We start from the raw sequence: 72,089 nt of genomic DNA, 5'->3' as shown, positions 1-72,089 counted from the left end.
GATATATTGTATCGCCATTCTCATTGACCTCTAAGAATGTTTTTATCTCCTCCCTGATGTTTTCTGTTATCCATGTTTCATTCAATAGCACATTATTTAGTCTCCAGGTGTTGGAGTAATTTCTGTTTTTTATTTTGTCATTGATTTCTACTCTCAGTCCATTATGATCTGATAGAACACAAGGCAGTATCTCTATTTTTTTGTATTTCCTAAGGACTGCTTTGTGGCATAAAATATATTCTATTTTCAAGAAGGTTCCATGTGCTGCTGAGAAGAAAGTGAATCCACTTGTTGATGGATGGAATATTCTATATATGTCTATTAAGTCTAGGTTATTGATTGTATTATTGAGTTCTATGGTTTCTTTGGTTGGTTTTTGTTTGGAAGATATATCTAGTGGTGACAGCGGTGTGTTAAATTCACCCAGAATTATTTGTTGTGGTCTATTTGATTCCTGAAATCGAAAAGGATTTGTTTGATGTACAGGGATGCACCATTTTTTGTGGCATAAATATTTACTATCCTTATGTCTTCCGGATTTATGGTTCCCCTAAGCAGTATGAAATGTCCTTCTTTATCCCTTCTGACTAACTTTGGCTTGAAGTTCACTTTATCAGATATAAGGATGGAAACCCCCGCTTTTTTACTGAGTCCATGTGCATGGTAGATTTTTTCCCATCCTTTCACCTTTAGTCTGTGGATGTCTTTTTCTATGAGATGAGACTCTTGCAGTCAGCATATTGTTGGGTCTTTCTTTATAATCCATTCTGCCAGTCTATGTCTTTTGATTGATGACTTTAGGCCATTAATGTTCAAGGTTACTATGAGATATGATTTGTATTCCCATTCATTTGGGTTTATTTTTGGTTTTTAACTTGTTCTTGGTTGGCAACCATGTTCTTTCAGAGCTTGAAATATGTTGTTCCACGCCCTTCTAGCTTTTAGAGTGGGTTCAGAAGCCTGCTGCTATCCGTATTGGTTTCCCCCACATGTAATCTGATGCTTTTCTCTCACAGCCTTTAAAATTCTATCTTTATTTTGAATGTTAGACATTTTCATTATAATGTGCCTTGGTGTGGATCTGTTGTGATTTTGTACATTTGGTGTTCAGTAAGCCTCTTGTATTTGACTTTCCATTTCATTCTTCAGGTTTGGGAAATTTTGTGATATTATTTCATTGAATAGGTTGTTCATTCCTTTCATTTGTTTCTCTGTGCCTTTCTCAATCCCAATAATTCTTAAATTTGGTCTTTTCATGATATCCCATAGTTCTTGGAGATTCTGTTTATGATTTCTTACCATCTTCTCTGTTTGGGCAACTTCATTTTCAAGATTAAATATTTTGTCTTCATTGTCTGAGGTTCTGTCTTCCTCGTGGTCTAGTCTTTTGGTGATGCTTTCCATTGAGTTTTTTATTTGGTTTATTGTTTCCTTGATTTCAAGGATTTCATTTGGTTTTTTTTTGAGAATCTCTATCTCTTTGTTGAAATTATCTTTTGCTTCCTGCAGTTGCTCTTTCAGCTTATTGGTATTATCATTCATTGTCTTCATTTGCTGTCTTATTACATCCTTTGCTTCGCAAATCATCTTAATCATGTACAATCTGAAGTCCTTTTCTGACATTTCTCTACCATACTGTCATTGGATTCTATTAATATGGAATCTAGATTTGTTTGGATCATTTTCTTCCCTTGTTTTTTCATGTTGTTCACGTATCTTCCCCTCTAGCAGTGCAGATCTGGGGTATTGCAGATTTCCCCCTATAGGCTTATAGTGGCCCTATAGGTTTCCAAGACCTTCTCTTTAAGGGGAGATCAATATTAGCAGTGCCCAATTCAGACACTATGCAATCCTAGACCAAATAGCCCCTATGAGGACAATAACAAAATTGTCATAGTAAACAGAATGAGTTGAAATATTATCTTCAGTATAACAAACAGATTTGCAATAAGGTCTGCAGTTTCTAATGGAAGACAAAGAGGATGCAGAGGGATGTTGGATATAGCTGTTAATGGGATAAGAAAAGTATATACAGAAGTTCTAGATAATAGGAAGGGTGAGAGTGTAAACAAAAGAAATTGGGTGTTAGCATGCAAAAAGGGAGAAAGAGACTCTGAGGGAACAGGTAACCAAAAGGAAAAGAGAGCCAAAAAAAGTAAAGAAATGAAAACTTAAAATCGTTCAATAAGGAGAAGAAAGAAAATCTACAGTATAACAGTCATATAGTATTCAAACCTCCTACTGTTCAGTAGCCTGATGTGTGAGAAGAACCTGACAATGAGCTTCAAGTCTCCAGCAGGCATCTGAGGATGGGATTTGCCCAACCTAAAGATCGGAGCTACGGCTTCCAGGATTATCCAAGATGGCCGCTCTCGCTTCCAAATGTGTTGGCAAATGGGAAGCTGCAGCTCGGGGTGTGGACATGGTCAGCTGGAGGTCCTGGAGGCAGAGTGTGGTTGGTCAGGCAGGGGTCCTGGAGGTCTGGTGTGTTTGGTGTGGTTGTGGGATCCTGGAGGCCAGGTGCAATCAGATGGTCTGGGGTCCCAGTGATAGGGTGCAGTCAATTGGTCTGGGGGTCCTGGAGGCAGGGAGCAGTCAGTCGATGTGAGGGCCCCAGAGGCAGAGAGTGATTAGTTGGGCTGAGGCATCCTTGAGGCGGGGTCAGTCAGTCCAGCCAGGGGTCCTATGGGGCCTGGCTATTGTCTCAAAATGGCGGCAGCCACATGTAATCAAACCTGCAGGTACTGTGACAGAGAACTTCCAGAATAGCAGGCAGCTGGCACTCTACTGGTGGTCTGTTTTCAGTCTGCTGGCAGCTGTTGGATGAACGGGAGGTGAACCTCGGGTGGTGGGTGATGGGTAGGTGAAAGGCAGACGATGGACAGGCAAGAGGCAGGCAAATGGCAAATGATAGGCATCTGACAGTGAGCAATCTGCACTCAAAAAAGACCTTGATATACTGGCAGACTGCAGGTGATCACAGTAGACAAATGGGGTAAACAGCAGGGGATCAATAAGCAGCAAAAACTGCTCACCAAGAAATAGATAACCTCTGCTTGAAACCGGAGTTATGGAAAGACAAGGAACGCAGCCTCCCTCTAGTCTGCCATCTTGGATCTCCCCAAAACATTCATGTTTTAGACTGAGTAGGGGCATGGGTGTATACAAACAAAGTGAACATCATGTTCCACTGCTGATTTAAACTAAATTTTCGCTAGAGGATCTTCTACAATTAAATTTCTGACGACTGCATTATATAATACATATGAATGAAAGTACTATATTTACAACAGTATCATGTTATAAGACATCTGTTTTTTTTTTTTTTATTTCTCTAGGGAAAAAAATAACACTTTCATAAGCCTTATTTACACACATTTTCTAAAATAGTTATCCAAATATTTTCTGTCAAATATTTGTAGACATTATACGAAGTGGGAAAGATGAATTTAATAGAATAAATATTTAAAGAAATTTGATACTTATGTCCAAATTGGTGCTCAGAGTACTTCTACAAAATTTGTCTTCCTAAAAATATGGGATAATTGAATTACAACATGACAAATCTTCTCTAATTTTGTGTCATTCATAAGTTTCTATTTTGGAAACATTAAAAATATATTCTTCCTTTAAAAATAAAGTCTGTTACTTTTTGGGATTGGAGTTATGTTTGAATGAATGAAAACATTACTATGGGTCTTATGTTCCTATTATTCTTTCATACAAATTCACTCTATTCTCCTTAAGACAGTAGAGCAGCTACCATGCAATAATGCACTTACAATTTTATTTTTAGATTTTAATAACTTTAATAATTTTTTAATTTGGTATTAAAAATGGGAAAGGTTTCTTTATGTGAAATGGGAAAGATTTGTCACTGTAACTAAATTATAATTAGAAACAAATTCCATTGTGATATTTCATGATAGGGTGACTATAGATAATATACTGTACATTACAAAGAACAAGAAGGGATTTTGAAAGTTTTTATCATGAAGAAATGGTAAATATTTGAGAAGACAGATATGCTTAAACTGACTTAAACATTATGCAATGTACACATGTATCAAAACATCACATGATACCCCATTTATATCTATAATTTTTATTTTTACATATCAATTAAAAATAAATTTAAATAAACATTTTATATCAGAATTTTTATTTAAAATTAAATTAAAAAATGCAAATTTTAAAGGTATGTTTGACTTTTACTGAATTGCATTAAAATATTTCACTTTCAATCTACCTTACATTAGTAATGTTCATTAACTGGATTTTCACTTTTGATCCAATAAGAGTAGTAAACTCATCCATTAACAAAGAGAAGCACACTGTACTGGACTTTCTCAATGATGATATGGCTACTTAAGTAAAATTTTTATTTTCTAGCCTAATATAATTCCTCAAGAGCAGCACTTAGAGTTTAATATCCCTAAAATCTCTATAGAAACCAGTGAATTAGAGAGCCAATCTTCATTCTATGTGTAAAACATATTCTTTTTCAACAGATATGAAAGTTGTTAGTTGCAAAATAATTTTAAAAATGAAAACATATTGAATTTTCTGAGCAATAGATGGCATCTGAGTTCTAAAAATAAATTTGGTAATTCATGCTCTTTTGTTTAGAAATAGTTTTTCATATAATTTTAAAACTTAGTTTACATAGTATACAGGAGATTTTTGACTATTAATTAATGTTAGGAGTAAATGACATAATTTTTCTAAAAGAATTTACTTTTGCAATTTTATCCTATTTTCAGATTCAGATAAAACTTTATCCAAAGTTCCAAATAGCCTATGACTGCAGGGCATAATTTTGTCCTTTGATTTTAATATATAACATATATGTACAATATATAAAATATATGTACAATATAAAAAAGTTTTTCTCTCAAACTTTTACTGTGTATATTAACAATCATTTCTAATATATAGGATATTACTCTTCCTAACAAACTTCATATAATAATCCCCATTTATATCATCAAATGAATACAATGCAGTATAAGATGGCAGAAAAAAAAAATAAAACTAAAATCAGGATCACTTGCTTCCATAGTCTAAACATGGCCCTGTCTTTAACTTGGTTTGTGGTTTATGATGTGTCTGAACTTCAGTTTCTTTATAAAATGAGGTGGCTGTTCTAGGAGACTGGATTTTTCTTTTCTTACTCCTGTAATTTAGTCCCATAAAAGCATACAAAATAACCTTAAATAATGTTTGTTCACATCGATAATAAATAATAAAAACCCATAAATCCAAAATAAGTCTTATCTTCACACTTATTTCAAATTGAGAAAACATTGCTATCAAAAGGCTTTCATTTGTATGTGCTAGATAAACATTTAATTTAATTTATTTCTAGTTGGAAATAACCATGACTGCTAGAAGTACTATAGTTCAATAACAATCTGTCAGAAAGTGACTTAAACACAATTATGAAATCTGTGATTTTGTGAAGTCCTACCCTTCGTACTGTGTGATCTTTGCTTTAGCTTTACCATCTTGTCTCTTCCCTATTAAACCCATTTGCATGACTCAATATAAGCTTATTTTTCATTTTCCTGGGGATATTGTTAATCTTTGGGCCTACAAATCACTCCTGGTGAGACTATTTGCTTCATATAGTTTTCAGGTATTCAGTCATTATTTTTGTTCCATGATCCCAAACTAATTAAAAATGAATGAGTGAATAAGCAAAGATTTTAGTTGTATTATTACACAGATTGAAAATTAAATATCAACAAAGGTTTTGATTACTTTTTCTTTAGAACCACTAGCTATACTGAATATGTTTATATCTTATGGGGCCATTACTTCATGATGTGTGCCTATTCCCAAACCCCTCAAAGAAAGCTGGTGTGGGTGGGGAGCTCCCTTCCAGCCCTGTCTGATTATCCTGGCCTTTAAGGTTTCAACCCCAATTCAGCATGGTAAAAAACACCAGTTTCGTTTAAATGCACAAGAGATAGAAATCCAGGTTTTGCCTTCAGTTACTAGGATTTGTATTCCAACTCTGTCATTTTCTGCTGTGAATGACCAAGTTTCTAAATGGGAATTCTGTGTTTTATCTATCATGTGATCTATGTAGAATGGCTTTTTGATTAAATAATATATGTGAAAACTGTATAGTAGGTACTTTATTTACATTTTGTTGTTTATTTGAAAATGATTATTTGTGGGGGGGTTGTTGGGGATTCAACCCAGAGTCATGTGAATGCTAAACAAGTAGTCTACCACTGAGCTATAACCCCTGCCCATGTGAAGTATTTTTAAAAGAAACTAATGTAGAAATGCATGCAATTTTTTCCATCAGAATTAAGGAAGTAAGACTTTATTCAAGACTATTGTAAGAGATTAAACAATTCCATTTTTAAAAAAGGCAGGAAAAGTTTTAAGAACTCTGGAGTGAGCTAGTAAATACTATTAGAGTATCTTAGAAGTAAGATTTGTCGGTGTGATTAGACCATCTATGTTTGCTAAGTGGCCACTGTTGAACTCCTAATGTCCCTAAGAGACTGGGAGAAAGAGGCTCTGTCTTGAAGATTACATTGTAAAGGGATGACTCCCAGGTACTTAAGAAAGGCATTGGTGAATGAAGATTATATCTCCAGGTAGAGAGAGAAAGTATCTGTTTACATTGGCAGCCTTTGTAAATAAATATTCTAAGAAAAGGAAGATCAGGAAGAAACTTATCTGAAATTTGGTTATGATGAGGCAGGTATTACTGCAACATTACTTAATAAATACAACTATTGTAAAAAGAGCAGCTGCATTTGACTTGCAATGGGTTACATCTGATATACCCACTGTAAGTTGAAAATATTACAAATAAAATATTTATTTAATATAACTAATATACGGCACACCATAGCTTAGAAACAGTACACTGTAGAGTTTTGATTGTCTCTCTTGATTCAGTGGCTGATGAAGCTCAGATTACTATGACTCCCCAACATCACTAGAGAGTATTGTACCATATATGGCTAGCCTGGGAAAAGATAAAAATTCATAATTAGAAGGATGATTTGGGGGACCAGCTGTATTACATAAATTTTCCAGTAACTAGCTTGCACTCTAGTACCTAGTTTGCATAGGAAATAGGAGGAGGAGAAAGAGAAGAAAATACCCAAAGAAAGTGTTTTCCTACTTCTTGCTAGACATTTATCTTTTCCTTTAGGAAAATGTTAATCGTAGGTCTATGCTCAGCATGAAGATAGTCTACATAGTTAAAATCTTACCCTATTTGACCAGAAAGTGAATAAAAGACCTGTGAGCTGGAAGTTTGGACAAGCAGGGTACTCAGCCGAATAAAAAGGTATCATGAAGGGGTCCAATGCCTAGAGAGAGGGACACCCTGTAAGAGAGAGGAGCAGTGTCGGATGGACCTGGATACCTCTAGGAGTATGGTTGTGTGTGAATGTTGAAGAGAAAATGTGATGCACAGTTCGCCAACCTGAAATGTGAGAGGCTGCCATTTCCCAGACACATGCTGTCATATATCACAGTCAAACGCTGTCAGATCCCTAATAGTTTCTAACAGTTTCACAGGTGTTTATTGTATCTCTGTTAATGCTACTTGGAGTGACGATGTTATATATACACATATTTACTTATTCACATCCATATCCAAATACGTATATATACAGGGACTTATCTATTTTATATGGGTACCCCTTCAAGTGTTGGCACAATGTGAATATGCAATATATTTTTTACAATGATGGATCAAGCTTTTCATTTTTAAAAATAATTCTTAGATAAATTTTAGAACTAGATTACAAAATTGTTCTTGTTTAAATGTAAACTGCAAATCAGTGCATGTATTTTATTTGTTATTTTTTTATCTTCCTCAAGGACTTGCTCTAACTAAATTTCTTTAATCAGGAGTGATAGTCCCTATGAAAATTCAATGTATTGTAATATAAATAAAGGCAATGATAGGGATGTTTCTAGATCTTTTTCACTTAAGATAACTGGTATTTTTAAGGTATATTTGTAGATGACAGTTCTATGTAATTGAGAAAAATATGTTGCCTAAGACATATATGCAATTTGAGTTTAGGCTCCTTTATTCACTGAAGGCAGAATAATGATGCATTTAAGCAGTCTCTCAGCATTTACTGTGAATTAGATTTATATAGGAAAAATTGAATAAATTTTAGGTGGCTTATGGTTATGCCTTAACTACATTCTTTTTGTTTTTATTTAACATTATCTAGAAATTTTGATGAAAAATTCATAAGTGATATAATAATACCTAAATTTTTGAAAATATAAGCTTCACTGAGTTGCTTTAAATTATAAATTATATACCAAAGAAGTGCATAAATCTCCCATTGTGCTCTGGCTTCCAGCTCTAACTCTAACCCCAAGAGAACATATTTGAAAAATAAATAGCATAAGGCATTTTGCTTTTATGTATAGAGATTTTCACTAGTGTGGTTCTTCCTTGGTTGCAATCATGGAATGTAGGTGCTGTGTTAATAACTAGCCAAATCTAAATAAATCTTCTGAAATTAGAGGGAACATAATCTGTGTGTTCTATGACAGAGTAACAAATTCTGTTAACAGTCGATCAGTATTCGATGGCACCATTCAGGATGAACTGAGATCACTGTAAGTGTGTACACTCATGCAAACACACACACACACACAACACACACACACACAACACACACACACACACACCACACACACACACACACACACACCACACACACACACACACACACACACACACACACGTGGGGGAGTTGGGAAAGATAGAGTGAGACAGAGAAAGAGAAGTGATGCCAGGAGAGGGTAATATTGTGGTCTGCTGTTTTTTTATTGATGACAGCATGGTTTTCATCTTCTCTGCCTGGAGAGGGACAGCAGTAGAAAACTGCAGAAACATTTACTCTTCATTTATCTATGGAAGATTATTTCTGCAAGGATATTTACACTACAGGGAAATATGCTTAGATATTTTCTATAGAAAAAATGCTGCCCTCATATTGTGTTTCTTTTTATTTAGCCAGAGTGCTGAGCTCAGCATATCCTACTACCACTGGGAAGTGTCTAATAAATCTCCAGTCCTGCCATATATTGAGAATAGCACAGCTATATGGCAAATACATCAACAGTGGGAATAAGTGTGCATATAAAATGAACCAGTAAAAGGACCAGCATAATTTTATCGGCATTACTGAACAAGCTATATTGAGACTATCTAGAAGTTCAAGTTAATTTTCGTTTATAGTCCGTATTAATCTTACTAATCTGGATGTCAATTTTTAAAGTGAAAAATTATAGCACTGTGATGCTTATGGTAGGGGGAGTATCAAGCTACCTTCTTGATTAGTGAAATAATGGTTGGAGGGGGGCTAAAGGAAGTATGCTATCAGGTAAAAGATCAAAAAGAAAAAAGATGTAAATAAATCTTGTTATCCTAACCTTCTGTAATGAATTACATGTATCTGGGTTTTCCTACTTCAGACATTAACTATGGCCAGAATCACACAGCATTTCCACTTAAGAATAGTCAGAGAGTTTCTTTATATCAGAAATCAGTGAATTTGGAATCACAGGTTTCTGATGTGGAGATTTGTAATGGGGGACTGGATATTTTGAGCAGGTGGACTTAGGTGATGCTGCAGTCTCCATTTGTATGATGTGCATAAAGGTCACGGAGCTCTGAGAGAAAATATTTTGATCCCGCTAATCCTTGGGTTCAGAAAACTTGTGGGCAACATGCCTGAAGAGCAGAAAAAAAAAAGCCAGGGGAGTGAGGGGGTGGAATGTGGTGGTGAAATCAGCCAATGTTAGTAATGGAGCAAGTTTTGAGTTTTTAGGTATAAGTTAACATACATTTGAGTGGCTGAGTGGACTTCTTAGGGCCTAGCTACATGACAAAGTGTCAAGCAGTAATTTGAAAGAACTAAGATTTTTAGAGGTATGGGAGATTTCTGCTGAGACTATGCTGCAGTGGTGATGGACATGCTAGAGGCAGAGAAAGGAGCATTTTCAGAGACTGTGCCTCTCTGTAAGACTGTCATGACCTGAGCTGGGAGTTTGCATGTTGGGGTGACCAGTAAAAGAGCTGAATTCCTAACCACCAAAGTAACTATAGTCTCAAGCCACAGAGGCCACCTCTGCAGAAGCTTTGAAGGTGACACCAAAAGCACATGCTCACTTTTATGCTACATATGTGTATCACAAAATTTACCATTTTAAACTATTTTTAAATGTATGGTGCTCTGGCACTAAGTACATTCTCAGTGTTGTACAGCGATCACCACAATTTACCTACAGAACGTTTACATCATACCCAGCAGAATCTCTGTACTCATTAAACATCACCTCCATCTCCTTCACCCCTACCCATTTCTACATCATTCTACTTTTCACCTCTGAATTTGGCTACTAGGTACTTATATAATAGAATCATACAATATTAGTCTTTTCGTGACTGGCTTATTTCACTTAGCATAATGTCTTCAAGGTTCATCCATGTTATAGCAAATGTCAGAATTTCATTTTATGGCTAAATAATAATCCACTGTATGTGTTGGGGGCTATGCCATGCAGACTCGCCAAGATGGTGCCTGGCAGTCAGCCAGAAGCTGTTTTGATCACATTGGAGGTACGTGTGCACAGGTGTTCCCGAGTGCTCCTGCTTGCACCTGCTCATGATTGGACAGCTGGCTGCTCCTCTGATCGCAACTGGTGTGGCCTCGCCCTCCACCTCCTGGAGGGAATGTAAGCGGGTGGTGGGCGGGGGCCAGACGTTAAGAGCAGCAGCTAGCAGAAAGAAGCAGAGAAGCCATTAGCAGAAAGGAAGAAGAAGAAGCGGCAAGCAGATAGAAACAGCAAGTAGGGGCAGTGGTGGAAGGCAGATGGCAAAGCGGAGAACTGAGAACACATCTTTAGACTGCAAATCACAGATCGCAGTACGCAGGACAAATCACTAAAGCACCTTAGGTAGATACACCTTTAGTTCACAGAATGCAGGACGCACTTTTAAGAAGAAGCAGCGGAACTAGAAGATAAGATCACTGAAAGTGTAGTCTCTCTCTCTTAAGCAAAGTCTCTTTCTCTCCGATAAGCAAAGCCTCTCTCTCTCTCCTCTCAAAGCAAGTAAACCTCATTTCCTCTATCCTCCATAAACAAGCAAGCAAGCAAGGAAGCAGCTGAGAAGTAGAGGTGGCTCAATTTCCAGTCCACCACCGATAAAGACCCACGCAAATTTTTGCTGCAGGCGGTGGCAAATATCCAGGACTTGTCACCGCAGAGAGCCAGCTACATGTATGCATAAACTATATTTTGTTACTCTAGTTACCCATAGATGAACACTTGGTTTGTTTCTACCTTTAGACCTTTGTGAATAATGCCACTATGAACATGTATCTGAATATCTGTTAGGTGTATGAATATCTCTGTTTTGAATAATACATAAAATTGGGTTCTCCTTAATTTTCAGAGGACTAATTCTAGCTTATTTAGTCACAGTCTCAGTAATGGTGGCAATGGTATAAATGCCACTTTAATTAACTTTGAGTGTAATGGATTTCCAATTTCATTGACAACTATTTCCATGATGTAGACATCAAAAGAGATGAAATTGGAATTTCAAATTTGGAATAGCCTTCTGAAGCCCTATCATCACTATTTTTGGATAGTGAAGTTATTTCTGTTTAGCAGAGGCATTCAAATATTCAAGGCTTTATAACAAAGACTGAACATCCAGTTGCTAAATAATTTGGTTGTTAGAGGAATGTCAAGTATATATTGATGTGATTATAACAGAATTTACCAACTGATAGACCTCACCCAGTGAAGTGTAAAGGATAGTCTATGAAAATATTAACATGAGTGTGCATTAGCTTGGATTCCCTAAAAAACAGCAAAATGGGAGTAAACTTACAAGAATTGTAAGGGAAATGCCTCTAAGAAACAATGAAGGAGAGGAGGACCAAACCGGGGCTGCTACCAGAGTAGGGTGCACATCTAACCCAGAGTGAAAGATAGAGGAAAGTGAAGTTGGGGGAGGCTTCGAGTTGAGGGAATGTTCAGCAAGGCATCTGGAAGCTTCAAGCTTAAGCCAGCTGTCAGAGGAGTCCCAGTTCTCTTAGGATGGCCTGTCTTATTATTCCTGCTGTGGTCCCTGCCTGTTGGGAGCAGTCCTTGGGAAACATGGTCTTGACATAAACACCACAATAGATATCTCGGTACAGTTGCTGGGGTCCTAAGTCAATTACCCTCTCTAGTTGGTGATGTGCAAAACAGTCCCGTGGCCCTGCACTGTGCTTGCCATAAGGTTTTCCCTTCTTCCAAGGACAAGTAAGTAACTAGCGTTGGCACTGCTTCACTTCATGCACTTCATGGATGTGGTAGAAGTGATCCCTCTGCAACTGTAGGAAAAATCCCCGAGTCCATGAACACCACACAGACCCTATGGTGTCAATCACCTCTGTTACCTGGCATCATCTTATTGGTCTGTCTGGAAAAGGATCATGAGCATTCATAGTACATTTTGAATTATTCCTGATGGCTAATGAATTTGAGTGCTTTCTGATATCCCCACGGTCTTCCTCATAGTCAGCATCTTGTCTTTCATACAGTTAGCAGTCATGCCACTGCCTCCATGGAGCCTCTAGGTTGGTGACTCAGGAAGATGTCTTTTCTATGCCAATATGTCCCTGTAGAATGTCCCTGCTCCTTCTAGATCCAGTTCTGCAGTAGGTTATACTGATTAGTAAGAGGAAATCAGGTGATTTCAGTTCACAAAAACCTCCTTTATACAGCGCCCAAGTCCACAGCCATATGATGACAGTCTTTTTTTATTTGGTACCAAGGATTGAACCTACGGGTACTTAACCCCTGAGCCATATCTCCAGTGCTTTTTATCTATCTATCTATCTATCTATCTATCTATCTATCTATCTATCTATTTTATTTTGAGACAGATTCTCACTAAGGTGCTCAGGGCCTCACTCAGTTGCTGAGGCTGACTTTCAACTTGGGACCCTCCTACCTCAGTCTTGAGAACCTCTGGCATTGCCGGCGTGAGCCACCTTGACTGAAGACAGTTTTTGATTTGGGTCTGAGCAATAGCTCTAAAGCATCTCTGTTTATCTTCCTTGTTGTACCAGCTCAGTGCTGTTCTGTCTTTATTGCACAAGGAAGATGCTGTAACAGTTTTTGTTTTTTTATCAACAATATTTTCAGTTCCCTGTTTTATTTGAGTGGGAAGCTTACAAACCATGGTTTTTAACTGTCATTATCACTAGAGTTTTACTCTGTAATTTATGATGTATATTAACACCTTCATCAGTTATTATCAAAGCTTAATGGATTCAAGGGTTTCAAAATTTGGTTGTTCCTTTTTTTTCATACTCAAGAGGATGCTGACATTTAACTAATAGTACAATTTCTTTTAGGCCTATTTTAAATATGCACAACACATTGTGAGAGTTTTGTATTGTTCTCTAATATATTGTAAAGTCTCTTATTTATATTTAAGTCTGGAAAAGCACAGTGGTGGTTTCTGTATTATAGCAATTTATTTCGTCTCTGCAGATGTGAACATTGGGGGATGGACTTTTAAAGAGGCTCTTCTTTAAAGACCACTGAATACAAACATAGCTCATGTATTTTTTATTTGAATGTTTACATATAAACGTACTTTTTATTATGCATGAGAAGAGAAATTCAAATAAATCTGTGTACCTTAGCTTAAGGAGAAATAATGGATATTATCCCTGTTTTTCAGGACAAGAAAATTGATACATTTGTAGGTACATTCAGAATGAAAGCATTATGGATTAACTTTATTAGAACCAGGGAAATAAGATTTCATAGGAAGGAAAGCTTCAACAGATATACTCAGAGAAGTTGGTTGTGGTGGCTCATACTTGTAATTCCAGCAGCTCCCAGAAACTGAGGAAGGAGGATCCCAAGTTCAAAGTTGGTCTCAGCAAATTACTGAGACCCTAAGGAACTTAGCAAGAACCTGTCTCAAAAAATAAATAAATAAATAAATATATAAATAAAAACTGGGGATGTGGTTCAGTGGTTAAGCACCCAAAGGTTCAATTCTTGGTACCAAAATCTTTTTTATTTTTATTTTTTTTTTATTTTTTACAGACTGCATTTTGATTCATTGTACACAGTGGGATACATCATTTCATTTCTATGATTTTGCGCAATGTAGATTCATACCATTCATGTAATCATACATGTACATAGGGTAATGATGTGTGTCTCATTCCACCATTTTTCATATGCGCCCCTCCCTTTCATTTCCCTCTACATAATCTAAAGTTTCCCCATTCTTCTCTCATCCCCCACTTAGATATATACTTAAAAAATATGTACTCAGATAAGATTTTCCCAGAATTTAAGACACTTATCTTTTTAATTACCAAAATTCATTTGCTAATAACATTATCCTTTCTTCTACAATTTTAAAAAAGGCATATTACAAACAAAGGTATTTTTCTCAAAAAGCTTGAGTCTAAAAGAAAAAAAAAACTTCTTTAAGTGACTGATTTGAGTAATCTACTGTGCTGATTTTTTTCTATAAAAATAGCATCTACTGTAAAAAAGTGAAAATTAAATCCATGTTTTTCATGCCAGATCTTCATAGTGTTTCCCAACATGTTGAGCTTCTCTCTGCTGTTGTTGGCCCTGCACATTTTGGCTGCCTTGATTGCTCTTTAGAGTCTCAAAAATCTTATTTTGTACCAATTTCATGTTCACATTGCTATTATACTTACCTTTTATATTTATTTTTGGTACAAGTTTAGTCTGATATAAGGCATTCTACCATAGCTGGAAGTGAAATTCTTACTCTACTTTTGAAATGTAATTGAATTTAATGTGATTATAGGAAACAAAGGGGAAAATTATAGTTATGACTTTACCCTGATCACCTTCAACCTATTGGTTACTCTTAGAAAAGTAATGTATATTCATAGCCTAGAATGTATTTTAACAATTTAACACTACAAGAACTGGTCAGGATTTGCACATAATTTTTTTTTTCAATTTTACAAATATAAAAGGTTACAATTTTGCAGGAGCAAATTTACTAGTGATGCACCATTTGATTTTGATCCAGACTGTCACCAGAATGAACATGCTGAATGTCAGAATCTTTACAGAATTTACAAAAGTAGACAATAAGCAAGTGTAGTTTCAGTTAAAGAGAAATGAAATCCTAATGGATTGTTAAGCAACTATGATCAGGTCAAAGCCTGCACTGTTATCCAAGTGTGGAATACATAGAAAATATCCACTTAAGGACAAGGATGAGCTATAGAATAATTCAGGGACTGACTTTGGTAATTCATAATGTGATAATGAATAACTGAGGAGTTTAGGGAATGGAGGCCAATTTTAGAGCAGTAGCAAAGTGATCCTTTGACTGACATATTATCAGGTACAACTTTGCTGCCTCATTCCAATGTCAGCCACATGATAAGTACATCATTTAGTACATTTCACATTTCTAGCTTAGGAAGACCTTTCAAAAACGATTCCTGATTCTCAAATAATATAACATAGCAATCTGGTAAGTTGAATCTTTTAGTACAATTTAGTGCAAATTAGCAATTTAGTGCAAAATTCATGTGTTTGTAATATTTTTATAGCTATTTCAAAGCTCTCATTTTAAGTCTTTGGTTACATCATTCAGAAGGTCATTTAGGAGAAATGAAAGTGCTTTACTTGTTGATTTTCCTATGTGATAAGTTAATCACAAATATTACATTCTGTACTTTTCCTAATTTTAACTTCACGTAATTTTCACTAACTTTAAAAATTATAATTGTGTAGAGAACTTGATAACTTCCAATTTTACTTTTTTCTGCCAGATATTTCTAATTTTTCCTATATAGAGGAATAGGATTACCTATATTTATACTCTGTGTGCAGATATACACATAACTTTATATAATATTATTATAATAAAATATACCACATAATTTTTGTTATATATACTAACTCCAAGTGTCTTTTACAACATACTTTTAAAAAAATTGTTTGTTCTTTTTAGCTGTACATGACAGTAGAATGTATTTTGACATCTTTTATATACAGGGAGAATAGCTTGCCATTCTTGTGGTTGTACACGATGTGGAGTTACACTGGTTTTGTATTCGTATATGACTATAGGAAAGTTACATCTAATACATTCAACTGTCTTTCCTATTCCCATGCCCCCTACTTTCTCATCATTCCCCTTTGACTAATCCAGTGAATTTCTATTCTCCTACTCCCTTATTGTGTGTTAGCATCTGCATACCAGAGAGAACATTGGTCCTTTGGTACAACACATTTTATGTCTATTTTCTGCAGTTATGAGTAACGCAAGAGAAACGAAAACCTTTAAATAGTATCTTTCCATGTTTCTTGTTGGCCTAATAATGTATTAAACCTCAGTTTCTGAATTCTAGAAGATATTAGTAACATTAAAGATATGGAAACACATACCAGGGAAAGATAATAATAGCTAAGAAATAAATCCACACATAATGCAAATCGATATTTGACAAAGATGATAAGAACATACAATGGAGAAAGAACAGCCTTTTCAACAAATGATATTGGAGAAAATGGATATCCACATGCAGAAAATGAAATTGCATATTTCACTATACAGATTAATTCATTTTTAGTTTTTTTTTTTTTTTTTAAAGTCTTAAAGGTAAGATCCAAACATAAGGGAAAAGCTTTATGACATTGGTCTTGGTCATGAGTTATGGGATATGACACCAAAATGACAGGAAATGAAAGCAAAAGTAGATGAATGGGATTCTTTTAAATGAAAAAAGTTTCTACACAACAAAGAAAACAATCAACAAAGTGAAATTGCAACCTATGGAATGGTAGAACCTATGTACAAATTATATATCTGATGGGAGATTAATATCTCAAATGTATAAGGAACTCAAGTACTTCAATAGCTGAAGCAATAACAAAACAACAACAAGCCAAAGAATCCAATTATATAGTTATAGGACCTGAATAGATATTGTTTGAAAAAGATACATGAATGGCTTTCAGTCACATGAAAAGGTGCTCAAGATTACTAATCATCAAAAAAATGCAAACTGAAACCACCATGAGGTATAAAGTGGCTATTGATGAAATTGAATAGCTGTTGATGAAATGATCAAAGATAATATGTCCTGGTGACAATATGCAGAAAAAGAAACACTTGTACACTGTTGGTAGGGATATGGTAGGAATGTGTACATGTGTATGGCCATCATGGAAAACCATAGGGAAGTTCGTAAAAAATTAAAGTTAGACCCACAATATGATTCAGCAAGCTGACATTGGATAGCTAGCCAGAGAAATGAAACTGTTATGTCAAGGAGATACCTGCACTCCGGTGATCACTGCAGTATTATTCACAATAGCCAGGAAACTGAATCAACCTAAGTGCCTATCAACCAATGAATGAATAAAGAAAACATAGTATATATACACATGAAATAATATTCAGTCACTTGAGACAATGCAGTTGTCTCCAAAGGACATCATTTTAATGAAATAAACCAGGCACACAAAAGCAAATATAATATGATCTCATTTACATATGTAATCTAAAAATCTTAAACTCATAGGGACTGAGAGTAGAATGGTAGATACAAAAGAGCTGGATATTTGCAATCTTCAACTTCAACAATATATCACAATGTGTAGAAACACAGTATCACAATGTGTAGAAACACAAGGGTCCATGGATGGAAAGAGTGTGGTCTTGGGGATGTGGTTCTACTTAGCATTTAAATTGTTTTTCAAAATAGATTTCAACAACCTATGTACTTGTGCATAACACTAAAAATAGCAAATAAAACATGCATTCATTACAAACCATTATTATTTTCAAGCCTATGAAATCACAATTAAAATTATTTTATTTTAATTAAGCAAATCTAGACTAAGTATAATTATGCCTCCTTAACAAGAAATGCCACATTATATAAAAATAATTACTTAAAGTTGACAGAAATAATGGATAGCAAATAAATTGCTTATGCAATAAGCTTTTCTGAAATTATGCTATTTGAGGAATATTTCTCTATGTAGAAGATAAACACAATTATTTCACCTCATTACCAATATCCACCTTATTTCTGTCTTTAAAATCAGAGCTATTCTTTCTCACAAAATTTTTAATGTCAAAATCTGGCCCTCATTTTAAAAATCATATTCCAAAACTTTATCCCCTCTGGCTATAATCATCATTTTTGACGAGAGGAGCATAGCCATGTGGAGACCCAAATTTGGAAAAAGACAATTTTTTTAACTTAAAAAAAAAAAAAACAGAAACCACGTTTTGGAGAACTCTGTAACTTGTCATATCTGAAAAAAAATGACCATACTTTTTTATGTGCATGGCATATCAAATAGTGTTTAACTTATGATTATGCATTTTATATTATGGACTAGTCTGTATTTGGGGGATGCAGTATTGTTGCTTTGATTTAAATAAAGTACAAAGTTTGTGGAAATCCATATGCAGCAAAACGAAACTAAACCCCTATCTCTCAACTGCACAGTACTCAACTCAAAATGGATCAAGGACCTAGGAATTAGACCAGAGACCTGCACCTAATAGAAGAAAAAGTAGGTCAAAATCTTCATCATGTCGGCTTACAGAATTCCTTAACATGACTCCCAAAACACAAGAAATAAAAGCAGGAATCAATAATTGGGATAGATTCAAACTAAAGAACTAAAGGAAACTATCAACAATGTGAAGAGAGAGTCTACAGAGTGGGAGAAAATCTTTGCCCCATACATTTCAGCTAGAGCACTAATCTCCAAAATCTGTAAAGAAGTCCAAAACTTTATACCAAGAATACAAATAACCCAATCAATAAATGGGCTAAGGAAATGAGCAGACCCTTCACAGAAGATCTGCAATCAACAGATATATGAAAAAATGTTCAACATCTCCAGTAATAAGGGAAATGCAAATCAAAACTACCCTAATATTTCATCTAACCCCAATTAGAATGTCTTTATCAAGAATACAAGCAACAGTAGGTTTTGGCGAGGATGTGGGAAAAAGGTACACTCATACATTGCTGGTGGGGTTGTAAATTGGTGCAGCCACTCTGGAAAGCAGTATGGAGAATCCTTAGAAAACTTGGAATGTATCTGCCACTTGACCCACCTATCCCACTCCTTGGCCTATACCCAAAGGACTTAAAATCAGTATACTATATTGACGTGACTACATCAATGTTTACAGCAGCTCAATTCACAATAGCTAGATTGTGAAACCAACCTAGATACCCTTCAATAGATGAATGGATAGAGAAACTGTGGTAAATATACACAATGAAATGTTATTCAGCCATAAATAAGATAAAATTATGGCATTTGCAGATAAATGGATGGAGTTGGAGAATATCATGCTAAGTAAAATAAGCCAGTCCCAAAAATTCAAAGGCTGAATGATTTCTCTGATAAGTGGATGATGATATATAATGGGGTCGGGGAGGAAGTAAGGGAAGAATGGAAGAAGGATGAATTGTGTAAAGGGAAATGAGGGGTGGGGAGAGGTGGAAGGAAGGAAAAATAATAGAATGAGAAAAACATGATTATCCTATGTACATGTAAGACTATGCAAATGGTATGATTCTACGTGTACAGAGAAATGATAGTTGAAGCCCATTTGTGTTCGATGACTCAAAATTTAAAAAAAAAGTACAAAGTTTGAATTAGAGAAACTTTTAAAATAAGTGCATTTTATTGCTTTTAAACTAATTAATCAATTATTAGAATGTTCATAGGTATAATCTCACTGAATTTTCTTTTTGAACATATAAATATATTTGCAAGTAATTGCATGTGCTTTGCATTAAATGTTAATTCAGTTTTAAGTCCCCAAATTTAATTTTCTTAGGAGAACTGTATTGGACTTGTGGTTTTCAAACTAAAAATGTCTTTGGTGATCACATGACAGTTTAGGAGAGTAGATTTTTATTAATGTGTTTAATAAGCCCAGGCTTTATAGAAATTTTGAGCATTTCTGTCCAAGAAATATACATTTAATAATATTCAAAACTATGATGTATTACTCAAAATTTGAATAAGGTAAAATTCTGATTTATTTATGTGATCTAATTTTTTAATATTTTAATTCCTGACAAAAATATATAAAATGATGGTAATTTAATTACAATTAAAGATAATTCAGCAATACTTTTAGCCAAATATTTACTATTCACTTTTTGTTTTATTTAGCTTTATTTTATGTAAAAATTATGATTCAAATTTTATTAAAGAGAGCATAGACTTGGAAGATTTCCATTTTTTTTTTCAGCTTGAAGGAATAATGCTATCAGTTAAGATCTTTTGGTCATAAGTTAAACATATTCTTTTAGAAACTATCAAATTTAGTATGAAAAGATCTTGCATTATTTTTAACATAGTTATGAGTTTACCAAAATTTACTTAAATGACATGCAAATTAAAGCAATTCATAAATTGTAGTTACATATTTACCTTAAGGAACAATAATATATTTGTGGGTGTTTGTGAATGAGTGTGATATACATATATATATACACACATACCCATACACACACATATATATAATACATATTATATATATATATGTATATCAAGACCTCCACACTGCTCACATATACTTTTAATTCTCTTAGTTAAAAGTTGTATTTTTTCTTCTCTATGAATTTAAGCTTAGATGCAGACACTGTGTAATGCCTTTAAAATCTGCAACCACGGCTTTAATATTTCTGTATTCTTTCATTATGACAGTAACATCTGTTGAATTAATAAGCAAGTTGGAAATGTTGTGGTAAAATAAGCAGTCGGCTAACAAATGATGGTTTGATATTAATAAATTGCTACATACATATATGTACCAAGTGACCTTTGAGAAAAAATCTCTGCAAGTGAAAGTTAACTAAAGTAATTTGATGTGCCATTCCTTCCTCTCACAGAAGAGAAATATAGGTTTTTAAAATGTGTGAGATATTTGAAAAAGTAATTATTTGATTTATGTGTTAAAATGTAATAAAACAAAAGCAAAAACATAAAACCAAACAAATAAATATACCAATAATAACTCTTGAACCAACATTTTTAAAAGACCCTAGGCTGGGGAAAGAGCTTAGAAGTGAAGGGCAAACATTTGTTCTCTTTTGCTCATAAGGTCCTTATGTTTTGGGGATCACTGTTCTTCATTGATGGTGTCTTATGTCTCAAAAATCATTATTTAGTATATCTGGTTCATTTTTTGTTGTTTTAGAAAAGAAAGTAAGCTCAGCCCCAGTAACTATTTTTCCTTTATTATGTTGTTATTATTTTCCAATGATCACTTTTTCTCAAGATAATAATGATTTTATGAAAATAAGGATGATTTTATTTTCCAGAAATAAAAATCTAATTTTAAAAAAAAATCAACATCTTATTACTATATCTCCAACTTTTAATGTTGAGTGATAGCTGTGACTTTCCTGTCTTAATGGAATTGCCTTGAGTACAGTGATTCTTAACCAATTTTGGTCACTGATCCTCTGAAAAAGGTGATTAATTCTTTGAACATTTTTCTTGAAATATGCCTGTATGTACATAAATATCTATGCTCCAATATTTCACTGTTAAATATGATTTTGATGTTGGTCTTTTAAGATGTGTCCTTCAATTCATATTTTAAAAACTCATCTTTTGCAGATTAAGAAAGAATATTAAGTGACCTCAAATGCTAAGGATCTGTCAATGTTCACTTTTTTGTTCTGTGCAGAGTTTTATTTTCTCTCATACTGTCTGTCAACTATTTGTTTACATTCTTGCATAATATGTAGATAAGAAATGTGGGACTGTAAATACCAATGAACAGTTTTTATATAACTAAAGTTTAATAAAAGATCCATAAATATTTATGTGCATACTAAAATGTTAGGGTGAAAACATTTGATGTATATTTTAATGCTTTATAAAATTATTTTACTTTTGGTGTCTACTGTGCTCAGGAATAAAATATATCATAAGCATTAGATGTAGAAAAGTACACTAATTCATTTTGATTATATATTATTGGTACATTTTTATAGACTCAAAATATTTAGGTTTCCCAGAAAAAATTCTTATCTAAAACATTACATGTCGTAGTCATAACTGCAAATCCCAACAGAACTTAGTCATCATGCATATATTTAATGACTACAACAGTTATTCAATTCTTTGACTTTTGTAATTGGTACACTAATAATTATTGTTACTATTTGCTTTTAAAATAGATAACTTTCTGCAGACTTATTTCATCATAAGTACAAATAAATAACTGAGTTAACGTAATTATTTTAATAACAGAAACTTGACTTTTCCATGGGATCAGATCATTTAAACAAAAGTAGATTGTGTTAATAAGGACATAGGAAATCCATATAGACTGTTAGTGGGAAAGTAAATTAGCATAGCCATTGTGGAAAACTGTATGGAGATTCCTCACAAAACTAACAATGGAACTACCATATGATCCAGCAATCCCATTACTGGGCATTTATCTAAAGAAATTGAAATCAGCAGGTCAAAGGATCATTTATATTTCCATGTTCATTGCAACATTATTCACAACAAACAAGATATGTAATCAACAGAGGAGCCCATTAGCTGATAAATGGATTTTAAAAATATGTACATACACAAGGGCATAATATTCTGTCTTGAAAAATGAGGCATTATTGTAATCTGTGAAAACTTGGATGAACCCCGAAGATAGTATATGACTGAAATAAGTCTGGCAAAGAAAGACAAATATCCCATGATATAGGTTAGATGTAGAATCTAAAAAAATTGAACTTACAAGAAGCCAAAAGTATAATGATGTTCACCAGAGGAGTATCAGGGGGAGTGAAGGAGAGAACAGGAGGTTGCTAGTCAAAGGGTGCAAAGGTTCAGTTAGCAGGAGGAACGTTTGAGATTCATTACACATCAAAGTAATTCTTATCTAATAATAACACATTACATATTTCAAAACAACTTGGTGTATTTCAAACATCTTACCACACACAAAGAAAAAGATAAATAAGGAAGGTGATGAGCACGTTATTTACTATCTTGATTTAATCATTCCACATTGTATGGTTATATCAAAGCAACACATTATATCCAATAAATTTATGCAATCATGATTTATCAATTAAACTGTGACATTAATAAAAAATTTTAAAAATCAGAAAGAAGGTGAGAAAGTAAACTGTAAGAATAATTCAGCAAAATGATGAACTGTTATCATTATTTTCCATGAGACTGAATTTGATACATAGCACAATGACCATCAAAAGAATCTTATAATGATTATTCATAATCAATCCTTAGTGATGTCTTTATTTTATATAATACTGAAACTGATCATTCTCATATAATTCTGTCTCCTTTTACATTAGTATGACTGAACCAGACCAAAAAATAGAAACTATTTTATCTTCCATTATTGCCTCTGGGACCCCCAACATTATGTTGAGGCCATTTATTCTTATGTGATATGGATAGCATTAAAAACTGATTTTATTGCTCTGTTGTTATTAGTCATTTTCCAGAAGATCTTTATTCCTTTTTGGGGTAGGAAGAATTCCAAAATACCACCTGCCTCTTGAGATTCCCCACCTTCATCTTCAGGACTGTGAAAGAGATAAGATATCATGGTATACAGCATTGGAAATGTAGTATACCCACAAGAAACTGAACTTTGTCAATAACCTGAGCTAACCTAAATTGGATTATTCCCCAGGGCATTTAAATAAGGGCTTGTCCTGCCTCAAATCTGGCTTTTGGGCTGTAAGACCCTAAGCAAAGAACCTGAGACTTCTGAACTATATAACCATGAGACACAGAAATTCCAAGCAGCTAAGTATGTGGTCATTTATTACATGACAATAGAAAACTAAGATACATTTCTTCAGAAGTTAGGGAAAACAGCCTCTTAAAAAACATCTTGAGAAAAGAAAACACATTTTATTTACAATTTATACTTGTATTTTTAAATGGGAAGACATAAACCTCAACAGCATGGAAGAGTTAAAAATTTGTGACAAGATTCCATGAGGAGTCCACAATTTCTGTCCTGAGTTTACGTTAAAGATATACCACAACTCCCCCCGCCCCCTGGAACTTTTACATTGACAAACCAGATTGCTCTAATTTAAGCTTCAGATAAAATCTGTGTCCACCGTCTGCTACCAAACAACCCAGGTTCTGACAACTTGGGGTCTAGAATAGAGGGAGACATTGCAGAATCCCACTTTAGTAGAGAGAACGGTAGGTATTATTAAAGTATTATTGGTAACTTTACTGAGGGAAACTAAAGATCTCTGATATTTTACAGGACCAAAAGCATACAAGATGTCTTATCTTTGTTTTTGTGTCCTACAAATGTGAAACCAGCACAACTCAATTTTTTAGGTCTGTGTATCATTTACCCATGTTATAAAAAATGGTGATATTTGCAATTATGTATATTCTATGATGAGGCAGGGGATTTTTTTGGTTGTTGTATTTTAACCTCATAGGAAATTGATTTTGGGGAATTATGCTAGAAAGATATTGCCAGGAAACAAAGAAGAGAATGATAGAAAATTTTAATGATGGTATTGTGAAGATTGCTGGGATACCTCTTTTTATGAAATGAAATAATAATGTAGAACATTAGAACATAGGACAGTAATGTAAAGTAATATGGAAACTGGAACAATGCCTGAATGTGGGCAGACAAGATTATAGTAGATGAAGGTCCATGAAAATATTTAAAAGGAATAAAACATAATGCAAAATTTTAGCAGAGGACAAAAGAGGTCACTGTATTTATAGGAAAGCTGAATATTTTTAAAGTATGAAAGTGTCTGAGCATGAGTCATGGCATTTGAAGAGCTTTGGATGTTTCCAGTTGTGTCACAGAAGAGATCAGCCAAAAGGCCATTAGTCACAAAATATGTGGGAAGGAAGGGACACACGTTTTCTTGCTTGTCTTAATATTAAACATATTTAACTGGGACTATGCAAAGGAATAGAATTTTAAATAGGAATATATATGTTTTCCTGATATATATATATATATATATATAAAATATCTATCTAGATAGATAGGTGATCTATCTATTTTATATATAAAATATATAAAAATATATTTATATATATAAAAATATATATATAAAATATATAAATTTATATTTTATATCTATTTTATATATAAAATAAAATAGATAGATCACCTTTAGCTCATTGAGAGATGAATGAAACACAGGAAGAGTTAGACTAAAGGAAAGAGCATAAAAAGTCATTTATAATGGAGGTTGAAAAGAAAGAAAAGCTGGGTGGTGAAAAAAAAGAGTGAGTGGTATATTGGTGCTCTTAGTAATGACAGTGCCATTCTTGAGTTGTTTGTTTACAGACAAATGTATACACTTAAAATTTAGTGTTGTATGTATAAGTCTGAGTGTGAACTTATAGAAGGTAACGCCTCATTTGTCTCAAATATAAACTCAAATCTAGATATCACCTTTCAAATCAAAATATTTTATGAATCTAAATTTGTACTCCGTTCTACCTTTTCATCTTCTGAGACTCGTGATATGGAATAAAGATGGCAACCTAAAGTTGATAATACCCTCCCCTTAAGTATCCCTGTAATAATTAATGATGTGTAATGACGCACACATGATAAACAATGTTAACAGGTAACAAAGTTACAAATAAGGAGCACTTAATAGCAGCTTTGATGTGCTGACATGAGCTCTTCTACAAACTCCTACAGTCATTTAAAATGGTATGGCATCTTTTACAAAAGTTTCAGACTAGAGCAAAGCAGTGATATGCAATATTGTGAAGCTTAGGTTTCAAGGTCACATTTTTAAAAATGCAATCTTATTTTGATCTCTGTGTCTATCTTTAAATATTTTATATTTTTAATTGAACCACTATTAACATGCCATAAACTATATGCCAAACTATAAAGTCAGTAGATTCTGGCACACACATACATATTAATATGGACATTAATACAGACAGATATTTTCATTGCTGTGTGTCTACACACATACATATGTATACACACCCAGAAGACCTTATCACTCTACTCAAGATAATGAATATATGCATCAATACTAAAAGTTTCTTTTTCAATAACTTTTTCAATAACTGTCTTCAGTTTATCTAATCTTCCCCAGGTTATCTTGATTTTCATTCTGTCACTATAGATTATTTGCATTTTGTTGAATTTTATACAAACAAAATTAACAGTTTAGATTTTTTATTTAGCTTCTTTCTCTTAGCATATTTACTTTGACATTATATATGATGTCCTGTATGAATAAATCTGCCTTTTTATGTATCATTCCATTGTAAGCATTGTGAGGTTAAAAGGACATGTTTCTGTGATTCTTTGGAGTTGAGGCTTTATGAATAAATTTTACTAAACACTTGGGATCCTACACTAAGAAAAACCTTGGGGAATTAATTGACAACTATATAGAGAGAGTACTCCACCAAGATTACCTGACTTCGAAGATACCTATTTATATTTTAAGACATAGTGAAGCTCTGGTCCTTGGAGACATTCATAGAGAATAAAAGCCAGAAACACTGCCTTATTTGTCAGTGGGAAAGATCTGTTTTTATTGCCAATAGTTGAAATGAGAATCCAGAAACTTTTTTGTCCCATTTCCAAAGAGCAAAGGTTTTCTTTTTTGTTTAAGGGGGCATCAGTTACCTCTTCTCCTGATATATAAGCAGAGAAAATCCATTCACACCATCCCTTTACCTATAGAGAGATTCTGAGCACTGACTGAACAGATTGTTCCATTTGTCCTTCACAACATCATTCCAGGGGCAAAAACTGGCACCCTGCATAAATGACAGTTATGAAAATACTCTCATGTCTCTGATCCAAATACCTCATGCACTCATTCAACATGAAGTTAAGGAAGATGAATATTAAAAATTCAGAGTTCCTGTTAGATCAATCCCTAGGTGCTTTGTTTTATTTACTTTTTTCTATTTTTATATCAGTTCTACATTATTTTGATTATTATAAACACATTACAAATCTTAAATCAGACTGTTAGTTATTTCTATTTGATCTTTTATTTTAAAGTGATTTTGGCGTTTTTAGCTCCTTTTCATTTCTATTTAAATTTGTGAACTAGTTTGTTAACCTTTAAAGGAAAGTCTGCTGAATTTTATTTGAAAGACACTGAATCTATTGAGATGTGATGGGAGAATCACCTATTTATAATACTGAGACTTGCAAACTTTAAGCATGGTGTATATTTTCACCTGTTCTCTTCCCTAATTTCTCTCATCAACTATTTTGTAGTTTTCAAATTATAATTTTTCACATCTATTGTTGGGTTGAATATTTCATATTTTGTTATTTTTTAGTTGCATTTAAAAATTCAGTATTTACTATTTCATTGGTAGGATGTAGAAATAAATTACCTTTTTATTCATCCTGTAATGTTACTAAATTCTCTTAGAAGCTAATTTGTAGAATCCATGGGATTATAACATGCACAAAGATGTTGTCTATAACTAAAGATATAGACAAAGCTTTCCTGTTTTAAAATTCCATTTGCCTTATTGCAGTGAAGGAAACTAGAATCTTTTGTAAAATTCTCAGTAGATGTTGTTAGCACAGAATTCCTTTTCTTTTTTATTATATTAATAGACAAGAATTCAGTACTTCAATATTAAATTGATGTTGGCTATAGGTTTTTGAAAACTGTTTAACATCAGGTTTAAAAAAAGTTCCTTCTATTTCTACTTTGCTTAACATTTTTATTAGGAAAGGAAGTTGGATTTTATCAAATAATTTTGCAACATCTACTGAGATTTTCCTAAGGTAGCTTTTCTTGTTTAGATTGTTAAAATGGTGATTTTTACTGATCTATTAATGTTAAGCCAAACTTGCATTCTTGTAATAAATCCCACTTGATCATTATATATTATCCTTCTGCAATATTATATTCAACTTGCTACAATATTGGTTAGAAATACATGTGTGTTCATGAGAAATGTTGATTTTTTCATCTTCTTTTTTTGTTTTGTTTTAGCATCTGTCTCAGTTTGGTAGTAGGATGCCTGTAGTCTCATAAGAATTGGGAAGTATTTTCTGTATTTCAGTTTCCCAGAGCAGTATTTGCAGGATTGATGCCGTTTCTTCATTAAGTTTGATAGAGTTCATTAGAGAAATCCTCTGTTCCTTCAGCTTTCCATCTACAATGGTTTTTATTTACAAATTCATTTTTTTAAAGAAATGAGGATGTTCAGATTACCTAGTTCTTCATGAGCAAACTTTAGAACTTGATATTTTTTCACAAGTTTGATCTAAATTATTAAATTTATTAAGGTACAATGACTCATTGCATCTTTCTTTTGTGCTTTTAGTATCATTAGAAACTGTGGTCAGGTCACAGTTTTATTCTTCATATTGGCACTTTGTGTTTTCTCTTCTTGGGGGTCAATCTGGCCTGAAACTTACAAAATACATTGATTTTTTTTTTCCTAATAACTCTCATTGATTTTATCTGCTATTTTTCTGTATTCTATTTCAATAACTTCCTCTCTGATGTTTATCATTCCAATTCTTCTAATTATTTTCAGTATGATTTATTTTTTTCACTTCTTTTAAAATTTTTTAAAAATCATAGATCAGATTGTATAGACTTATTGACTGTGTACAACTTTCTCTTGCCTCATTGCTGAGGCCAGGCCATCTAGTATGTACTGCTGGATGACAGGTTGCTCTAGATGATAAGTTTGAGAACTTCATTTCTTGCATAATCATTTATTATAAACATATGCTAATAATGTTTTAATGACATTCAAGAATCTTTTAATGGCATTCAAAATGTTTTATTATATTATAATTTTAATTTCTTTCCATTTGGTTTTATCTTTACTTGTGTGTCATTTAGAAGGTTTTATGTTGTTCTTGTTTGTTGGTTTTTAATTTTTATTTATTTATTTATTTATTTTAGTTTTGAAATACTTTTGGCTTTTTCTGATCTCTTTTTGCTATTGATATATATTTTAATTCCTTTGTGGCCAGAGAACATTCTTTAAATCATTTGAATAATTTGATTTCATAAGTCTTATTTTATGACAAAGAATATGGTTTGTCATGCTGATTTTGTGCATACTTATAGAGAATGTGTATTTTTTTATGTTTGGGTAGTGTTTTCTAAAAATGTCAATGTGATCAACTTGGTTGAATGCATTCATCATATCACGTATATCCTTGCCAATTATCCACCTACTTGTTTTGTCTGTCACTGAGACAGGTGTTGAAATCTCAAACTATATTTTTTAGATTTGTTCATATCTCCTTTAAGTACCATGAGTTTTTTTTTTATGTTTTTTGAAACTATGGAAAGTATTTAGAATCAGTGTCATCTTTATGAATTACCTTTTATTAGCTATAAGGGAGCTTTTTATTATCTGTAGTAATAGTCTTTGTTTTGCATCTTTTTAAAAATGTTTTAATTTTTTATTTTTATAGATTGCATTTTGATTCATTTTACACAAAAGGGGTACAACTTTTCATTTCTGTGGTTATACACAATGTAGATTCACACCATTCATGTAATCATATATGGACATAGAGCAATGATGTCTGCCTCAAGTCCACCATCTTTCATACTTGCATCTATTTTGATATTAATAGAGCTGTTCTCACTTATTTTACTTAGCATGATATTATCTAGCACCATCCATTTACCAGTAAACAACATAATTCCATTCTTCTTTACTGTTGAGTAAAACTTCATTTTGCATATATACATTTTCTTTATCCATTCATTTGTAGATGGATACCTAGGTTGGTTCCATAACTTGGCTATTATGTGTTGTATGGCTATAAACATTGATATACCCAGTTTTTGAGAGGAAAAGTACATTTTAAACCCCTCTTGGAGAATGAGTTTTTCTTGATTTTTATAAAACTAAATTAGGCAGGATCAGCTTAAACCCTGTATGGACGTGAATCTGCAGGTTGTTTGTCTTTAAGTAAACGCAGCTGATTGGAGCCAGTGGAGCAACAAGGACTCTCAGCAGCCCCACAATACGGCTGGGGTCTGCCCAAAGGAATCTTGGTGCTTTGTTGCCTCAACTAGGCTGTGGACTTCTTCATCTTAAACAAGGGTCATGGGCCTTGTGGTAGATCTGACTTCATCTTGGAAGCTATCTCATTTTCAGAATATAATTATTTGTACTAAGAGAAAAATGGAATCCTTTATAGAATAATAATGAGAGTTAAATTACAACATAAATTAATAACTCATCACAAGACTAAGCACTTATTAGGCTATTCCTAATTATACTCTTCCATTTGCCCTTCATTTTCCCCACAAGGCCAAACACAGAGATTCTCAATACCAGATGCACATCTAAATCACCTGTAAATTCAAAAAATTAATAATGATAGTTATACCCCAAACCAAATTTTGCAGAGGGCCATGGCATTTATATATAATATTGAAAGATTCTCATAACATAATCAAATGCAAAGTAAGGTTTAAACATTCTGGGTTTAGCACAATGTTGAGGGCTCAATAAATGAAAATTGGTTAATTGTTACCTAGTAATAGAATTAAAGAGGCATGATGAGGAATTTTGCACATAGGGATGACATCTAATAGGAAATACCTGTGGCATACATTGTGTCTTGGGTAATAACTCTAAAGGAAGAATCTAATATTTTATAAAATTATTAACAATTATTATTAGTACCATTATAAACTAGCTGTCAGGCATTTCACCATAAAAATATTTCTTTGTAGGCTTGGAAAATAATAATCAAGGTCAGAAACTAAATGTTTTGCAATAACAAGGGAAATGAAATTTCAGATAGAATTAGTATTTTAGGCTTAAGTGCTATTGCACTGAGCTATATAGCACATGCCCTTCCTTGTAAGACTTGATGACCATACTTTGAAATAACCTAAAAAAGTATAAAACCACACTAAAGACTCAATCTTGTGATTAAATATAACTTTCATTTAATCTGCCACAGATATAATAGTACAATATTATCTCTTGCAAAGATATACATAGTATCTTGACATAAAATGTTGAATACTAGTTGCATGTTATCTTATAAGTTTATATAATCAAACCTAGACTTTCTGGATTTATCTTGAGGAACAGGGTTTCCAGGATACATAAGTGTATAGCTTCTAGAACATCCTTTTGTAGATAGATTTCTTCAGTGTCATGCTCTGACGTCTTGACTAGGTGCATTAACAAGTAGTTGTGCCTTGAAAAATGTTTGGCAGAAAATGACATTAGTGGACATAAAGGTTTCTGAAGAAGCTATCCTCATCTGGCCAGCTGCTGAAAGGAAGGAAGATTCTGGCCTGTGCAGCCCTGGCTTTTACAAGATGTCAGCACTTCCTGTGGCTCCTATAGTGGACAGCTGCCCAAAGGGTAGAGAAAGAAACTGCAATGTCTAAGTTAATACAGAGCTCCAGGCTCTGGAAAAGAGAAAATGTTTTCTCCGATATTATCTTTTTTCACTTCATTTAAATAGCACTGGTTTTAGTGTTCCTCTTTTACTGAGGAGGAAATTGAACTTTTTGCCCTTTAATGAAAAATAAAGCTACATTACCAGGATTACTGGCTACATTACCACACAGCCAGAATATGAATCAGGTTCCTATAGCTCTCAAAATCAGCATATTTCAGGGCCACGGTTTGCTGAATCCTGCTTTGTGGATATTTCAGAGAGGAGCAAGGTCCAGGATATTAAAGCTGATGTGTCTATTGGAGTCACACAGAGAGGATAAAGGCAGGAAGCCATACTGCCTGAGAATTAATGCCTGTTTTGGTTTGGATATGAGGTGTCCCCCCAAAAATCCTGTGTCGATGAAATAAAACTCAGAGGTGAAATCATGATAGTTCCAACCTGATTAGTCCATCCTTTGTTTGAATGGACTGGCTGGGTGGTAGCTGCAGGCAGGTGGAGCCTAACAGGAGAAGGTGAGTCTCTGAGGATATGCCCCAGAAGGGTGCATCTTCCCTGCTTCCTCTTTTGCTCTCTGCTTGCCAGCTGTCTTGAGATGAGTAGCACTTCACCACCCCCATCTGCCATGGTTTTTTCTGTCTCACCTTGGCCCAGAGCAATAGGGTCAGCTGTAAATGTACTGAACCTCTGAAATCCTGAGCCAAAATGAACTTTTCCTCCTGAAAGTTGTTCTTGTTGTGTGTTTTGATCACAGTGAAGAAAACCTAATATGATGATATTACAGAATGAGGTAACCTTGAAGAGAAGCACACAGCCCTCTAATGTACTTGTCATTGTCCTCAGAGTTTCACAAAATAATGCCCTCAAGACACAAGAGGCCAAGTTTGTTGTTGTTGTTGTTGTTGTGTTTTTATTGTTTATGATGATTGGAATCAAAGGTAGGGCCCTGTGCATGCTAAGCAAGCACTGTGCCACTGAGCATTGTCTCCAGCCTACTAAGGCTTGAGTTTTACAACTTCCACCTAAGAATATTTTCCACATTTAAAAAAAATAAGTGATGTAACACGGAATATTTGTAGCTACAAATCATAAAATATTTATTATCTGAAACTTTGCAAAAAATGTTTGCCCACCTCAGTCCATTTAATCCTCCTGCACCTTTCACTGAGAGGAGGAAAGAACAAGTTTCCTCAGGCAATCTGGTGAACTTGAGATTCTATAGTCTAGATAATAGCTGGAGTCATTTTTGCTACTCTAACAATTTGGTGCCCTCAAAATGTGTGTGTTCATTCATCTTCTAGTCCTTTTTATTTAAAAGTATTGGTGGATGTAAATATATGCACATGTAATAAAGATACCATCAGATAGTTGAATACAATAAGGTGGAATTTGGAGACCAAGGAAAGTAGTGATACTCCCCAACTTCCAGGTTTATTGGTGTAATAAGGCTCATTTCTAGGTCCTGGGAATTGAATCCTATATATAAATGTTTCAGGAGGTGTTAATTGCTCCCTGTAACCCAATTGTCTAGAGAGACATATCAAGGAGGGTTTGTTATTAAAATACTTACAAATAGATATACATATTTTCTGAGTTGTACTTTAATTACACTCTGGGATTTGCATAATTAAAAGAAAATAATCTTCATTGATATTATCTTGAAATGCTAATTTTGTTTTCCCTTCAAGATTTTCAAGTTTGCTTTATTAGACCACATTTTGTTATATGAACTATTTGTTAGATTGCTGAATGTAAGAGATCCCTAAAGGACACAACTTATAAAGTACAGGAAAAAATAATCCAATGCCTTGAAATTCATGCTTTTGGCAGAAAGAAGACATTTTACAGGGAGGGATTTTAAATGGATTCTATTCTTCTTTGAAGCATTTGAGCAAACATGGAACACAATTCATCAAATTTACTATCAAATCCTTTCACTGCAGCAGAAAAATTGTCCTAAATTAATTCTTACAAAAAAAAGCTTTCCTGTTGAAAAAAAAATAATAAAATGTTAAAAGTATTATGTGAACAGATATAATAAGCATAGTATCCAACCCCACTGTGAATTTCAATAAAAGTAAATTATAGCCCTTGATTACAAGACACCTGTGATTTCATTCTTCCCTGTAGTTATTTTGCTATTATGTGATAAAAGAAAGTACAGTAAAATTTAAGGAAAAGGCAAAGCAGTGAAAGAACAGTAAATAATTGAATAGAGTTACATAAAAAAATTAGATACACATGAATTAGAGTGAGTAAGAGATATTTGAATGAAAACTTTCATTTCGATGGATTAGTGGTGTCCTGAGTTTCTACCTTTGTGACTAGAAAGGTCAATGTATTGCTAAAGTCTGCATTAGAAGTGTCACAGAGCTAAAAAGATTCTGGGTGTCCTTAAGACTCCTTTGCTGCTCACTCTTGCCAATATCAAAAGGTGTGAGCATTTGGGAAATAAAATGGGAACTTGAACATGCACTCTTTAAAGTTTAGATCCTAGCAGGCATTCAACTCCTTTAAAAAACTTGGATGTTTTAATTGAGTTCCTTGTTTTTGTTTTTTTTTTTTGTTTGTTTGTTTGTTTTTAAATTACCCTGAAGACAATTTATGGAAATGGTATAAAAATGTCCCAATAAGGCATTCCTAGGAATGTGGGGGCAGGAATTTGACTGTGTTATCCTGCCTCAGAGAACAAGCTCATCTATTGCAAACCTAGCCTGGGTTGCTGCCTTTGAAAATAAGGAAGGGTTGGTGGATAACAGCATGGAATTTCCAAAGAAGTCTTATTTCAAAATTTCATAAAGAATGAGGACCACATGGATTTCTCTGAGGAGATTGAACCGGCCTGAGTTTAAGGGAAAGGATCAAATAATATGTACCCAACCTGTAACTAGCACCAAGGAGGCCAAGGCAGCCCTTCCCTGATAACTATATGGACCAGTTCCTGGAATTGTTCTAGAAAAACATCTGTACCTGGAAATACCAATGTTGAGTTGTTATATTCAAGTGCAGTGTGGTGATACAACAGCTGTGCAGTGTTTGTGTTTTTGTGGTCATCTAGTAGTATGTGGATGAGGGTCTCCTAGCCCCCCTCTAGCTTTTAGGAACTGGCCTGGCATCTTCATTGATTGGTAGGTTTTGTTCTATCTCATTGATGGAGGTGAAGGACAGAAGAAGAGCAGGTGGACCCGGTGGATTTACCTGAAAAGTGTCCTGGTCTTCATGACTTTCACTTATGGTTTTGCACCAGTGCTGAAGACCCTGACAAGTCCATTAGCACTAACACCCTCTAGGCCATATCCTTCTTCATACTGTTGAGTCACCTCATCTTTGACTATGAGGTCGACTCATTGTATCCAGCACACTGTTCTTGAACATGGCCATCTTTGCTTCTGTCTGCCTGACTTCACATCTTCCCCAGTGCCTGCATGCCTTCATCATGGTGACATTTGCCATCCAGATTCTGCACTGTGGCCCATGTTACAGAAGAAACTGAAGGCCTGTACTCCCTGCAGCTATGTGGGGGTCATACTACTTTTTGCGTTTTCAGCCTTGGGAGGCCTCCTGTTCATCAGTGCTGTGGGAGCCATAGTCTTTGCTCTTCTGCTGATTTCCATCTCATTTCTCTGCCATTTCTACCTCATTCACCTGCAGGTTTTTAAAGAAAACATTCATGGGCCTTGGGATGAAGCTGAAATCAAAGACTTGTCCAAGTTCCTCAGCTCAATTAGGTACAAATTCCACTTACATTATTAAGGCAAGCTGGTAGACTGATTCCTAAATAGCATAAATCTAAAGCCAAAGCCCATTCTGGAAGTTGTAGGTTTATGTGGATGAGAGAAAAGAGATCAGAAGAAAAAAATAACTCAAGGTTTGGGTGGTGAAGGTGCTTACTCGTTCTGTCATTCTGTGATGAAAAAGCTTTCTGGTGCCCTCTTGAATTATTGCCTCTCATCTGTTATTCACTATGACAGATGTGGTCTCTATTATAAAAGTAACAGCACATATACCCACACACATGCACACACACGCACACACACAGAAACTACACCACTAATATTGCCAATGTATTCGCCTTATAAATGTGCCTAGTGCCCTAAAAACTCCTCTAAGCCAGTCTTCCAATTATCAAGTGTTAATCTTATGTTAAATTTTCTTACACTTATCACATACTTATCATTTTTATTTATTAATGTTTACATTTATTATTTAAATATTATTCTTACTCTAAATAGGATATGATAAAAAGGTGTGGTTTGGGACTTCTTGGAAAACAGACAGAACTGAACCCAGTCATCCCTCTGGTTCATATTCTTCTTTGAAACATTCTTTCATTGAATTTACTGTCAACTTCTGAAAATTAATTTTTAATGTGTTATAGAGATACTAAAACATACCTGATATATCTTATAACATAAACTTTAACATAACCTTATAAACTCTAAAGTAAATCTTATGGTCATATTTTTTTGAAAGTCGCTATTTTGTGGCATTAAGAACTTTATTGGCTGAAGTGAATAAATAATAATTATCTAAAAGTCATTTAAGTTATTCTAACAGTTCTTCTCAGTGGCATAATTGCCAGAGACAGTTTCATTTTGAAGAAAGCTAGGGCAGACATTTTTTTGACTTTAAGAACATTCTATTTATATATATATATATATATATATATATATATATATATGTATGCTGTAAAAATTGAAATTTATTATACCTCCTTTTACCCATCAAGAACTTAGTATGGCAAGGGTTAACAGTAAGGAAAACATGAGGAGGTATGAGAGAAGCAGCTAAAGTCAAGAGAGGTGTTTTTGTTTAATCAAACTTGAGATTTCTGTGAAATTTATGTATGTGTAAAATATACATATGACCTTTGAGTTAAATCTTTTTGATTTCCTGTCTTTGTTTCTAACATGAAATTAGAAAACTAAGAATGCAAAGCATATCACTTTGAAAATAAATCTGTGGGCTGTTATGAAAACAAAATCTGTTCAATAATAATACTCCTGGGTTATTTTTTAGAGATGCTGTCAATATGTAAAGTGTGGTTAGAAGCACACCTTTAATTTGCTCTGTAGAGATTTTACCACCGTCTGTTACTATAATATATCTCGTGTCCCTGGTTAATGATTTGTATTTGTTTGATGAACTCTTACAATATGTTTGGGGCTTTGAGAACCATAGTCTTTGTCCAAAGAATTATGTATCCAATAATTCTAAGAAAAAAATAGTTAAGGCATCATATTGATGGAATCATTTGTTTATGATTTAACACATTTTGAACTACTAAATACCAAGAATTGTGCCAGAGTTTTTCACATATTTTGTCTAATTTTATCATCACAATGCCTTTTGAATTTAGACACTATGTTAATTCCTGTGAAGAAACACACACACAAAGGGACAACTTTACCACCTTAATATATGGTATTGTCTGGATTCAATGATACAAGCCAAGTGTTCCTTCCCTGATTTTATAATAGTCCAAAATCAAATGAAGAAAAAAAAAAGATAAACAAATTACTGCAGTTGCTGCAAGTCCTGTGTCTTCAGATGAAGGATAAGTGATTCAATTTCCCAGGGGAGAAGAGAACTTTTCTCTTGATTGACCTTGAATGAGAGAAGAAAACAATAAGGAAAAGTTTTGTTTCAGGACCTCATGAATATTTTCACAGGAGACAGCCTTTTCAGGTTTAGAGTGTGATTCAAGCCAAACAGGGCCACATGAGGCTCCTGAGAGCAGAAGGCAAGAGAATGTGGTAAAATATGACCAGATAACATGGCAGACTTTCAAATGGCCATGGAGGAGGAGTGATACCATGAAAGAAGGTGAGCGGTTGATTGTCATAGCTGACCACATTATAAAATGAGCAAGAGGGTGTGACTGTTGCATTGATGTAGCCAGTTAAGGGTATCCCCACACTTGGGAGATGATTATGAGTTACAGATGAGAGACTTGCCTCTTATTTTTCCCAAGCTGCACTGGAATGCTCTGCCGAGCACCTAGTGAATTCAGAGAGAATATGGTCCTCAGTGAAATAGCCCTAGTGACATTATCCCATGATATATGACAGCAATTTACAGAAATAATTAATTGCAGGTGTAGCTACATGTCTCTGAAAATGTAAGAAGGGAGGGATTCACCAAGACTGCTGAGTGATGTATAAATTACATTTATCAAGTTTCTTTAGGTACCCTGCTTCCAGGACTACCTTATTGCCTCTGGGGCATCAGCCGCCGTTTATTACTCAGGTTCCTGCTTGAACTCACTGCTGAAATATGTCCATAGCTCTAATGGATTTGTTCAATTCATTGCTGGAAAGAAAACTGAAAAGCTGATGAAAACTGTATCATTTTCATTTATTTAAATGGCTTTTAGGTCCATGCTAATAAATTTTGAATCCATAGTTCATAAGTTTTGGTTTAAGTACATAATTCTTATTTTGTTTACTGTCTCAAAAGTCTTAGCATAAAATGCTATTTTCATCATTCTAGACCTTTAAGAAAAATTACCCGCCAGCTTTAATTAAAGGTTGTTTCTCTTTCAACTATTTGAAGAAAAGCCCCCACTTGCTCCAAAGTACTAAATAAACCACAAGCCTTTTGTTCACTTATTTAAGAATTGACACAGGAGGATAAAAACAAGTAAGGAAGACTTTATGTTTCTACTTACTTATCTACATGTTATTAGGAGAAGAATTTTATTTATGATAAATAGACCACAGAAAGTACTTACCAGAGGGTAGCATAATGTAGCACATGTACAACGAATGCACCAAGCTTGGGTAATTCTAATTTTTGTTACTCCTTGGTTATGGCCTAAATGTGTCATTTAATCTGTATCTTAATTTTTTATTTATAAAATGAGAATAATAATACCTTCTTGATATTGCTCGCTGTTTCTGCATTTGCTTTCAGAAAAGATGATTTGGAGGGTTCATGTTACTATTTATTAAGAAATTTTAATTATTTACTAACCAATATCCTGCAAGTTAAAATGTATTTCTATCAATCAGTGAGAGAATTTTAGTTTTACCTGTTAATATGTTCAATGTGAGTCCATGGTATGCTGTGCTCTGAGTACCAGGGAGAGGAGCGAGGGTGTGGTACGGCCTCCCCATCTGTGCTGGGAAGACCTCCCTGGGCACTGTTCTCTTCTGAAAGCTCACTGTGGGAGGTCCTTTAATCAACTGGAGAATGCTCATGGGCAAACAAGGAAAACACCTCTGGGTCACTGTATGGAAATGAGTGTCAGTGAGAGGTGTCTGGAAGAGATGAGAATGTTCCATTTGGAGAAGGAAGGAAATACAAATGATACCACTTTTGATTATTTTAAGAACTCATGTATGTAGGAAGGGGTGTGTGGATTTTAAGAAGTTCTAGATTTTAGGGCTAAAGATGAAAGGTGGATATTATGAGGAAAAAAAGTTTAACTTAATACATAGATAATTTCTAACAATTAAAGCACATCTCAAATGGAATCAAACTATTTTTTTAGAGAATGAATTCCTTAGTTTTGTGTTTAATGGGAGGCTAGAAAGATGATACGATGAACTTTCATGAACAATTTTCCAGATTGCCTCTGAAATGATAATGATTCTTATACACTCCTGTTTGAAGATTAATAATTTCTATCACTGTTGTTACAACTAGTTCATACTTAAATTTTATCAAATTATATTAAAATTTTGTTAATTATTACAAAATTGAGTTTATTTCTAGAAAAGTACTGGTGAAAATCATATATATTTCATCATTACAGTATTTTAGTTCAATATGTCTCCTCAGCTGCTCTTAGCACTATCATGTTCCATATCCTTGAAATAACTTTTTATTACTGATAAAATAATTCATTCCCTACACCTCACCTCACCTCACCTCACCTTCTGCTTTTCTCAATGGGTCTTCAGTGTTCTAGTCATCTTGGCACCCCCTCCTGAATAATCTGGCATTATACATATACTCTAAGTATTCTGTTCAGAAGCAGACATAGGCCTAGGGCAGTGTGATCAGGTATCAAGAGCAAAGCAAGTCTGTTTCTTCCCTTGTCCTGTTTATTGCCTGCAACTCTCTTAGTGCAATTGAAGCTTTAAATGATTTTTGGTAGCCGGCAGAATTTACAGTTCACTCATTCAGTTGTGCATTTGATAAATATTTAATGAATGTCTACTGAGAATAAGTTCTGTTGTAGGCAGTCCCACAGTGGACAGTGAGCTTTCACATTTTAGTGAAAACTCTTCATTCTTTTTTCTATTAACTCATTAAACCACGGTCTCTTTTGGAAATTATATTTTTTAACCATGTAGAACATTGCATTTTTCTGATTAAAGTTTATCTTGTTAGATGATTTTTGGTTTTAATAGAACTCCACAAATTTTGGAGTTATTTTAACCTTTGAAGAAACTATCTTCATATCTTCCTGAAACCCTAGTGATTTCAGGAAGCCATCCTCTGAAGTCTGACATTGCCCTAGTATAGTAATTACTATTCTAAATGCAAACTCTAAAAAATAGAAATAACATCAATAAAAATGGATAAAATAACATAAATAAAAGGATAAAGTTTGAAAATAAGAACATTCAATAAATATCTATTCATAGGACAGAAAACTTCATTAAATGCTGTGATACACTGAGAATTAAAGACAGAAAGCAATCCCTATGTTCTTGAGATCTGCAGTCTGGTGGGAGAGACTGGTATGAATCAAAAAAACCCAAATAATTACACAAGCATTTGGAATTTCACTTATGACATATATATTTAAACAGTATGTGTTTTTGAGAGATACACACTGAATTATTTGAGACAAGATAGGAAATGTTCTCAACTAATCTGAAGGGAAGTGGATGAGGTCATAATAAAATGAAACTGCTATGAACTACTCTTTGTTGAATGTTTCCTTAGTTCAACAAATAGTGTAGGCTGCTCTAACAAAGACCATAAACTGGGTGACTTAGGAACAGCAGAAAATTATTCCTCATTTTGCTGGAGGCTGGGAAGTTCAAACTCAAGACTGGAAGATTCATTGTCTGGTAAGAGACCTGCCTTATAGAAAGTCATCTCTTTGGTGTGCCCTCATATGGCAGAAAGGATGAGAGAGCTCCTTACAGACTCCCTCATGAAGATTCTTATCCCGTTCACTAGTCTCTCACCATCTAATTGCTGCCCAGAGGACCCTTTTTCTAATACCATTGACTTGAAGGTTTGGATTTCAGCACATGAATTTCACCAGGACTTATGCATTCACACCATTGCATTGGGTCTGGATGATGGGTAGGTTGTGTTATTTTCCCTGCTTGTGTATATCTCTTAGTATTTGCTATAATAAAAAGTGGCAAACAAGAACAAAAGTCAATTCTGACAAGTGGAGCTGAGAAGTAGTCAGTTTTCTGACAGCATATAGTAAAGAAATTTGATAGAGTCAGGGATGTTAAGAATGGCTTGTGATAGGAAGTGACGCTTAGCATGAGCCTGGAAGGCTGAATGGGAGTATAGGGAAGGACAGATGCAGAGTCCTCCTGCAGAGGAACAGATGCCAGGCTGACAAGGAACCAGAATGACTGGAGGGTTGGGGGTGGGAAGGGAGACCAGGGTGATAAATGCAGCTGGAGGATGAGATGAAGTGTCTTAATGGGAATAATAACCCACTGAAGGATTTTAAATATGAAAGTAGTTTTAAAGCGAATATTTGCTCTTTAAAATTTTGTGTTGGTTGCTTTGTGAAAATGGATTTTAGGGGGTTATAGTGATACAGAAGGACTACTCAGAGAATACCCAGCTTCTCCAAATAGAACTTTGTTACATTAACACCCTTAGTTTAGACAAATGGACTTCCCTGTCGAATTTATGATCATTACCCTATAATTCCATCTGCTTTTCTCCAGCTTCTTTACTATCTTCTTGGTGCAAGTTTCCTTTACCTCCAGTCTGGAACAGATAACAACCTGAACTCCAGCCATATCTACTATCTACAAGCATTCATTTTACAGGATGCTCAGCCTTCAACTTATCCTTGTAAAAAATGTATAAATTATGAAGATTTCTAGGTATAGAACATTTCTGGCTATTATATTTTAACTCTAGTTCCCCAGTATACAAATGTGGGTGATAGGATTACCAGATAAGACACTGGACACACAGGTAATCTTAATTTCATATAATCAATACAAAGTATAAATTTGTCTCAAAATCAAAATGTAACTAAAATGTGGGACATAATATATTTAGGATGCATTGTTATTAAAATTATTTGCTGTTTATCAGAAATTCAAATTTAATTAGCTATTCTATTACTTTTTTTCCATTTGCTAAATCTGACTGCTTTTATGAATTAAAAAGTAGGCATATATTTGCTAATCCAAATCCTCTATTTCAGGAATAATGAACTGCATGATATAAACATAATTCCAAATATATAGCTGACTAGAATGAAATGTCATATCTAATACATATGAGAAAAAACATGATTTTGAATAAATATATAGTATTTATATTGACATACAATTGTTCATATGTATGGGTTTCCGTGTAATGTTTTGATATATGTATGCCTTGTTAATGTTTGAATCAGGATAAGTTTATCTCCTCAAACATGTATCCTTGGTTTCTGGTGACAACATTCAAAATCCTTTCTCCCATCCTTTTGGGAAATATGCAATCCATTATTATTACCTATGCCTACCCTGCTGTGCAATAACACACCATATATGGGAAACCAGTGTTCTATCTGCTCTCATTAACAAGATTGGATGCAAAGAATACTGGTTGGAGAGGACCCTGCATGGTCTCATCTTTGTAGATTCAGATCTGCCTTTAATAACACTTCACTTGGACCATGTCTTGCCCGATTCCTGTCCTTGGTTCTATTATTGTGAGCAGAGACTAACACGAAGAGGAGGCTCAACAATAGTTCCCCAGGTGGAAACAAGTCTCCGTAAAGATGTCCTAGAAAAAGTTGATTGTCAAGTGACATAAAAGTGACTATCCACTGCTTACCTGCTCACTTTCCCTTTCCTGGTTCTACTCCATCTGTGCTGTGTCTACGATGACAAGGCAACATAGCACATTGGGAACTGGACCTGAGGTGGTGCCCTGAATTCAGAAGCATTCAATGCCTTCTTTTAACATAAAAACTATAAATATTTATGAATAAAATTTTTATTTTAACAAAACATTTTAAATATAGGATTTTTTTAAAAAAACAGGACTGTTTCTTGAGTCTGTTAAAATTGGAGCAAAACAATGAATGCTAATCCCATTTGACTCATTCTAATAATGAGAATCCACAATGTGTTCTTGCAAACAATTGCTCTGATTACTCTTGTTGTTCAAGAAATGATTTACATTGCTTTTGTCCTATGTAGGCATTTCAAGAATCTCATAATACATAATAGCAATACTGCTATATATTAAATCATGTTTTATAATTTTACTTTCAGAATGCAAGACATATTTGAAGTTATCAATATTACATATTTGATAAAATATATTTTATGTGAAGATACATAGTTTATTTACTTAATTATTTGTGTAACTGAATTTGAACCTGGGCCTTTGCACATACTAGGCAAATGCTCTACCACGGAACCACAACCCCAGCCTACATAATTTATTTTTAAATGTGAGAAACTATTAATTTTTTTCACTGTAAGTGCAAACCATTTTTTCCATGTGAATATTTTTTACAGATATTGAATTGTGTTCATAGCTCTAAGCACTTCAGTTTATAAATATATCTAAAATCTTCGGGAGAGTATAGCAATGCAAATGACAATTAAATGAAAATTCAAAACATTATATTTTTATTAAAATATTATATTTAAGCTTATAAACAACTGCCTTAATGGAGTTCCACAGGATTTCTTTTAGGACTATTGGTTATAGCTTATCTATCATGAATGTCAGAATGAAAGAATGAAGATGAATATATCTAAACATGCAAATTACTATAATAAAATGTGTACAATGAAAATTCAGCAGAATTTCTGCTGAATAACTACATGGACCATTAAGAAGCAAATATTCAGCAAACTGAATTATGATGAAAGTTTTAATCTTGAAAACAAAACAATTTCCTATCTTTAAACAAAGATCTATAATGCCTAATGGTAAACCCTGACTTGATTTAGATATACACAATTTCCTTGAGGAATCTAGAAATGGTGGTGGTAAGAGCAACACTGGGATTTAAAATGATATTGAAAAACTAAACTAACAAAAATGAAGATTATATGTGAGGCATAGTTGAAACAGGAAACAAATGTAAGGACCATTTTCTAAGTACACAGCAAGACTGGGTTCCAATCATCTCCCAGTGAAATTTTGGCTCTCATTCCTTCAGAGGGCCAGGTTTAAGCAGAACTGGCTCCAGGTCAATTAGCCAAACACCAACTCTCCCAATGACCAGTTTGCTTTTTAGCTTTTAAACATATTTCTTTCAGTTTACCATTTTCCTTTGTCTTCATAAAATCTTTAAACCCAGTGCTTAATGTACTCTTGACTTCTAGTGTGATGTTTGTAGCTGCAGGCTTAGGGACCAAGAAAGTCAGAGATTTACAAGCAGAGATATGTTTTGGCCATAGAGAGTTCTTTTCTCTAGAGTCTTCATGAATATATTTAGTATAGTTTTAATCTTTATAATATGAAAGAAAACATTAACTTTCACTAAATAGAGTTTATCTTTTGGGGAATAGATTGTTATACAAAAGTAATCTTAGGAATATTATAATTATATATGCTTATATAATTACATAATATGTTCATAACTCTTAATAATCTTATGAATATTTTAGAATACTGATAATTTCATATGATTTATTTAAAGTTTTTTCTTATGACCTTGAATTTCCACGCCCTTCTGTTTCTCTCTCTACCATTTTTCACTTTTTGTTCCCTTTGCATCTTCTATTTCTTAAAATACTGGCATGGAGACAAATGAGAAGATAGTGTTATATAGATAAAATTAGAAAAAAACAAATAAATTTGGTGCATTGACCTATTAGCTAGATTCTTCAGACTCTCACAAATGTTCAAAGATTTCTTCTGTTTTTCCTGTTGCTTAAAGGAAATATAAAAATGTTTGAGACCAAGCTTATAACAAGAACAAAAATATTTTAAATCTCTTAGCTATTGGCTTGGAACTAGCATTTTATAGTCCTTTTTTGGGGTCATACCTAAATTGGTTAGATATCCATCAGGATTCATGATTCAATGCAAGATTGGTTTAGGGTCCATACTATGATTACACACAATTTGTAATCTTGCAATATATTTTCTATTTCAATCTACATTTTTTAAAAAAAGTGTTTGTGTATGTGTATACCACCAATATTTCTTTCATCATCAAATTGAAGGTTAGTTTTGCTGAGTATAGGATTCTTGATTGGCACCCATGTTGTTTCAGAGCGTGAAATATATTGTTCCAGGCCCTTCTTTCTTTTAGGGTCTGGGCTGAGAAATCTGCTGATATTTGTATTGGTTTCCCCTTATAGGTAATCTGATGATTTTCTCTTGCAGCTTTAAAATCCTTCCTTTATTTTGTATGTGAGGTATTTTTATTATAATGTGCCTTCATGTGGATCTGTTGTAATTTTGTGCACCTGGTGTTCTGTATTGCTTTTCCACTTCATTTTTCAGGTTTGGGAATTTTTCTGATATTATTTTGTTAAACAGGTTGTTCATTCCATTGGTTTGTATCTCTATGTCTTCCTCAATTCCAATAATTCTTGAATTTGGTCTTTTCGTGATATCCCATAATTCTTGGAGGTTCCATTCATGATTTATTAACATCTCAGTTTTTTCAACTTTCTTTTCAAGATTAAATATTTTGTCTCTATTGTCTGAGATTCTGTCTTCCATGAGATCTATTCTGTTGGTGATGCTTTCTATTGAGTTTTTAATTTGGTTTATTGTTTCTTTCATTTCAAGTATTTCTGTTTTTTTTTTTCCAGAATCTCTATCTCTTTATCGAAGTGTTCTTTTGCTTCCTACATTTGCTCTTTTAACTGTTTATTGGAGTGATCATGCATTGCCTGTATTTGCTCTCTTATCTCATCTTTTACTTCACAGATCATTTTAATTATGCAGATTCTAAACTCTTTTTCTTTCATTTCTACTGCCACGCTATCATTGGATTCTATCAAAATAGCATCTTGGTTTTTTAGAGACACTTTCTTCCTCTGGTTTTTCATATCGTTTCTGTATATTCCCCTCTAGCAGTGAAGATCTGCGGTACTGAAGTTTCCCCCCTACAGGCTTATTGTGACCCTGCAGTTTTCCAGTATCTCTTCTTTGAAGGGGAGATCAACATTAGCAACACCCAATACAATGAAAATGCAGCCCTGATGAGCTCTCTCTCAAATAATAAGAACCATACAGTTAATTTTGTTTTCTTATGTGCTGCCTACTTTGGAAGCCATTCTCTTTAATTGACTTCAAAAATATTTTACTTTGTATTGTTTCTTTATAAACAAATTAAGTAGAATTTATTTGTTAAAAAAAGGAAAGAATCTCAGTAAAATATAAGGAAGCATACTTGTTTCCTAACACATTTTAAGGTATCATCATATATATTTTATAAAACAAATAAATATATAAACAAAATACAAAGAAACAGTGACTTTTAATGCACATATCAGTTGAAATAGAAGATTAATGAATGCTATTTTGATAAACTATTCTTATTTCTTGGTGATGATTGTTCTTTCAGAAGACAAACAACAACAAAGCATGAAATCAGGAAGGAGTCCTTTTTATCATAGCAAAGGAAGTGAGGTTGTAGGGGAAATAGATCTGGGTTGTAAACTGCATTTAAAATATGTACAGCAGAACAATTTAAATAACTCTGAGAGTTGTTTAACTTCACAAATGGTTTATGTGAACTGAGTTAACTAATGGGTTAAAAAACAACCATATGCTTCCTAACTTATCTGCCTCTACATTCTTATTCACTACATCCTTGTTCTTTTTTTTTTTTTTTTTTTTTTTGATGCTTTTAGGCTACCATTTCTTAGCAGCCAAGTGTAAAATAGTCAGGAATATGTAAATAATAAATTAGTTTAGATTGAACTAACTCGTCATGAATTGAGATTAATTAAATTACTTAGTTTTGCATCATCTTGCCAAAACCATGGGGAGTAACCCAGTAAAACACTGCAAGGAAATAAGCTGTGATTGAAATGGATAATAAGTATGATCATCTATCACCAAAGGAAACTGTCTACAGCAATTACGACCTCAAGTTTCTCGTGCATCATGAACCTCTGCAAATTATCATCTCTCAGTTCCAGTAGGGTGAGAAATGTCATCTCCTTCTAATTTTCATGCAATCTCTCTCTTAAATAGGATGTCATAGCAGTATACCTGTAACATTTAGGAAGGGAGAAATAAACATTAGTTTTTTAATACCATTGCTTATATGTTTTTCAAACAATTACCTACATAAAACTTTGCATGAGGGCCATGGAAAAATTATAAGAAAATATTGTTGGCTATGCAATTATCTGTGCAAAGTTGAAAAGCTTTGGAAGGCTATATTTAGTCTTCTCTAAATTAATTGGTTGTACTATGCGCTTGCTAATTATTGAGAACTGCCTATGTTAGTTTTCTGTATCTTGTTGATACAGTTGCAGGAGATATTTAGACTTCGATTTGTATTTGTTTGAGAAATTTATATTTTGTAAGTAAATATTCTTAAGCAAGAATTCCTGAAATGGATGGAATGGAAAAAATGAACATGTATTTCCTGGAAACGTGATGTTTGGAAGCCAGTGTGTAAAATCAGGCCAGGTAAAGTACCTTACTTGACATTAGTATCTCCATTAAAGTGTATTAGAAGTTTCTTCTGTCTGCCTGACCTTGCCACTTGCATTCCTCTATGTACCCATGTTCTACCCAAATATTTGATCAACCACTCTGACTTCCTTTTTGTTTCTACAGTTGTCCTTTGCTTTCCACTGACTTTTAGTATGGAAAATGTTACAAGATTTCTCTTTTTTTCGAATTCATTTTCACCACAAATTAACATTATTAAAAAACTTAATGGCAGCCCATTGATTTGGACTCTTGCACTAGGCCCAATCAAAAGAAAACAAAAGTCCGTCACTTCTGTCAAATGCCTCATTATCAAAGTGAAACTTTATAAAAAAAGATGAAAATCTCTAGTCAGGGCCCAGTCAACCACCATAAGGAAATCTGGTCTACTTAAGCCATACAAGGTAAGCAACCAGAAGTAACTTGGTGTTACCCATCTGTGTATTGCTTTATGCTGTTTCCTTCTTACAGCTCAAGCTAGTTTTCAGAAACCAGCTGTTCTGCTACTCCCTGTGGAACTCCTCACTATTTTGTATATTAGGTGGAACTCCCTTTATGAGTTTGGCACTACTAAAAGTCAACTAGATCTCTAAAACTCAGTTTGTTCTAAATTTTGTTCTGGGAAAATATTTAGTGACTTCTGGACTTGGAAATTTGGTTCCATCCATGAACTTCCATGCAGTCCTTTACAGAACACGCTACAAAATATGTTCAAAAAAATTATTAATGAGATCACGTGACTTTAGGTTTTTGACTCTTGCCATCTTTCTATTGCTACTTTGGGGATTTAATAATTGCATTTATTTATGTTTGAGAGGGTAAGAAAATGATAATTCTCAGTAAATGAATGTTCACTGATATTAGACTGTCTTGATGATTACTTAACTTAATTTGGAGAAATGAGAACATTTTAAATGCAAGATGGAAAATACAGATTGTATTGAAAAAGATAACATCCTGAGTAAGAAAAAAAAAAATCAGCCCATTAACTACAGGGGCATTTTCCTCATATGCCATGTGTCCATGTGTTTACCAACATAAAGAAGTTTTGAAGTAAAGTTATAGAAATCACCTGTTAATTATCTATGAGGAAGTGTTAATCTAGCAGATATTGATACTTGAAATATTACTGTTGTAAATGAAGAAAACAAAAATACATACAGAAAGTTAACTTTTTCATGAGATTTATTTTATTTTAATAAGGTCTTGAGAAACTGCATGCTTTAATGTCTAAGCAAGTTTACAATTTCAACAATACTTATCCTCCAGCTTCTGCATTTTTGTAAGATAAATTGAAGGCCATTTTTGCAACATTCCCACATTAAATAATAAGTTTTCCACCCCATTTTTCCAGTTAATCTTTTAAGACATAAGTTGGAGGATCAAAAAAGAAGTGGAAATATGCAGGCTGATTAAAATATTAGCTTTTATTGAAAACTTCAAGTTTCTAGTTATTTTTGTGTGGTCAGTCACATTTGAAAAGCAAATGTGAGAAGTTTATCTAATTTATCTACTTAAAATACAATAGAGCTATAATATTAGTATGTGATGAAATTAGCATATTTGCTCATTCTAGTATAAAATGCAGAATAATGAACTTCTTTCCACTTGGGAAGTTCAGAGGGACAGAGCTTCATACCAATACTACACTGATGGGCTCTCATGGGTTTCTGTTGGCCACTTGTAAGCCCCAGGTGCAAAATAGCTAATGTTTTTCCTGATCAATTTTGTGCCCATGATCAATTTTTTAAAACTTAATCATACTCAGAAAGACAAAATAAGTGATTTTTTCCTGAGTTTTTATATTATAGAATCTCTGGGCTTGTATATATTTCACTTATCCAAAACCAACCTTGCTGAATAGACATTCAATTTCCCTGAATAAGAATTTGCATCTTCTCTTTAATAGCACCATGTTTTTGTAGCCAACTTGGAATTTCTGTTGAATGGCAATGCGACTTGTCAAGTGTAGGCATAAATCCAGGTTTTAAATTTAAAAACTGAATTAAGTATATGAGATATGGATGAAGATTTACTATAAAATTCCATTATCCCAGACTCTAGAAGATTGATATTTTCTTGGATAGTCTTAATAATATGCTTTTTATGCATTTTCTGTGGAAAAAAATGCCATTTGTTCATTGTTTGATTTTTTTTTCTTATTTTCTTTGGAATATGCATTCAACATGGAATGTACAACTTTAGATGCATTTCATTTTTTTATAATGTGTTGGGAGATCAATTTTAAAGGACTTGTCATTATTCTCTACTATAAGATCAAATGTATTAAATGTTTAGTACTTTCAAGTTATTAGAGGCAATGCTCATCAGAAAATAGAGATATTTATTATATTGCTATCCCTACTCTAACTTTTCTGTGTTTGCTCATTCATGTGTCTTGATATTTTAATTTAGTCCTACATGTAAGTTTTCCTCTGCTACTTCTTCTTTTCACATCTTACAATGAATTTATAGGACCTCTACAGGCAGAGGAAGTACTCACTTGGGAAATTCGATCATCATAATAATTAGAGTCAATGATTCATATTTTAAAAGAAATTGAATGCAAAACAGCAGGACATAAAATCAAGTGTAAATGACAATCATCTCACAAGAAAGTCAGTGTGAAGGCAGCAGAAAGGAAGCATTTATTCATCATCTGAATAGTCCCACCATAATTTCTCTGTGTAAGTGAAATTCCTCAGGGATTGTTAGAGCATGACATTTGAAGTCAAGTTTCCAACGGTTCCATAATCTGCTAACCTTTCCCTTCATTTCTAACAGCACCTTGCCAAGATAATTCCATCTTTTTTATTATGTGTCTTCACAGGGAAGGATTTTGAGGAATGATCCAGAGGTTGTGACTCTAAGGTATCCTTAAACATTAGATGTTAACTTTAATGATTCTGGGAGAGATCATATTTTATACTTTTCCACCTCCTCTGTTTTTCTATATTTAATTTTTTTTAAAGGAAAGGAAAAGAAAATGAAGGCAAGGGAAGGAAAGAATTTATTGGATATGGTAGACAGAAAAAATGTTGGAACTAACTTCACCCATATGCTCTCCTTCATGAAGAAAAGGATAGTTTCAAAGTCTAAGTATCCTCCTCTGCTGTCTGTGGCTGATCTTGAGTTCAACAGTATGCCAAACTCAGTTTCTTTCTGCATGATTCCTGGGATCATGTCTCGAAAATATTAACTGGCTTTAGTAGTGTCCAGGTTTTTTTCTAAACAGGAATTGGTATCAAGCCAATAGTTTTCCATTCCTGACCAGGCTTTTTTGTAATTTTTCACCCCTTCTTCTTCCCTATCAAAAATAGTATACCCTTTTTCAGAGTTGTTAAGTGAAAAGTGGTTTCTTGTATCTAATTATTTTTCATTCCCTAAGACTCCTTTAATGAAGCAAGAATCTAATATTACTGAGTCAACTGTTACATCTTGTTTCTGAAGACTAAATGTAATACTATTCTTAATTAGAACTTTACAATGATATATATTTCTTACTATACTAATAAGTAAATTTCTACCAACTTTGTATTTAGTTACTTATCAAAGTAGTACATTTTAAAGCAGACTAGATAATATTTAATAAAATTAAAAACATTCCTTAAAACTCACAATTCTTTTTCCTTCAAGGCAGTAATGTTCCAATATTATTTTAAAAATTGCTATTCGGATTTATGAAAGAATCTAACATATTGCTTGTCACATAGCATACTCAATCAATGTTATATCCACATTCTACTTAGCAGGTCCTGTTCTTCATCCATAGTGAATTGCGTTTGATTTCAAGGATTAAGAAAAAGCTTTTTCCTAACAAAATTAATTATGTTATTGCCAAACTGCTTTTATAAAAATGATATGTTGGGCCTAGCTGAAAACTTTATGGATTTATATTTGTAAATATGTATGAAATTTCTATGTTTTATTTTCTGCCTCATAGCTGAGTTGGCAATTGCCCGTTTTATTACTTTGAGATGCAAATGAAATCAAACAAAATTTTCCTTTCTACTATCTCTTTGAAAGCTTCAAATAATCCTGGATTATACAGTATGTTTTATATTCTGATTGGCATTTTAATAATGTAATAATACTATATTAGTATTAGGTTATTTAAATTTCAATACTTAGTATGATTTTTACTTTGAAATTGCATAGTCTATATTCTTTATTATGAATATAAGATTTTTGAGAAACAAAAAACATGAATGTATTCATGAGCCTTACTTTGGATTAATAATGAAACAATCTGTTTAAGTAAATTCTATGTGCATTAAAGTAAATGAAACTTGGTTTTATAGATAACCCAGTTTTACTAGCACTATTGACTTCTTTTATAGTGTGGATTAAGATTTTAAGTTTAAAAAACATGGTACTAGCAAACATTTAAGAAAGAGCTGGTCTAAGGGGGAAACTGAGTTGTAGCACTTTCCATCTTCTATGACCTAAGTGTACTCCCATGATCAATTGTGAACAATCAGTGGGTTTAAAATCCATTACAAAAAATTCCCAAAATAAAAAAAAATTGACCCTTGTAAGTCAGTATTATCAGCCATTTAGTCAACACAGGATTCAAGTAAACATCACTAAATGTCACATATTCCATTTTTCCATTTTTAAGTATAGCAATATTTAAGTATGGCAATGTTACTTCATAAATTGTCTACTTCTAAATATTTTCTTTCTCTATATTTTCTTTTATAACTTTGTTCTTTGTTCTTTCAGTGCAGAGAATTGAACTCAAGGCCCTGGACTTACCAAGCAAGTGCTGTAGCCCTGGACTATACTCCCATTCCTTGTTCATTACTTTTTGTACAAGTAATCTTTAGACTAATCACTTTTAGCAAAATGAAATAAAGCATTATGCAAAAGTCATCACTTTTAGGTACATTGTAGACAAGTTATTGAAAGTCAAGGATAAAGGTAAAATTTTAAAAGTAGCTCAAAAAAATGGCATATATACAGAGGAACAATATTGACAAATTTTAGGGGAAAACTGAGACCAGAAGACACTAGAATAAAATGTTCCAAGCTCTTAAAAAGTAAAATTAAAATACAAATTATGGTGAAATAAGTTCACTTTGAACAAAAATGGACAGAGTATATTACCAAGAGATTTACACTGCTTTACACATACATATGGTTAGTGTTACTATTCTACGTAGTACTCCTTGTTTGGAAGTTCTCCCTTATGTACACAGAGCCCCATGAGTTTTCTTTAACTTACTAATTGCATAGTTAATCTTTTCCCATTATTTTAGTTTAAACCTACTTTATATTTATATTTATTTTTTTCTAGATTACTTTGGATTCCTACTCTATTTACCAGCCTTTTTATAAGAGTTTGAAACTTTTAGTCTTCTGATAAATACAGGGTTTAATATTCCTTTGTTTTCAATGTAATAATTACTGTTTTTAAACTGCAGTTTTTAGTCCTTTTACATTTATTATTGTATGATTATTGTCATTATGTTTCACTCCACCAGTGCTTTTTGTTTTCTATTTGCCTCTTTTTTCCTTCAGTACTTTTGTCTTTCTTCTGTTTTAAGTGTTAATAAAAATAATTAAAAGTTTAATATTTTATTTTATCTCTATGGGTTTTTTAGTTATATTCCATAACATTACATTTAGTGGTTGTTTTGGACATCCTATGACAATTTACTTCAAGTTAATATTGTAGTAATCCAGGTACACAATAGGAAACCTGCAATAATATATTTTCATTTACTTACTATACTTATAATCCCTATTCACGTATATATTATATTTTTTTTATTCTGAACTTAATGAAAATATTACAATTTACCTTCAATGGCCATAGTGCTCTTTAAAAGAGAGTTAAATAAATACTATATTTTCATCTTATTTACTAACATAATTACCATTTCTGGTACTCTTCATTTTTTCCTATATCCAAAGTAGTTGCTGGTTATACCTTGTATGAGAATGAAGAACATTCTTTAGCATTTTGGCTTCTGTTTCCTAGGTCTGTAAAGTTAAAATTTTTCATCCAATTTTGGAAATATTAGACACAGTCTTTCTACAAAGCTTTTTTTTTTCCTGCTCATTTTATTTCCTATTCTTTCAATGATTAGTTCACGTATTTTGAACTTCTTTATTCTGTTGTACATATCTATAAGGATTTAATCATTTTTCTTTAATATGTCTATGTGCATTTCAGATTCAAGCAGTTATATTCATTTATTTTCAAACTTGTTAGTTCTTTCTTCTGCCATTCACAATGGATGCTTTATATCGTTTGATTAATTTTCAATTTAATATTTCTTTTGAGTTCCAGAATTTTCATTTTGTATGATTATACTTTATCTGTTAATTTAGTCACAGTAAGCTTATTTTATCCTCTATTTATTTAAAAATATTTTCATTTTATCCTCTGAAATTATTCATAACAATATCTTTGAAGTCTTAGTATCTTAAATATAATGGATCAATTTCTGCTGTTGCATTTTATCTGAGGATGATTCCTACTTTCCTGTTTCTTTCTTAACCATGGTAATATTTGTTTGAAAACAAACCATTTAAGATAATATATGTCTCCAGCCAGATTTTGTCATGCTATTTTGAGGATTTTGTTTTGATCTTGTAGTTAGATAACGTGCTTGTTCTCACACTTCAATCTCTCCTTTCCCACAGAGTACCGCAGCTGCATCTTCCTTGTACAGACAGAGTCCAGCTGCTGCTATTTCACCTTCACCCTGTGGGTTCTTGCTATGCCTGTCAATCTGATAATCAGTCAAAGGATTGGGCAAATTCGATGACTAAATTATGGGGATCCCTTGTTTATTATCTACTTTGGATTCCTCTATTTGCCAGCCTTTCTATAAGAGTTTGAAACTTTTAGTCTTCTGATAAATACAGGGTTTTAATATTCATGGTCTGATATGTTGGGGAATGTATTTCTTTTAAAAACTGATTCATGTTAAAAACCACAAACCTTGTCTGGCATTATTCTTTTAATATTAGATCACATTCTGGCATGCCTTCTATTTTCCTGGCCCCTTGACATCATCTCTGTATGTATAGAATTAAGTTGTTATTCTGGGGACTTGGGCAGAAATTTTCATCTTATTTTGTATTTTACTCTTGTTGTTTTCTTGTTTTAAAGATTTCCCACTTTAATTTTCAGTTACTCTTTCAACCTCAAATTCTCCCCTCTGTCACCTTATCTTGGAAAGTCTGTGATTTTTCCACTGTTGTAATGGTATATGTAGATTAAGAAATCTGTCCAGACAAGAAAGCAATGAATTCAAACTTCATCACTTGATGGTGTTTTTCAAGAAGACAATCCAATTTGTCCTCTTTTAGTTTGGAATGATTTTAACTGCCTTAAAATGGTGAAGTTTTAAAAATATATTTTGTGCATATTTGAAATTGCTGTGAGAAGTTTCATGGAACCGCTTTACATGTTTTAATTACCTGCTTCTATTCATTCTCAATTTAAACATAATCTATCTTTACTCATAGCCCAGTATGTCACACTCTTGCTTTATGAGCCTTCTGTATGTGTAATTTAAGTCTCTATTTCTGATACCAACCTTTCCATTCTCTCTTTAGGGACTACCAAAAGGGAAAATCTTTATAGTTATTCAGTTATCTCAACATACTTTGTTAAGGTGTCAGTCTTGGCCGGGCCGCATCATGTATTTCCTTATCCTAGTTTCTATTCCCTGGTCCAATCAAGAGTGGCCAGACTGGCAAGGTCTGGCAAGAATCATAGCATGTCCCCAGCTTTCTTGGGAGAAGTAATGAATCTCCAAGGCTTCCATTCAGCCTTATTCGACTTGTTAATGACATGGAAAGTTTTCTTAGTAAGAAGTTATAAAAATGAAGGTATTATCATTATGATAACCCTAACCTAGTAAGTTTAGAAGAAAACCCATAATGCTTAGAAAATTAACAATTTGTTTTATATTTCAGTTAGTGATGAAGAGTGAAAGTTTTTGCAACTGAAGTTCAATTAATTTTTAAAGGTTATATAAACTCAGTTAATAAATTTACCAATTTAGTATAATAAAACTTGGACTTAAAATGTCCTTAATGTTTATCATCTCCACCTACTAAATAGCTCAAAATGAAGACATAATTTAACTCCCCATAGCCAGAAAATGACAGAACAGGGTAGAATGTGCTGCAACCTCTCTGCCACAGCCATTAATTCAGCAATGGGTGAGGGGCAATGAGGGACTAAGAAAAGACAAACCCATATATAGAGAGAAAGCTGAGATCAGTTGGAACACTGTTCTGTGATGGAGTAACAGTGACCCAGAGCTAGCTCAGCATGTTTATTATATAGATTTTATCATCAAAAGACTAATTGTGGGAAAGTTACTGCAATGCAGGCAATCTGAAGCATGCAGCACTGATAAGACATTTGGGTTATCTTGTTATGCTCAGAATTCTCTATCCCCGGGAGCTGGTTCTGAGCTCAAGGTCCAGAGTGATATAGGTCCAAACCTTTGCATAGAATTTCCTCAGGCCTGGCATCACCATAGCCACTGGGCAATCTTGACCTGCACTTTGCACAGGAAGCTCCCAGTGCAACCGCAGCCATGAGGCAGTCAGAAGCCATGATCAAAGTCATCATGCTTTACAAGAATGTACATCTCCAAACTCTAAGTCTATTGCTCTATTCACTCTATTTCACTGTTCACATAAGTAGATTTATACAAAATGGAAAACAAATTTTTTTTCTGCACCAATAATCTTAGAAATCTTTCTGCCCTAGTTTGTTTTAAAGTACTTTAAATTATATATACATACCTAGGTAACTCTAACTGTGGTTCAATTTGAGAAGGTATTTTAAAAATTCTAAAATTAATTCTTAAGTTGTAAGTTCTTCATTACTTTATTCTGTTAGAGATGACAGACCGATTATAGCTATTAATACTTTTCTTTCACTTAAACAATAAAAATTATGACAGGACTTTCAAAAAAAGGCACAAAATCTAATGAAGCAGCTTAAAATTAATAATCAACAGAAAAAGATTTAAACATGTTTCTGGGAGATGAAAGTGAATTGAAATTTCTGGGGCATGAAGCACAGTTGAGAAAACTACATCTTATGCTGTACTCCAGGTACATGTGAATTCAAAGGGAGCTCATCTGCTTTGGAGAGTAAGAATTTCAGACTGGCTCTAATTGCTGGAAAATTGTCAGTATACAGGAATGAAGGAAAAGAGATGCTTATGAAGTCTGCATAAAAATAGTATTTATCTAATTTATTTTTCTTCATTCTGCATGTAAGTTTATCACATATGTATAAAATCTCTCTTTTTCTTGCTGTTATTCACATACACACACACACACACTTCTCATGGGTAGGAGGTTTTTCCCTAAAGAATTAGAATGTGTAAATACCAAGGAGAGGGAGAGCTGGGTCATACAATGGTTATATTCCTAGTCTTCTGAGGAATCTCCATACTACTTTTCAGAGCAGTTGTACCTTGCACTCCCACTGACAATGTAAAAGTGACTCTTTTCTTAACAACCTCACCAGCAATTGTTGTTTGTATTCTGGATGATTCCTATTCTAACTGGAGTGAGATGAAATCTCTGTGTCATTTTGATCTGCCTTTTCGTGATTGCTAAGGATACTGTACATTTTTTCATATATTTGTTGGCCATGTGTATTTCTTCTTTAGAGAAATGTCTGTTTAGAAATTGTGCTCATTTATTGACTGGATTATCTATTGTTACTTTTTTGTGAGTATTTTGAGTTCTTTATATATTTTGGTTTCAATCCCCTGTTGGAAGAGTAAGTAACTGGCAAATATTTTCTCCCATTCTGTAAGCTCTCTTTTCATGCTCTTGTCTCCTTTGCTTTGCAGAAGGTTTTAAATTTTAAGCCATCCTAATTATTTATTCTTCATCTTATCTCTTGAGCTTTAGGAGTCTTATTAAGGAAGTTAGTAGCTGTACTAATATGTTGGAGTGTTAACACTATCTTTACTTGTAGCAGTTGCAGTCTAGAAGTCTAATTTCTAGAAAAATAGTATGAACATCCCTCAAAAGACTAGGGATGGAACCTCCATATGACCCAACTATCCCACTCCTTGAAATTTATCCAAAATAACTAAAATTAAGATATTATAGTGATACATGCATACCAGTGTTCCTAGCAGCACAACTCACAATAACCAGATGCCCATCCACAGATGGATGGATGAAGAAAATGTGGTATGTGTACACATATTATGTGTATATGATATAAGTATAGTTCATAGATACAATTTCCATGAGATTTTCTGGTTTTTTACTCTTAAATCTGTATAAACTTGTATTTTAATAAAATATTAATATGAGTGAGACTGAACATATCTTAAGAAATATTAGGCTAGAGACTCAACTATAATATAGATGATATTCAACTAATAGGAATACTAGAAAGAAAGAACACATAAAACAAAATAACCCAGGTAGTAAAGAAATTATCATAAGAAAATTATCAAGCAATAATAGAAGATAGTTTAGCCACCATAAAGAATAAAGGTCTCCAAACTGCTGATATTATTGACCTTCTACTTTCTTCATTATATATAAAATGAAAAGCAAAATCAACAGGAATAATTCTTAATATGAGATTCAAAGATTCAAGTAGCAGCCATTTTCAAACTAATTATTTAAGCTTAAGCAAATATTTTTCTAAACTGCAGGCAGTAAAACTGGTGGTGTTGTCTTTGTTCTTGTTGAAAAATATCCAGCTCCCATTCCTAGGAATTACTTGAACATAGCTAGGCAGTCCATTCAGTTTGAAGTCCTGGGAAACAAATATGTTATTGGATTTTGTAAGGGCTGCAATGAAAAAATAATTCAGTTTCAAGATTCTTTGGAGAATAACTATGTAGTAAGTAAGTTTTGAGGCAATTTGGCAAAAGAGCTGAAAGTTATATTCTTCATGTAGTAGCTTTATAAAACTACTTTAAGACACTACTGAGTGAATTTTATGGTTTAAATGGTTAAATAAGGGGGCTCTTATCATGGGTTCAAGTAAAGAAATCAGAAATAAATATCTGTTGTCTCAATAAGGTTGAGACTTATTGTCATTCCAATATTGAGTTCCAATGTCATTCAATGAGTCTGTCTTGCTATTTTAAGGAAATATTTTTCATTACTGTCTTATACTGAATTTGAATGCTGTTTGATAGCATTTTACTGTGGAGAGAAAATCCAAAAAATATATTGACAAAGGGCGAGAAAAGAATTCAGTTCCATGCTGTTTTAGTTACTGTACATTTGTAATGTAGTTGAAATAAGGTAGTGTGATGCTTCCAACTTTTTTTCTTTTTGTTCAAGATTGCCTTGCCTATTCAGGATTTTCTGTGATTCCACATAAATTTTAGCATCGTTTCCTCTATTTTTATTTGTGAAAAATGATATTAGAATTTTTGATAGGGATTGTCTTGAATCTGCAGACCACTTGGGGTTATTTGGACATTTAACCATATTAACTCTTCCACTCCATGAATATGGTGTATCTCTCCATTTGTTTGTGTAGTATACCATTTCTTTCATCAAAGTTTTGAAATTTACAATGTAGCACTCTTTTAACTCCAAGGTTAAATTTATTCCTAATTCCTTTGTATATATCACAAATGGAATTGTTCTTTTATTTTTTGGGGGGGGTTTGTCATGATGTTTAGAAATACTATTAATTTTGTATGTTACTTTTGTATCCTGCAGTGTCACTGTATTCATTTATTAATTCTTACAATTCCTAGGTGAAGCGGGATTTTCTCCACATAAGATCATGTTATCAGCAAACATAAATGACTACTAAAATAAAATTTAAGTTCCTCTAAGCATTAAATAAATTTGCAAAAGTTACCTTGTACTGCTGTTGTCTCTAATATTTATTCAGAGGTACTTTTACTCAGATGTTCACATTTTCTTGGATTTTGGACCATTAATGAGGCCATTGATAGTTCTGCATCTTCCCTTGCTCTAATGCTATTTTGAAGCATTATCGTTAAGGGTTAGTAAATTTGGTGTCAGTCACTATGTTAATATAATTAAAGCAAAATAACAAAATTGGGCATAAAGTGTGTATAAGAGAATAAAAACAAAGACTATGTAATGACTAATATTTCTGAATGCATGGTCATTAAAACCTAAACTGAGATTACATGCCCCACTATACTTAGCCTTAAAAAAATAATAATTCATAAAATAAAATAAGTTGGCAGAGTACTAGCGGAAACAGCCTCAAAGCCAAAGACTTGGTGCTATGTGTGCCTCTAGAGGATCCCATTTACATTCCTGAAGTGACAACTGTCAACAATACTGTTTGGACAAGAAACTATGAGATGTGATCTGTTCATCTCACCCTGACTTCATCAAACATTGCTGTAGGTCAAAGACTTGCTTTCCATCAACCCTCTGCAGGAATATAAATGAACAACACTTCTTTGTGAACTGCAAATACTTGTTGATGGGTGGACTGAGCCACTGCCACCTCATATGTGATTCTATCACTATTTTTCTTCTCTCATTTCAGGAGACGTTGTCTCTTGACATCATGGTCAATGGTGTCAAACATTCAAATCCCAGCTCCATTACTTATCAGTTTTGTGCTTTGGGGAAAGTGGTTCACCTCTTGGAAGGTAGTTTTTATAAGAAGAATGTAAATGATGATTATGCATACATTGTAGGATTCTCTTATGACTTAAATGAAGTTTACAGAAAAATGTAAAATGGTGTAAATAATATTTATATAGTGCCAACACTTTCCAAATGCTGCTTACCAAATGTTTTATGTGTATAACTTTTTTCTGCTTCCCCTTTCTTGCCAATAGTATCTAGAAACTTCCTTTAAATTCTGTAATGTCAATTAGTGATAAGCATAAGATAATATTGATTACAAAGCTGTGAATTATTGAATTTAAGCAGATTCCTGGCCCACTGTAAGCAAAAGTAGACCTTATTGTGGGGACAGTTGATGTTTATACTAAAGCATGTATTTTAAATGTATACTTGCAAATTTTTAATTTTTAATATGAATTAATTTCAGGTTTTTTTGTTTGTTTTACAAAAAATGAAAAAGTGGATAACAAAATATCTTACATTAAAAAACCAATGCAAAAAGTTCTGAAGCTTACTTGCTCCTATTTCTGCCAAAGTTCCTATCTGTATTTTTTAAGAAAGAATTTCAAATCTATCACTGAACTAGTATGAACTTCTATCAAATGTTCAGGTCATTGAATTTATTATAAAACTGTGATAATTATATTTAGGTTCTACTTGGTATTTTTTCCTTGAAATGTTTTTTTTTTTTTTTTTTTTGGTCCAAATGTGCTTTCATTATTCACTTTTGTGGCAAATAAAATGCTGTCACAGTGTTCCCAAAAAGCTGTCAATGCAACTTTGTAGTAAATAACATTATAATGTCAGTGCATGACTAAGGAAGTGACATGATGTCAAGGATGCACTCAGTGTGGTTGTATCATAAATTCAACGGAAATGCATATTTATGGAGAACTTCTTAGGATGTCAAAAGAGACTAATGCAGATGTTCTATTACTATGAGAAAAGAAATCAAGTTAGAAACTTTGTTAAAGATGATATAAATTCTACTGAGTAAAGGCAATTTCAAGTCATGGTAGTCAAAGTGCCTACAGATTATAAGATATTTTTTTTATCTACCATGATAACTCTGAAGACTACTCTGCTCCCCCAATTCTATCTCCCCTAAGTGGATGTCCTGGGTCCTGAGAGAGTCAATAAATATGGATCACAACCTTATTCTTCCATGAATTTTTAATAGTGCTAGATAGTTTCTCCTTTCTCCTTTCACAAAGGAAGTGATGTACTTTGTTCTAATTCTAAGAATTCTCTTCCCTCAAATATTATGTTTCAGAATGAGGACAGAATTGAAATTCTGGAACTGCTGAGACCTGTAGGTAGAGGAAAGTGAGGGGTAACTAAATCTAGCTAATGGTTTATTTTATTAAAAATAAATTATTTGTTTTAAATTGAAAGCATCCATGCTACCACATAGTTTATTAAAATTACAACTTTTTTGGTGGCCTTCTTTCCCACCTGCATCCCTTCTGAACATTCCCTAGGCCTTCTCCCTACTTTTCCCCCATCTTATTTTATCTCCTTTCCTTGTTTCCTTATTTCCTTGAGAATAAGTTGGTCTTGTTTATCTGTTGATGAAAATAAGAAGGTAGAAAGAGATGAGTGCTATTATTTAAGTGGAATAATTTTCCATTGATTTCTTTAAACAATTATTTTTAGGCCTAGGCACTGATAATACAAATATGAATGGAAACATAGCCTGTCCTGATAGTGTCTTAAATTGGTGGAAGAGATGGGAATGTAAACTATCACAAGGTGACAAGTGCTATAATAAATCTAGGAATTATGAAAGCAATGGAGTTTCTCATTTTCTCCTATTTTAGGATAATGTTTAAGTGGCTGGGTTCCTAAGAATATATTAGATGAACCAGTATTGTCAGTGGGCAAGGGGAGAGGAGTCCATTAGGGGTGAGGATAGGAGTGAAGGTCCAAGACTGAGGAGGACTGAACACCTGGGGTCACCGGGCGCCCATTAAGTGAGGAGACGGCTAGAAAATTGTGAACAGTCACCAGGATGTAAAAAGCCTTAAGAGTTGTTCAAAAGAAAAAGGTAGAAAACTGTAAAATCAGGCGACTTTACCCAGGACTTCTCAGAACAATGTAAAAATAATGACTTTCCTTGATTGGATTGTTTTACTTTTGATTTTGAAGTTTGTTTTTTTTTGTACTCGGAACTACAGAACTTTTGCTTTCCTGACTAAAATTGAACTCCAAATCCTAGAAAATCATCATGTTAGTGTATGCTCCTGTTTGCAACGAGAGTGGTGAAGTGGTGAACAATCAGGGAAAATCCATCCTTGGGGATCAGACCCATCATCTTCATGAGTAATGTGCATTCATTTATCATAAGAATTGTGTTTTAAATCTATGATACGTGAAGAGTGAGACAGTGAAGAACAAACTGATGAGATGCACACTGATGAGAACAAGTAAAATAAATTAACAATCTGAGATAAGGTCAAACTTTTTGGAAGACTGTCCTTTTCTCTCTCCCATCCTTGCTTCTTCCCTTCCTCATTGTCCTCCAAACACAATTGCAAGTGGATTAACATGGTTGCAGAAAAGAAGTAGCAATAAATGGTGGAACATAAGCGGAATAAAAATCCACACTGGAGATGTAAAATAAAATCAAAGGTTTTTAAAATACAGAAACAAATAGACCACGTATTTCTGCACCCAAATTATAACTTGAATAGCATCAATCACATTAAATATGGTTAACTACCTTTTAAGTACAGATAGTTTCCCTCTAAAAATAATACGATTTCACCTTATATCAGATTTTCATCAGAAATAAATCTATTCTCAGAAGCACAGGTATCCTTGACAATGAGAGATTATAGATAGAGACTCAGGTCCATCCACAGCCTAGACTAGTGTTTTAGCTCTCAAGCCAATGTGCAGCTTCAATTCGTTATGTAAGTTAAAATAAACCTCCTCTATTACAAAGTCACTGAGATTTTGGAGTTGTTCATGAGATCTTATTACTGCAGCAAAAACTAATATGGTATGTTCTACTTTCAACTTGACAAATATGCCTTCATAAAGACTCTTTTTGTAACTGGAAGTTTGCAAAATATATTTAAAATAGGATGAATTTCATCATAATTATGTATGTGTGTTGAGTTTATGGGCTAGTGATGTTCATGTAAGTAATAAACTAAAGGCAAGTATAAAAGAAACACTTTCATTTTATGTTCTAAAATTAATTTTTGTCCTCACATTGGGAACATCAATAGTTATGCTGATTTAATCAGTATTTTAACATAATTTATGTTCCACTAATAGAAATGCCAAGTATTTTGTTTCTTTATTAATTGTCACACATGGAGACCATTTCAGACTTACTCTTGGTCATATTTCCTTTTAACTCAAACTTTACGTGCATCTTGTGTGATATGCCTCATGGTGGGTATTGTTGAGTTCCTTGCAATGGGAAAGAACGACGTGGTTCAAGACTGTTAGCTTTTAATGAGTCATCTTGACTCAACCATTCCCCATTCTTTTTACTTTCTTTTCCTAATATTATTTTAAAATTGTCAAGCTGTAAAGAATCACTTTTTTCCATTTTGTTGTCTGTTTCTATGAACTTTGATATATGTATAGATGTATGTAACTATGCTTAATCATGATGCAGAACTGTTACATCAGCCCAAGAAAGCACCCTCCTGCTTCCTCTATATAGCCTCATTCCTTGTCTGGCTCACAACCAACCCAAATCCTTGACAAATGTGGATTTGGTCTGATTTCTATCATTTTCCCTTTTCAAGAAAATTGGATAAATAATACAATATGTGACATTTTGAAAGTGGCTTATATCACATCTCATAGTGTCTTTGAACCTTACCAGGTTGTCCATTTTTCATTTATGTAATTTCTGAGCTATGTGCCATGGAATGGATGTGCTAATGGATCTATTTAACAACTGAAGGACATTTGAGTGTTTTCCAGTTTGAGGCTATAACAAATAAAACTGCTTTGAACATTTGTTTGAAGATTTTTCTGTGAAGATAAAGTTTTATTTGTCCAAGGTAAATAGCTAAGAGAAGAAACATTATGTCATATGAAATATCAAACTTTATGAGAAACTGTCAAGCTGTCTCTAGTGTGCCTGCTACAGCTCACCTTCCCATGAGCAACATAGGAGCCATCCAGTTGCTCTGCACCTGCACTGGTGCTTGATGTTGTCAGTATTTTTTATTGCCGCCATTCTAATAGGTGGCTAGTGGTATCTCATTGTAGTTCAATTGGCATTTCCCTAATAGCTAGTGATGTTAGCATCTTCTTATCTGCTTATCTACCATTATTACATTTTCTTTGTTGAAGTTTTTCTTCAAACTCTTTGTCCAATTTTTAGTTTCTTTTGTAGCATTTTGAACATTTTTAATATATTCTAGATAGATGTTCTTTATCCAATGTCTTCTCTAGGTGACAAACTTGTTATGTCTTAAAAAGGCACTTCACAAAGTGAAAGTTTATGTTTGCTGAAGTTCAATTTGTTTTTTGTGTTTTTTACATTTATGGTGTCATGGCTAAGAACTCATCAACTCGTCCAAGTTGTGAAGAATTTTTCTTATGTTTTTTCTTAAAGTTTTACATTTTCCTGTTTTATATTTAGGTCAACAATTACTATTTGGATTCTACCAGTCCTTGATTAGAAAGGTTCTCAATTTATATGGAGCTCTTTACAATTTTCTTTCATTAGTACTTCAGTTTTCAGCATACACATCTAGTACATGTTTTATGAGATTTGGATCTAAGAATTTCATTCATCTAAAACTATTCTAAGTTGCATTATTTTTTGCAATTTTCAATTTTGCATTTTATGTATTTTATTTATCACCTACTTCTTTCTTTTGTTGAGTTTACATGGTACACCTTATTTTTCATTCTTTTATTCTTTCATTCTATCTACATATTTTTACTTCAAATGTTTCTTGGAGACAGCACATGGTTGGGTCATATCAAATCAATTTGGAAAATTTCTAATTTTTAATTAGTGTTTTTAAACTACTTACATTTATTATAATTATTGATGTATTTAAATTTAAATATGTTGTTTTAGTATTATTTTCTTTTTTCTCTTTTAATTTCTGTTCCTGTCTCTCTTCTTTCTTCTTTTGGATTATTTGAAGATGCTTATTATTTCATTTTATGTAGCTTCAGTAATTTTGACCCTAATTCTTTTCATTGTTGTTATTGTTCTTTCAGAAAATTACAAAATTCATATTTTATTGTACCTAATTTATTTCAAGTAAATATTGTATCACTTCATTTCAAATACAGAAATCTTACTGACTTATAAAACCCCTTTAAATCCTGTGCTAATTTTCTTATAAATTACATGCATATCATCATAGCATCACACAATTGTATCATTTTCCCTCAACTTTTTAAACATATTTTAAACAAGGAAATAAAAGATTGTATTTTACTCACCTATTTGTTTACCAGTTCTATTTTTCTTTCTTCACTCCTGATGCTTCAGATTTGTCTTTGGAATCACTTCCCTTCTGTCTGAAAAACTTTTTTTAACTGTTATTACAGAATAGGCCTGCCAACTACAGATTATTTTGAGAAAAGACCATAAATGGGGACTCTGAAAAGTTCAAAAGCCTAGAAGAGAAATATATTAAAAAGTCACCTAAAATATATTTGGCACATCATTGTTGCTCAAAAGTATGATCTGAATTGGAAATGTCATTTTTTAAATAGGTTGGACCTATGTTGAATCAGCTTACATTTCAAGACGTTGACATAAAAAATAAATGCTAGTACAAGAGAAAATTAGAAAAAAAGAAACCTGAACAAAACCCAAATAGATGTATACTATAGTTGTGTGTAGCATTTTCAGTCTTTTAAAAACTTTAACACTTTGGATATATTCTCTACAATGTAATCACAAAGTAAAAGTTTCTAAATATTTTTAAAATTAGTTTTCTCAGTAATTGATGCTATCCATATCACAGTAAAATGTGCCAAAGGGTCAGAGGCCATATTGGCACACATTTGAAGAAGCATTTCCTATTTAAATTACTTACATATTTTTATTTTGCATGAGTTTGTGCAGCTTTCTCTTTTCTTGAGTCAGGGATCTTATTAAAATTCTGAAAAGCAGTCTCCCCAAGTTAATGCAGAAATAAAAGATTTAACTAAAGTTCTTTTCCCTGCTGGGAGAGCTCCCTAGGTGAATGTTGTTTCCCAGGTGATCTAAAAGAAAGAACTAATCAACTTCATGTTCCTAAAGGAAGTGAATAATAGCCTCAGGTAGAATTTTGGAAGGCAGATCATAAAGTGCCATGTAGTGAATTCTACCTTTAAATCTGATAAGATGCATGATTAGGCTGCCAAGGTAAACAATGAATAAATATCTTTGCTTTAAAAAAAAGTTACAAAACTAACATTTATACATTTCTCATCTCAGATCATTCTGATAAGTACATATGTCAAATTTAAGAAATCAAAATAGGTCTATATTGAATTAGTTCTTAATCACTGAAAAGACCTTGAATAGGGTTGCTTAAGATCAAACCTCTTTTCTCTTTCACGTAATTGTTAATTAATAATAATGCTTTCCTCAGTTGGTTATTATGATTCACAAATGAGCGAATAAAGTCTTAGAATTGTGCCTGACCCAGAGCAAGTCCTCAAAGTAATATTCATGATTATTATTTACATAATGTTCTTATTTCTGTATGTAAGGAATTGTCAAGAGTTTTGAGGTATGTAGGAGACCATATGATAATTTTATGTTTGTTAGAATATTTAATCCCATGGAGAGATTCAAACACTCTGTACTTTCTTTGTAATTGAAGAACAATAATATTAGTATTAGGTGAAAAGCCTCAAAAAATGCTCAACCTTACAGTTTGTCAATCAGGCTATGTGACATATAGAAACATAAACATATTTAAAAGTTACTGAATGACCTAGTTTCACCTCAATTACATACTATGTGGACAAGCAGTGAAACTGCATTTAGAAATTAACTTTATGTGACAATTTGCCCACTTAAAACCTCTTCATTGGTAATGAAGTTAATATTATCACATCCATAGAGATAAAACGAGGGCTCAAGATAATAGGATATTTTAGACTAAGGAGATAATGTCCTCCCTGTTTGTTAGGGGCTAAACAGTGAACTCCACTCAGACTGTCAAATGGAACTTCCCCAGGTATATCGTAAACTCGTTCACTTCAGGGTATAAATAGTTGAATATATCCCCCAGCTCTTTTTTGTCCCCATCAGACCTTTCAAAGATAAAATTTACATAAAATAAAATGTGTGTCCTTGATACACACAGGTCAGCCTGTTCTGACAAATGTGTGTAACCTGCAAGCAACATATCAAATATTTCCATCATCTCCCAAAACAACTCTCTGCCCACTTTTTGGGCATCCTTCTTCACCCACAGCTTAGCAACCACTGATCTGTTTGACTCATAATTTATGAGTATTTTTAATCTGTTCTAGAATTTCATGTAAATGAAATCATACAGGGTCCAACTTTTTATCCTATTTGTGTGTTTCATCCATATTATCATTCCCTTCCTTTCGTATATATGTTTGATTTGATTTGGTTCTATAGTATCTCTTTGTATGATACTGTAGAACACTTAGCTTATCTTTTCATGTTTTAAATTTGACTTGTTTCCTGTTGGGGATTATAATGGAAAAATATTATGGATATTCAATTACAGAGCTTTATATATGCATATAATTTTTCTTATACAATTGTGTAGCAGTTGGTAGGTGACATGTAAATATCAGTTTAAATGTATTAAAAATGAGTTGAGTAAGAATTCACCTTCCTATTAACAATGTTGAGAATATATTTTCCTGCCTACGGCTAACCTTTGTCATATCCTTTTTATAATGATATCTTATTTTCATTAAAATATTTTACATAAGCTATTATAGCTGTAAGAATTTATGGAGTACAATCTGATATTTTGACATATGCATATATTTATATACATATGATATAAATGAATAGATCAAACTAATTAGTGTATCCATCTCTGCAATAACCAGCATTGTCTTTTTGCAGAATTGAATTTTAAAAATTTTAGATTATCCAATTTAGCACTGTTTTTCTTTCATTGATAGCACATTTGTCTACCCCAAGGTTGAGAAGGTAGTCTTCTATATTTTCTTGTAGCTCTTTAAGAATATTTTATATTTAGGCCTAAATGCTAGTTAAAATTTTAATTTTCCTTTTTAGTATTTTCATATGGATATCCAGTTATTTTAATACTACTTTTGAAAAAAAAGTCCTTTCTCCATAGAACTACCTTGGCATCTTTAATAGTCTATGTGTCAATCTATTTTTTGGACTATTGTTCTATTTATCTATATGTCTATACTTACTATTATATCACACTATGTTGACTAGTTCAAATTTAAATTAAATCAGCAAAACTGCTTAAACTATGTTGTTTTGCATGATTATTTTGCATTTCTAGGTAATTTTTATTTGCTTACAAGTTGTCTAAAGAACTTGTCAATTTCCCTAAAACTTATGCTGAAATTTGCTCGGAATTTCATACAAATAATAGATAAATTTTGGAAGAATTGACATATTAACTTTAGGGAGTCTTCTATTTTATGTATATTCTACTTTTCCCCAAGAGCTTAGATCCTCTCTATTTTGTCCTAGCAATGTTATATTGTTTTCAGTTCAAGAGTCATTCTAATTCTACAGAACAAACCAGTTCAATGTGCAGAGTGTTAAAATATTATTTATTTTGCTTATAGATCTATAAACAGAGAGCTTGTCTTTATTCCTTTCAATGTCAATTACACAGTATCTTAACTGATAGAGGTGGAATCATTTCAAGATTCCTCACTAACATATCTTGCAGTTGCTACTGGCCTTTGACTAAGATATCATTTGAGGCTGTCCGCCAGAATGCTGACATGTGTTTCCTTTAAGTGTCCTAGGATTCCTCACAAACTTGGAGCTGAGTACCAACAGAGAATCAGGATGAAGTTTAATATTTTAATTAACTGGTTTTGAAAATAGCACAGTATCGTTTTTAGAATAGCATATTTAGAATGACAAAAACATCACAAAATATTTATAATACATGTGCAAGATATCTATATTGATGAAGCAAGTTTTATTTTCCTACATGAGTACAACAATATATCTGATAACCCTAGCCATTTTTTACAATGTGATTTTCACATTCCTTCCTACAAGAGAGAGAATCTTTTGTTTTCTCCCTATAAGTGGTGGTTTATATCTGCACCAATATGGTATTCTAAAAACAATGTATCAGTTTGCAGAGGTAGAAGGGAAAAGCTTATGCAATGTGTTGGTGATCATAAAGCCAGTAAATATGTAACCCACAGATCTAGAATTATGAGGTGTTAACTATTTCTTCTGATAGTTATGAAGGCCCCATTGGTAGAGAATGTCCAACTGTTTTCAAACAGAGCTTTAGGCTCATTCATGAAAATGAACCTTTCATAGGTATTATGTTGACCTTTTATAGATGTTAAACCTTTATTTTACTAATATATAAGATAAATGCTGTCACAGTATAGGAAAAGTAAAAATAGTAAATAAACCATTAGTTAGCATAGAAGTACATATTAATAGAGAAGTGACACAACTTTCTATGAACAAAATAGAGGCAGGTATAGGAAAACAACTTTAAATCCCATCTTAGCAGACTTTATCCCACAAAATAGGCAGCAAAATTTTGTGTCATCAGAATTTCTGCAAAGAACAAGAGGTCAAGACAGGGTTATGAATGATATATGTATTCTAAAGAGAATTAAGAAGTTGTCAGATACACTCTCCCCAGGATTTACTAACAGATCAAAACAATCCTACAGCCATCATCTATTACCAGTTTCCCACCCACATGAGAAGATGATTCAAAATTTACAAAATGCAAGAGAGAAACCTCATAGTGGCAAGGTATCAGCACCCCAAAAATTTGGTATCTGTGATGAATACACATCATTTTTATTTTTCATTTTAAAATATTTTAAAAACAATTGGTTTTTCCTACATGAAGAGAATTACTGCCCTACCAAGAAAAAATAGGGAAGAACCAAGAAAATCACAGAGACTGAGATCCCTTAAGAAACAACAAAAGCAGACAAAACAAATCCAGAAAATCACTTTATACCTGCATCCGAGGTCATAAGTGAATCAAGAAATATGGTGCTTTCTTCCTATCTGGAGATATGTGAAGGTAGGTGACAGATCAAAGTATCCTATAATGGAAAAAGGAGTCATCATTTTCATGGTTTGAATTTTTAACATTTATTTGATCAGGATAAGAAAATTTCCTGTGGGTTAAGTCAACAATGTAGAAGAGAGCAATACTGATCTACCTAGAAGGCAAGTGACTTAAATTACGTCCATCTGGCTTAAGGGACTACCAGAAGGCAGAGGTTGAAGGGAGTAAATTTGGAAGCAAGAGTTATAATGCTGCCGCAAATCTAGAAGTTTTCATTACTATGCAGTACTGAAATCCACATGGGGAGACAAGGTAGGAATCATATATCCCACAGATGGTTTTCACAGATACCTATTCAATGGTGAAATTCTCACACTTTTTACTAGCATCACTTACCCAGTGCCAGCAGGGAGATGGAGACATTCTAAAAGTTTTTAAAGTTTTCTTTTTCTTTCTTCATTCTTAGTATGTAGAAATACAATTAATGTTATTTTTTTTAATCAGGAAAGCCAGTTAAATGTATTTATTGGTTATGTAGCTCTGTGTTTTCAAAAAATTTATATTTTAAAAAAGAAAAAAATGAACACAACAGTGAAGTAAAAGGAAATTTAGTGAGAATTGAGAAGATATTTTAATGAAGCTAGAACTACTAAAAAGATAATTACATAGTTATTCAGTATGGACTCTAGTCATCAATTTAAATTGTTACTTATTTTAATAATAAAAATGAAAAAAACTATTTGAACATGCCTTTTTTTAGAGAGTCTATGAAAATATCTTTCATGTATGCACAGTTTGTTACAAATGTTTAAAAAATCATTTCAATTTCATGGGGTTTTTTTGTTTTGTTTTGTTTTGTTTTGTTTTGTTTGAACTTAGGGGCACTTGACCACTAAGCTGCATACCCAGCCTTATTTTGTATTTTATTTAGAGACAGGGTCTCACTAAGTTGGTTAGTGTCTCACTTTTAATGAGGCTGTCTTTGAGCTGGCAATCCTCCTACCTCAGACTCCTGAGCTGCTGGGATTACAGGCATACACCTGGGCGATTGGCTTCAATTTCATGTTTTAAAAGGTCAAAGAATTTCTTAATTGCTGTATAACAGTATCACTAAATATATCCAACTAATTCTATGGTTTTATTTTGGTTTCCTATAGTAAAAAAAAAAAAAAAAAAAGGCTTTAGTTAATCTCTCCAGATATTGCTTCCATTTGACAAGGCATGAAACAACCTCTGTGGGTTTTGCTAATACTGAGTTATAAACATAACTTATTTAGATAACTATAACTTCCTTTTCTATATTGTTTTCCAATCCAACATAGTTCAAAACATCAATCACATATCCGATTCAATGCATGTTACCTAGGACCTCACTATGTTGCTGTGGCTGACTTTGAACTTGGGATCCTCCTGAGTTCCTGGGATTACAGGCATGTACCACCATGCTCAGCTGTTAGGTCATTTTTAAGACAACTGCTCATGGATCTTTCCACTTACAAGATCTATAATGTCAGATAATATAGAGGGTACAAAACACATGATTATTCAATGAAACAAAATAAATACATATATTTCATTTCCAATGGAACCCTGGGATCTTCAGTTTTTAATATGACACTATATTAGCAGTTTTTTCAAATATAAATGAATAAATGTATAAATGCATCATTAATATCTTATTGCCTAACACTCAATAGTCTATAAAGAGTACCAAGTACATTACATGCCACATGTTCATGTATGGGACATGTAGAAGAGTGTGTTTAGTTTTCATACTAATATACAGGAGTAGGAAAGTGTGTGAAGTTTATATGTGTGAACAAGTGTATATATGAATGAAGGTTAATTTCATTTCGAACCTCCCTTAGAATTATTTTTCTCTATGGTCTTTTTTTATTTAACATATGATGATTTTAAAAATCTTTCATCAGAAGAAAATATATATGACATTTGTGTTTTGTTCTATCTTGAGTGCTTCTAAGCTATTGCCA

The 72,089-nt window shown here is 33.2% G+C and overlaps 1 pseudogene; it reads left to right on the top strand.

Annotated features, from left to right (window-relative positions):
• Window positions 1-34,297: 34,297 nt before the first annotated feature.
• On the top strand, window positions 34,298-35,248 carry LOC124991288 (phosphatidylinositol N-acetylglucosaminyltransferase subunit C-like; annotated as a pseudogene).
• The last annotated feature ends 36,841 nt before the right edge of the window (window positions 35,249-72,089 follow it).

The sequence above is a fragment of the Sciurus carolinensis genome, chromosome 8, assembly GCF_902686445.1.
Source record: "Sciurus carolinensis chromosome 8, mSciCar1.2, whole genome shotgun sequence".
NCBI classification, from domain to species: Eukaryota; Metazoa; Chordata; class Mammalia; order Rodentia; family Sciuridae; genus Sciurus; species Sciurus carolinensis.
This window is presented reverse-complemented; position numbering and strand designations above follow the sequence as displayed.